The sequence below is a fragment of the Falco biarmicus genome, chromosome 2 (genome assembly GCF_023638135.1).
Source record: "Falco biarmicus isolate bFalBia1 chromosome 2, bFalBia1.pri, whole genome shotgun sequence".
NCBI classification, from domain to species: Eukaryota; Metazoa; Chordata; class Aves; order Falconiformes; family Falconidae; genus Falco; species Falco biarmicus.
Genome location: NC_079289.1, coordinates 73707134 through 73779222, shown reverse-complemented (window position 1 = coordinate 73779222; position 72089 = coordinate 73707134).

Sequence of the window (72089 nt, the reverse complement as noted above, 5' to 3'; positions counted from 1 at the left end):
GAAAAGTTTTGGAATGGAAACAGGAAATTTCCTAACATCTTGGAATTTTTACAGGCAGGGAACATCATTTCCCCTTTGGTTTTATGAATAGCTACTTTTACTTTTTTAGCTACATATTTGTAATCAGTACAAGTGAGCATGATAACATAAACTGAATACATCATACCAGCAGCAGCTGTGACAGAAAAAAACATTTTATTATAGCAGAAAGTAAAAGACCAATTAGTGAGATATGCTTCCAGTTCTGAGATCCACATAAGACTGAAAAATCAAAAAAAGTGAGGATAAATGTATTTATGTTTATATCACCAACATTAGGAGAAAGATCTAGGTATTGGCCATGTGCTGGCCACAGGTTAGAAAAATCACTGGCATGTTTATACCCCAAACTGATACTTATTCAGGAAATCCATTCTAGAAAAAAAACAAATTCAAATAATCACAATTGATACACAGAAAAGGAGAAATCTCATAAGAATTCAACATAGAAAAGGGGGGAAGGTCCATTTTTTTAAGACCAAGAGAAACCCATTTGACACGACAGTGATTAGTGCTTAGTAAACCCAGGATTAACCACTCAGCAACTTTAAGTTCCCAGGTTAACCTGCAGAAATCTCATCTTTGACTTTTCTCCTTGGAAAGCTGCATAACCTCTTCAGACAAGTAGCAAAATGAAGGAAAAGTGGCTTCTACAGACATGGTAGTCCTTCAGGTGGAGCTGGGCAGAATAGGATTCCCATTAACTCCCCACTCCCTGCCAGTCCAGTCCTTCTGCCAGGCAGAGAACACAGAAGGTGGTGCAGTGTCTCTCACTGCCGTTTCCAAAGAGGCTCAGCAGCAAAACACTTAGGCAAGCCACAGGTAAAAGAAGCCTTTTCTAGTCTGCCAAGAAACTGTGTGTCAGGACAGAGTTGGAAAAAGCCCTTGCACACAGCTGTGCTCCTGAGCAGCGGCAGCCACCAGACTGCCGGGTCTGCACAAAGGAGCAGCCTTGTGCAGCGTGTCCTCTTCCATATACCACAGTTCATGGTACAGCGTAACAGCAGGCACAAGTCTGACCCATTTTTCCTATGTAGCAGACATCCGCCACCACTTTGGGCAGAAGCAGGAACCTCTCTCTGCTTTCTGGCCCCGCCACAGCACTCTCAAAATGGGGTCTGCTCTCAGTACCTTCTGTACCGCAGATACGCAGTCTGGGCATATTGGGACAGACACCCAGCTGCCTTCATGCACTGCCTTTACATCTCCTGTTAAGTGTGGGTGTACTTATCTGTCTCTTCTGTATCTGTTTTGGCCCTGGTCCTTCCCCCTTGCAGTCCCTTCACTCAAGATGTCAGAACCACGTGGCTGAAAAATCAAGCACTTTACACAGCAGGCACATTTACTGTGACACTAGGTGCAAAGAATGAAAAGAAGGGAAATACATTTTTAGTCACATAGTTGTAGAAATGTAGTGAATTGCAGGTAGAAGTAAATATTGCAAATTAACTCAAATCAGTCTGCAATGATGTTCCAAAATATCTAGAAGCTACAAAATATTTTTAATTATTTCATCAGGATTCTTAACTCTTTGTGTTCTAACCAATTATCATTCTTTATTTGTTTTCTGGTGTCCTTTGGGATGATCTAGACATGTCATATGTAACACAAGCGTTCTGAATTGGGCACCAGCCTGAATTTCTTTTACCCAAACCTACACTAGAAAAACATCTTTAGTATTTCCCATGCACAGCTCAGCCAGAATTTGCAAGTACTGAACATCTCGGGAGAATGCCAGATCTTATCAAACATTCTCACTAAAAAGGTTTAGTGAAGTCTGGATAAACAAGCAGTGTTTTAGTTGCCTTACTAGAACTATATATTCGAAGTTCACCCATCACTAATCATAGTCTGATAGCTTGTCAGAGATCACTGCGAAGAATTCCCCACTGTAAATAAAAGCTGTATGAACACAACTAGTTATAATACTTTGGATTTAAATGGATATATTTTTGGCAAGAGGGTTCTGTCAACATTTATCAGGGAGATGGGCATACATTTTATGTTGTTTTGGTTCCACAGCTAATTTGGACAGCAAAATGAGATTTCCTTGTAATGAGTACAAAGCCACCTGCTTTGTCTCTTTGGAGAAATTTAAAATATTTAGCATATGAGGTATAAGTATATCAGAAGAGTTCTCATAAATATCAGCAGGAAAGCTTTCTAGGCATAGAGATCTCCTGAGTAAAAGAATCAGTATTTAATAGCTCCCTTTATCTCACTTAATGTTAATGGACAATTGGAGGAAACTACTCGTCTGAAAAATACTTTAGCAAATTAAACATGGCCAAACATCTTTGCTTAACTGAATCTGAAAGCAAGTCATTCATCTTACACAGGATTTTAGAGATGTATCCACAATCTGAAGACTGTGTGTCAGTTTAGTAAACGAAAGTCACTTATGAGCTCACATCAGCATCCTGCCTGCTCAATCCACGCCTAGCCAGAGCTCAGTAACCAGTCTCTTAGTCGACAAACTCCACTTACAAGCAGTGCACCTCAAAAATCTGAGAGACATAAGCTTGTGAACATTGTGCTAACTCCACACATGTTGTTTGGTGTTTCTAAAAATGTTTTCTCTTGCTGAAACTTGCTCAAGTTCATTGCTGAACTTGAACAGTGCTATCATACCAAGTGCTAATTATTATGTATACTATGCCATCTTCCACAAGGACATCACTGAACTTCACAAATATATTAAACCTTCATTTAACTGAAAAATGTTCTTATACAGCAGAAAAATATGTTTATTTTGCCACCTTCCTTACTACTCAGTATATCTTAAAGTGTTTCGGTAAGGTGAGTAAATATTACTCAATACCATTTTACTCAGGAAAGCTGAGGTACAATGCAGTTGCCTGCTTTGCAAAGGTACGTGTAAGCATTGTCGTGAATCCATGATCTGTCTTTAAAAACAGTAGCACATTGTGCTGCTAAACCACAGTGCATGACTGAGGGGGCACGCAACCATCAGGCAGCAGGTTTGAAAAGTTGTGAAGGCTATGGTTTGTCTTCATGTAGAACATGACTCCGTCAAGGAAGACATTGGCACAGGACACTAGGGAGATCAAATATATATGCATTCAAACATTGTAAGGGAACCTGGTATGTTCATTAGTGGCTATCAGCATCATGGAGACAGTGTGATCTCTGTCTCAGGAAGTTTCTAAATTACTAATTGCCAGAAAGACTGTATCAGGGAGAAATTACTGTACATATGGTCTGCTTGAAACTCCTCAATAAGCATCTGGCAACCGCTGCTGGAAAAAATACTAGACTGTCCAGAAAAGCTATCTTTATGTAAACTTCCACTAAAGACCAATCGGATCAGTGGAAATGTTGCAGACAGGGAGGATACAAGTTTGAGAAACTGCGGACCTCATTTATTTCATACTTGTCTTTTCTTCTTGCACACATTCTCCATCTTCTTAAGGTTCAAGGCTTTCATTTCAATTAACTACAAAATTTGTGTAAATAAAGCCTGTGTATACTAATATGTTGCTTTTCATAAGTTAAACGAGCTGCTTATGCAACCCTTCATTTCATCACTTATTTTAGTTCATGAACTGCCTGTGAAGTTTTGATCATTGACTTAAATTTACCTCACAAAATAAATCAGGGAACATTTTTGACAGTAGGAGACTGCATTCATGCCAAGCAAGTTCCAATCACTTTTAGTTAAATTACACTCAGCATGAATTTTGACTGCAGTGTTTATTTACTTTGAAATGGATAAACAAATTTTTAAGTGCCTACTAAACTCCGTTTAGGTATCTGATGATAAATTAATTCTTCATGTAGCTCTGTGGAAACCAGTGGGGATGAATTTGATGTATTTAATTTCTATTTGAAAGGAAGGATTTGGAACCATATTATACATTGGTTTCCAAGCACTGTATTACAACTGTAGCTAGTAGAAAAGAATGTAAGTTGATTATATGATGGAGAAAAAGGGGTACCTAAGCTATGCATAATACATCAAAAGAGGCCTGCAGGTTTCAAAGACCTATACAAATTATTAGAAATAAAAGAATTTAAATTCTTCTTCATTTCTGATAGTTCTAAATAAGATCCAAATGTTGATATGGATACATTCTTCATAATTTCTCTAACATACTAGAAGAATTATTGGTGTTCTGGAAGTACAAGATGATCAGTCACCACAGTAGGGTGTTAAAATGTCAAGTTCAGCCCTAACATAAGTCTAATTCCACTGTAAATCAACAGAATTAGATGTATTTTATAAAATCATTTCATTTATATTATTGTCTTCTAGCTTTGCAGGCAGACAGTACACTTGTCTTGGGAAAGGAAATGATTGACTTGCAAATGCTTGTCTTGCAAAAGGAAAAAATACATTGAAATTCAAAAATATTTTCTAGCAGTATTGTGTATATATAACTTCAAATACATTTTTAAAACTGTCATAACTCAGTTTATATACAATACTTAACTTTTTTATCCAATCATACCAATGTAGAAGTTCATGTGTTTCTAGGTTTCGTTATTGTCATCCTATTACAAAGAATCCAGAAAATAAAGCTGAGGATGTAAACAGTGAATTAAGCTTGAGCTTCTCATTTTTCCAAAATTCATCAGATAAATTTAAAATCAGATTAGTATCATATCTTTGGACATTTGGTTCATGTTCTTTACAGTTCTTATGTATTTATCAGCTTTTCATTAAAGAAGTCTCTGGTGTATTTTTAATCTCTTTTCAGTTCATGTTTTTTCAATTTTCAGTTGATATGAACGATAGATATTTAAACGCAGTTTGCAGTTGAATTTAAAGAAGCTGTTTCTCTTACTCAAACCAAACTCATGTAAACATAAGCCATTGTTCTTCAAATTAGGAACAGAACTTCTTAAATAGAAAAAAATGAAATCTAGAGTATGTCTTGAAGAAAGAGAGGCAAACAAGTTAAAATAATGCTCTGATTCATGCAAAAATATCTCACATTGAGTCTTAGTTTTCACTTACCACTGAGTACGCTTATCCTTTCTTATATATCCTTCACTATGAAATTAAGAATATCTGACATGTAGGACAAAGACATGTATACATCACAGTGAGTAGCTTATGATGTAATCAGGAAAAGCTTACTTAATGTAGGATCAGGCCATGGCTGAGTAAATCATAATCTAATCATATCCAAATACAGTATAACCTCCCTTTCTGATGGTAAATAATTCAGTGTGGGAAGTGAAATGAGGAAGGATAAGTTGCTAGAACCAGGCAAGTACTGCAGTGAACTTCCATCTGGCTTCACCCTCACATGACCACAATTTTTCACAGCAGTGCAATGCCAACAAAAATAACTAATTTACTTTGTAAACCTTGAGTAAAGTTTTTGGTGAATCAAATCCAAACGTCTTTTTGCATGGTTAGAAGACTCGTGATAGGGCTTGTTCTCTCAACAACTACTGGCACGCTCAGAGGTATATCTAGGGTAAAGGCACTATTTTTCTTACACTGAAAGAGTCCAACTTTAGTAATACATTAACAAGACTCATTTCCTATTAATTCCTTTTCCCCTCACCCATTTTTTCTGTTCTGAAACTCAGGAAAAATAATGGATTATATATTTTTAAAAATTCCTGGGCTCTGAATGCTGTACTTCAGCTGTGGCCTTGTCACTGCTTTACTACCAGAAAATACAGTGAAGAGTCACAGTTCAGTTGCTTCCTCATTTCTCTGCAGGGGAAAGTTAATCTAGTTTCCTGAAATAATTTCTTTTCCCGTTCCTCTCTGTTGTACTGACCACTGCAGTGGCAGCAACCTCAGGTTTACCCACCTGCACAGCCATGGAAATACTAACTAGACCTGAGTCTGTTTCCTTTTTTATATTGTGGTCTAAATTAAGTGTGTGTTGAGCGGTAAGGAAAGCATCTTCTACCTGTGAAATCTCTCCTGGAGTTCCATTGGTCCCAGTCTTGTGTAGTACACTAAAGGAGGGGAAACATAGCGTGTCCAGAGGTTTTGGCATAAGTCTGGTCTGAGTGTGCAAACACATTTGTATATTCTCCGGGTTAGCAAGACCACAGCATATCTGACCAACGTGCCAATTCCCTTGCTGCCTGAAAATCACAGCATACCAAACGCTTAGAAAAACTAAAGCAACGTAGCAGGCTCCACCTTGCTCCTGTGCTGGAAATAGAGTGGGAGTTCTCCATCACAAAATATCACTGCAGCTTGTGTTAGAGACATGAGGACAGCAGCAGACCCAAATTTTCAATGCATCATGCACAGACAAGTGGCATTTAGCTCATTTTGAGTTGTAGCTCACATAGAAATCTCAGGGAGCTCATGTCTGAGCCTTTACCTATTAACAAGAACCAATTACTCAGATGAAAGATCTCTTCAGAAAAGTAACCAAATATTATGCCAAGCCAATTCTTCCTTTGTGGAGAACAGAGAAGCAGATAACTGTGTAACAGGCCAAAACTGATACTGCTTTTCAGCCTAAAACAGTTTATAAACAGCTAAATGCTGCAGAAAATTGTAATTCTAAATGCTGATGTGAAAGAGCTTTTGGCAAATCCATGTGATATCTATGCTCTACTGTCATGCTTGGTCTGACAGCTGCCATTGCCTGACAGTCATTTCAGTAAACATTGTTATTATTTTTTTCTCCTAGGGGTAACAATAATATTTTACATTTACAGTGTATAAATTTCCTTTTCCATTTAGAACAATAAAAGCATTTACCTCTTGAAGAAATGCTACTTATATTTACAAAGGAGGGGGGAGAAAAGGAGGTTGAACCACTAATATCTTGCTGACCAATAAAAATATTTTTTTAAAAAAAGTTCTTGTTAGAAAGTGGGGGGGGTTTACATAAGGTACTGACAATTTATACAGAAAAATGAAGAAGCTGGTCATTCACATACAACTCTTCTTCGCAAGAAATACAGCAGATGCTTAAAGGTTTTAGACAGGTTGGGTGGAATCCACTGCAGCTAAATTCAGCACCTAAAATATGCCCAAATTGTTCTTGATGCACAGTCCCAATGTCCAAGCTCTCTAGAGCCGCAGAAAGATGCCTTTGGTAGGCAGATGAGTGTCCTATCAGACTAAATTACATGGACTGGATTTTATCTCTAGTTTTTTTATCATATTATACCATCTGCCCTTCTGTGATCTTCAAAGCAACCAAAGCCATATCTGGGGAATTATTTGGGAGTTACAAAGCCAAAGACTGCTTCAGTATTTTAACGAAAAGTTTAAATCAAGCAGTGGGGAAAATTCCCTTTAGTCCCCAAATTCTGCTCATCTTGCAGTTAGAAATAGAGGAATCAATATTTTTGTAACAGGCGTTTATTTTTAACCCCAAATTTTGCACTTTCATTGGAAAATGGGCGAGATGGATACAGGCCACATATACCACAGGAGGAATTAATTTCCAAAGAGAAGGCTTCACCACGGGATGCTCCCTGGATCAGAGCCAGCCATCTTTTCCCCTGGGGGCACCAGGAGTCATTCACAGGAGGAGTAAGGAGTACAGCCACCACCTACATCCTCCTGAAACACCAGGAATCTGACACAATTGCTACTAAAAATGATACAATGGCTGAAGGACATGTGCTCTCAAGCACAGTTAAAGAAAAAGAAAAATTATTTTACTGTTTAATTTTGCCCTTTGTGCCTGGAAAGGGCAACTGCAAGTACGCTAATGCTGCTTAGGGAAGGGACAATATCTGAAGCCACCTAAATGACAGCAACTGTGTCCCAACACACTGTGCGAAGCAGCACATGTTCTTGACTCCAGGAAATGCTGTGTCGGTGGATGTGAAATGTAAAAGATGTGCATAAGCTCTATTAGGAGTTGGATCCTCAGCTGATTAAAAGAAAGGAGTCTGTTCACTGAAGTCAGTGCAGCTGCAATAATTTATATTAGCTCAGAACCCAGCCCTAAGCTTCTTTAATGCATGTGGTTTTATTTCTTAATAATTTATTAAGCATGGTTTAAAAGACAAATCATTGATGGTGATTCCTGTCAGAGAGAAAGCTTTCATGCTAGCTGCATTGTGTCTGACAAGGCAACACATACAGTGGTCCGGCTTCTATTGTACACAAAGAACGGGATTCAATTGCTTAAACATTGGCATCTGTTGCCACTCGAGACAACTCAGGTGACCCCACCTGGTCTCCAGCTGCCTGTCTAGGAGGACACCAGTCTCTTGTACGTCCTGTGACATACCTGCCAACCCCATGCAGATGTCTCAGGTATCCTGGGGCATATCAAAAAGCCCTAGACACTTGTGTTCAAGCTACTGAATCCCTCCCAAGGTCTGCAAGAATAGCCGAAATAATGTGTATTGCACAGCTCCTCTGCTTCTTCTACTGTTTTAAAGAACCTTTGCTACCAGACTTGAATTTAGTAACATTTTTAGTAAGAAAAATATCTAAAGCAAAGGGGGGTTTTTTGCAATGTTTTATCTGTGCTGAGGGCTATACAAAATATTAAATATTATGCAGCTCAGTAGGTCAAAAATAAAGCAAACAGGTAGCTCAGCTATCTAACACCATGGCAGACCATGGTCTATAAAAGCAAAAGTGTGCTACAGTGGCAGATTTTATTTGCAAGTTTACTTAAAATGGAATTAATTCCCCCTAACACTGGAAAAAAGACTCAGCACCAGACTGCAGTTATCTAAGACAAAAGTGTAGGTAAGTGTTCACATCTAAGGCAGGTGTGAAAGCTCTTACCAGTAGTGGATGGGATCTACAGCTCAGTTTAAATACAGCATGAAGTACCATATTCCACCTCCTACCAAAGGATGCAGATCTTCTGCAGACCCATGTTACATCTGATGGACAATGTCTTATTTATTTAAAGCCATCCATGGTTACAGTAGATACTTGTGTTTAGGCAATAATAACATGTCCAGTCAATAGAGTATGGAGTCTAGAGAACTAGATGCTCACCCTGAAAAGGGCAGCTAAGGCTGGAATGACTGACCAGAACCTGATAGTATTTTAAGTGTCCTGTAGTGTCTTAGACATCTACAAGGGCTGGAAGACACAATGCAGGACTTTCAGATCAGTCCATGGCTGCAAGTCAGTTTGGACAACGTTGGTAATCTTTAAAATCATTAGACATGTTTAGTCGACTGTACTAAATCACTGCATATGGGCTACTCACCCTGGCCTTCCCTTACAATCAGTGGTCAAAAGCAAGAACTTTCAGTATTTAGTTCATCAGATGCATTAGAGATGCGTACATTATAGCAAAGTAAATCATGCCATTACAATGTGCATTTTCCCCAGCTCACTGTAGATGTCTAAGGTAACTAATGGATATATGGACATCCACAGTGAAAGCTGCATATGATCAGACAAATCCCTATAATTTCACATTTTAAAAAATTGTCATGGTCAAACATGGTCAAACATGGTCAAACAACTCTTTTGGTCTAGTCTTGACTTACATATTAATAAATAAATTTGCTAGTGACATTGTGATAGCTCTGGCTAAATGTTTTATCAGTAACTGAAGGCTAGAAATAGTTCTGCCTATATCTATAGAACAATATTAAATACTGTTTTACAAACAGGATTTGCTTTATAGATTCAATGCATCACTAACATGCAGCATACCTAATCACCTGATACAAATAATTATTTGGCCGTTTATATTAGCAAATGAAAGCTTCATACAGGGTATTGTGAAGACCCACTGGACCTTAAATTCAATAGTCACAAGGAAAACCTTGGAAGATCTTTAATCCACTCATCTGTACTTGATTTTCTGCTGGCATTTTATAAGTTTTGTAAACATAGATGGGATAATATTCTGGCCCTTCTTCTGGCTATCTGTTTTTCTTTTCTTGCTCACATTTCTGAATGTAAAGCTTTCATTGCTCATCAAACACAGAAGGTTCTTGGAATCACTGAGGCAGTACCTCCATGCCCACCTAATTACATTTCTGAATAACTACAGTTGTCTAGATGACTGGGGTTTTATACTATTTAGATAATCTTTGTGTGACGCTTTTTTGTGAGCCCAAACTTCTGATGGAATCATCTGTATCTCTTATAGTGCAGCAAAATCAAGTTCAAGTTGTTGTCTTAATAACAGCCAGTAGAGTTCTTAAGATTTTTTTAAAGAATTCCTGTGGGTTTGCTTTGGAAGAGGTACTGGATTTAAATATTAAAGACTCAACAGTATTAAAGGCTACAAAACAACAATATCATTGAATTGAATAGATTCTAGAGAGGATTTTGATATATAATTTATATATGTAAATTATTTAGTACTTATGCAAATTAGTCTATTATGAAGCACCCCTGTGCTGTGAATGGCACTTCAGCCCATGGACCCATCAACTGGTAATAAAATAAATATTGAGATAAAATTTGGGTTTACTTTAAATTTATGTATACTGATGGCATTAAGCTGCAGAGAAAGTTTGAGAGCACAGTGCTTCCTTGTGTGCTGAAGATTTAAGAATAAAGTCATCCATGCATTTAATGAAATGGCTTTAATAATGTGAATGTTCTCACATAAATCTCAGTCAGAATTACAATTTCTATTGTCATGGGCTTTAATTGAACTACGAGAATTTTTGTAGTTAGTGTAGTAGATCTAGGCATCTGAATGGGCAAAATAAAAAAGTGCATTCTAGTCACCATTTAAACACAGGTAAAGGCTGTCACAATACCAGGCATGATCAGAAAAAAACCCAAGAGAATCACAGACCATCTTCCTTTTTAAAACAGTAAGGAACAATGTTAGTTTCCCTAATTAAAAGAAAGGAGGGAAAGACAGAGCTTATCAACACTAAGCTGTCATTATTACCATAGATTTAGGTGAGTACTCTCCTAAAACAGTGTTTTAAAACAGCAGGAAAGTGCCAGTGAAACATAAACTCCTTGCTGGAAATTGATGCCTACTCATTGGGTAGACATTTCAAGGAGTTATGAACATCCAATTCTAGGGGAGCAATGAAACTTTTTGTAAGGAACTCAAGCAATATAAATATTGGCAACCATTGATTTCTAACTAGGTGTGAAAAATAGACCTTTCCCTCGCTGTGATTTATAAAACATAGTTTTACTACATGGAGATGAAACAAAGGTCTTTTACTACATGGAGATGAAAATGTCTTGTGTCGAGTAATTTCCTTATACTGGCCCTGGTAGGTCACTACTAGGTAAAACTGAACACAGGAAAAAAGCTCCTACAATGCATGTATTTTACACAGAAAGCTTTCAAAAAGCATAAGAATGGACCACCAGAGGGGATTTTGTGGGTCATCACATCTGCTCCACAGCTGTCTAATTAGGGTTTTCTCTCCTTTCTACTGGAAAAACCTTTCAAAGCTATTGCAGAACCTCACTTTGATATCAGGACTTTCTTTTACTCAATGTTGTTCATTAGTCTAAAGAATTCTTCTCCATCTCTACTGTGCATTTCTACACATACATGCTTTCATTTGTATTATTTGGAGTAATCATATTCTCTTTACACTCCTTTACACCTCCTCCCCACTAAACTCTGTGGATTATAGTCTTTCTTTCCTATTCAAGCTCTTCATCCTCTGATCATCTTAAGTAACCCTGTTCAAGCTGTACTTATTGTATATAAACACTGGCATTAGTTTGGCATTCTAGGTGAGATCTTGCAAAGCTTTGTACCGTAGCAGTAATGTCCTTCCAGTACTGGAAATTTTTTGACAGCTGTAACAGAAGATCACAATTTTCTTGCATTCTAGCAACTTAGATAGCATATTTCTTTATTTTATGTATGCTAAATAAGGAGATTTTTCCCCTTTCATGCAAATGTCCCCATGGTGTATGAAATAAGTTGGACCTTTTTGTTGGACTTTACTTCAGTTATAATTTCATAATGAAGGATTCAAGGCAGCTGGAGATGCATCAAAAAAAAAAAATCTGACAGTAGCTCTGTCCAACAATTATTTAATCTAATTCCCAAATCTACTCATAGCACATATGGAACCAAGCTTGAAAACACTGCCATAGCAATAACAAATACAGTGTTGTGACCATTCTAGACATCTGCAAAATGATTGTTGGAGTTTTTAATGCACAAGCACCCAGAATCATTGGCAAGACATCAGATTCACAGCCCTCCTAGGATATCAAGTAAATAGTGCAAAAATGGTAAAAATTCTTCCTGGGAAGAGCTTTCAACACCAACTACCTGTCAGTCATAAATATAACCATGAAGAGAGCGCACTAACACACCTGGATTGCAGTTATCTCTGAAAAAGGAAATTCATCCAACATACTCAAAGGTAAATCCAGTTCATACTAAATAATCCCTGCTGGCTATGCAGCTGAGGACATTTCTGTTTCAAGACAGAGCTGGAAAGGGACAACTTGTTTATACAAACTTTACTAAAGAAATCAAAGAAAGTATTCCAAATCCCTCAGATTTTGATTGCCTCTTTTACAAAACAAATATCCTATCTGTGCATGCTTTCCTTTCAGTGTCTGCAGCCAAGGCAGGAAACAGAAGTGCTAAACTGAAGCAACATTGCAGCTTTGACAAGCCAAAACAAGATCAGGGCAAGATGGGAATCCTGTGAAGATGACTGTACTTGGGTATCTTTCAGTTTCCTTTAGATGATGTAGTTTTAGGTAATAGATGAAGAAACAGTCAAAAATCTGTATCCTAGTCTTTAACAAAACAATCTGTAAAGGCCCAGTTGTGCAAAGTCAGAACACCCACAGATCTGCATGAAAGGACAGTATCATACACTGTTTGATAGTAAACATGTTATTCATTAAAAATCTAATTGATCCTGTGAGAAACTGTAAGTAAAACTAAGAATTACTCATGTTTAGAAATGGACCAACCACTCCTTCTGGCTTGAATTCTCATTCTATGATAGACCAACACCTTAGAACAGAGGAAACAGAAGAAGGACATGGACCTGATGGACTGAGTCCAGAGGAGGGTCATGAAGATGATGAGAGGATTGGACCATGTCTCCTATGAAGACAGGTTGAGAGATTTGGAGCTGTTCAGTCTGGAGAAGGCTCTGGGGAGACCTTACAGCAGCCTTCCGGTACCTATAGGATACCTACAAGAAAGTTGGACAGGGACTTTTACAATGGCATGTAGTGATAGGATGAGGGGGAAATGGCTTTAAACTGAAAGAGAGTAGATTTAGATTAGATATTAGGATGAAATTCTTCACTGTGAGGGTGGTGAGGCACTGGAACAGGTTGCCCAGAGAACATGTGGATGCCACATCCCTGGAAGTGTTCAAGGCCAGGCTGGATGGGGCTCTGAGCAACCTGGTCTGGTGGCAGGTGTCCTGCCCACGGCAGGGGATTTGGAACTACATGCTATTTCAAGTCCCTTCCAACTGAAACCATTCTATAATTATATACATTCTGTGAAATATCACGGACTACATTTCTCTTTAAATACTGACCATTGTACAGAGCATGATGTTTATTACATTAACTCAAAAGTATGTTTTCTAATAGCCTTAAATTTGTATTATTCTATGATAAATAATGCAGAAAATTAACTTCTCTTTAAAAATTGCAGTCCCAGCATGTGACTACTGAGTACAGTGAAAGACTGGTTTGGATAAGGAAGTTGGGATTTAGCAGCACCAAGTGCTCAGGAAGAATACAGTTGTTGATTTCCAGACCATTATATTCACAATAATATTGACCTCAGAAAATCTCCCCAAACTGTAAAGATTCAGCCAAGAGAATAAATAACTCTCATATTACATGGGAATATGAGGGTTTATTACCATCATTCTCCCTGTCTTATCTGCCCTCTCTTCAGACAGCCAGATACTGGTAGCAACTTTAGGAATAAGAGGTCTTCTTTACAGCCAAATTTAATGTCCATCTGCAAAGTGTTTTTGCTCGTAGAATAATATTATTTCTGAAGAACTAAAAGAACACCCCATTTTATTAGGACTTTATTGTTTTGGTATTAGGAAGAGAAGAGAAGGGAGAAAGAGCAAAAGTGATGTACCTTTAAACTTGATATCTGGGCCAACACTTTTCCTGGCATAAACCTAAAGCCAAGCTTAAATGTTTGCCTGAGATCCAGAAGCTATAGAAAAGTAACGCCAGTCAGGAAATGCAATTGTAGCCAACTGGAAGTCTTTACAAACTCACTGTATACTTCAGTCTGTGTTAGTTCTTCTAAAACGATGGAACTACATTAAAGGCACACAGGAATGAAAATAACCATGAGTAAGTAAAACAACGGGTGTTTGGCCATTTAGGAAAAAATTACCATTTACAATGCACGTGCGTATTTCAAATAACAGGCCAGTGTGAAATGATATTTTTCTTTCCTCTTCTCTTCTCTTCTCTTCTCTTCTCTTCTCTTCTCTTCTCTTCTCTTCTCTTCTCTTCTCTTCTCTTCTCTTCTCTTCTCTTCTCTTCTCTTCTCTTCTCTTCTCTTCTCTTCTCTTCTCTTCTCTTCTCTTCTCTTCTCTTCTCTTCTCTTCTCTTCCCTCCCCTCCCCTCCCCTCCCCTCCCCTCCCCTCCCCTCCCCTCCCCTCCCCTCCCCTCCCCTCCCCTCCCCTTCCCTCCCCTTCCCTTCCCTTCCCTTCCCTTCCCTTCCCTTCCCTTCCCTTCCCTTCCCTTCCCTTCCCTTCCCTTCCCTTCCCTCCCCTTCCCTTCCCTTCCCTTCCCTTCCCTTCCCTTCCCTTCCCTTCCCTTCCCTTCCCTTCCCTTCCCTTCCCTTCCCTTCCCTTCCCTTCCCTTCCCTTTTCACATGTAGCACAAATTTAAGGAGTTAGGACAGAGAATAAGGCTGTTTACATCATTCTGATGCCAAAACATAAATCTCCAGCTTTTTTAACTCATGTTGGGCAAAAGCATGAAAGAGAAATAAATCTTTACAATCTTGACACAAGCACAGAGTGAAGAACTGAAAAAATGCTAGTGGCATATTCTCACACATACACAACACAGCCTAGAGCAGCAATGCTGAGCACTGGCACACCCCTTTTAGGCTCCCTCTCTCAGAGCAGAATTCATAATATCCACTTCTAGATCAAGACAGTTCTCTAGATTGTCTTGGTAGGTCTCAATGCTTCTGAGTGGGATTCACAGGTAGCAGCAGTGAGATGGAGCAACTAATTCAGCCAGTAAGAAATGCCAAGGAGAGAGATTTGATTTAAAAGTTTATCCCTGTCCTTCAAACTTGGTGTTTCTGTAAAATGGGTATCTGATTTCCCAGTCTCTATCTGGAGCAGGAAGCAAACCAGTATGCAGAGTTATATTACTGATGGAGACCTACCTACCTTAACAGCCAAAGGTCAGATGAGATGACCAGATCCAAAATTTTCCAGATTATCAGGGGGTTTTTTTGTCCTGAATCAAACCAAACACATACCAAATAATTAACACCAAAAATGAGCCACATCAAATAATAAGACTTGTGGATGCGTGCAATGCTTATTTATTTGTTTATTAATTTAAAGTTCCTTTCTGTATAACCAGTTTTGCTACCTGACTGAGAAATCCCTGAACAAAGGAGATTGGCTGGGATGGAAAAGTATCTTTTCTGCTGCTAAGTTACCTTGGGGGGGGGAAAAAACCAAAAAAAAAACTTAACAAATTACATTGAAATTAAAATTATATCTTAACAAAATTAAATCACTTTGACCATTTTCTCCCTGAAATAATCTGGGACCTTTTCTGGAGTTTAAGTGTGTCAAAACATAGACAAGGATAAGATTCATTTGATCAAAAGTGTATTTCTGTATTAGATTTCCTTGCAACAAAGTGAAACATTTCTGTGAAGGTTTACTTGAAATTCACTTTTGTGTGAACAATTGTATGTGAACAATTTTTTTTTTTTGTAATACTGCTCCTTTATTTCTTGCCAAAGCAAGAACAGTGCTAAATAAATCCAATGAAAATAACAGTTTAGTTAAGAGAAAGGTTATTAAGAGAGCTAAAAGTGTTTATGATAAACTCTGCTGGGTGTTAGAAAAACTCTCTGTGATCAGTATCTTATATAGCCTGTTACTTTCCAGTAACAGTAGATAAACTACTGAAGTGATACCATCTGGCATATCCTATGCTCCAAATAACAATTATCATTTGATTATATTGAAAGGTAACTACATTGTTGACTTTTTTCCTGTGGGGTTTTGTATAAATTACTTTTTATTAAATAACATAAAGCCCAACAGAATTTAACTTGTAGGATATTTTTTTTCTGACCCATGTTAAGGACAACAAACTACTGACTGATTACCAGAAAATATTATAAGACATTTCCCTAGTGTCTCTTTTTTCTTTCTATCTGTATTTGCAATTATTTTCCTGGCTGCCTATCTCTTTGGTGGCCCAGCAGTTGTATTTCATTCAAACCATACTTGCATATTTTTTAGATTGTTACACAATACTGAATTCCTGATTTGCTATGCATAATGCCCTGCCTCCTGTGATAACTGTCTGCTTAACAGGACAGATGCTGACTATGAAAGCCACAAGCAGCGAGATGAAGCAGTACTTAGGCTTTTCTTGCATTTTGCATAGGTTTGCTCAGAAGGGAGCAAACACGCGCTGCTGTTGTCATCCTGTTGTATTGCCGACTATAAACCTAGGAGACAGGAGATGAGGACTAGGTCTGCAGAAAGTCATGTTCTGCGAGGGAAAGATATCTAAACTGAACACTGGGTAAACACTTACACATTGCACTCGGAGTCACTGGGAAAGGCCTGCAGCTATTTAGGGAACACAGAAGATGCAACCAGGAGACCTGGACTAGTGGAAGACCAGTAAGCATCTGAGAACAGGAAGTCAGGAAAGAGCCTTAAAGTGAAGGATGAAGATTTTGATGCACAAGAAGGCACAGTCTATTCAAGACTCTCAGGAAAGATCAGTGCGGTCAGAACAATATGCTACTTCAAATAAAAAATCAAAACATATTTATGGAAATGAGTGAAAGTGAAGATATGTTGTTTTGTAGGCAGAACTAGTGGCACTCCCCCTGCCTTACACATGAAAATAACAAAATGTTTGTTGAGTGATAACACCTTTTACTGCTTTCTAAAACTCTGGCCAAAGCCAAAACCAAATATTTGGAAACATTGTAATCACAGCTCCATCTTGCCTAAGGAGGATTAGGAGGGTCAGGCCTTGACCAAGCACTTCTTGGTACTTGTTTGCCATCTACTTTGAAACTTCCTGACTTTCTTGGGCTGTAGTCTGTCATAAAAAACATCTGTTAGCACTGATGGGAAAGACTTTGTTTACAAGTAAGGTGGGATTTGCTGCTGGTTTTGTTGGCCGGTGCGAATTGACTAAAAGTACTTTACTTGCCTATAATTTCAGTCACCAGTAGAATGCATACATTTGATTTGTGAGCTTCCTTCCAGTTGTAACCTGATTTCATAAAAGTTTATGCCTTTCTGTCTGCTGGTCTCCTCCTAATTCCTTTTGTATCTTGTAGTCAACTTCAACCAGTTTCAAGAAGTGCTGGAGGTCTCAGGGACGGCAAAATCTCATAAGACCTGGGGACTGGGTGGAGGAGAGAGAGCTTAAGTAATGCATCCATCGCTGAAGGAAAGGCGTTAACGGGAACTCAAATCACCATGTTGTGTGGTGCCTCTTGCCACAGGATTGTGGGCGGGCAGTGGGGGGCCACAGTGCCATGTTGGTTGGGGCTGGGGGAGGTAGGAGGCAACTGAGGGGGGTGGTGACAGAGGGAGGGTAATGGGAAGGAAAGGAGGAATGGGGTGAAGCCATACATGATGCTGAGGGGTTTCAAGAGCTTTCCTACTTAAATACACAGAAAAAAATTATCCAAATTTCATTAATTCCACCACACACAAATCTTAGTTTGAGAGCTGTTTTATTGTGGTTGTTTTCTTAATATGAGTACATACGTTTGAAATTCCTGTTTTCTTCACTTGCTTGTTTACTAGGTATTAGTTGTGGGCACGACTGCTGGACCATCTTGAGCTTGCTGTCTCCCTCCCAGCTCCACCAGGCCCCAACACCCTGCCTTGCTCACCTTCACGCAGCATGCCAGAGACATTAGGTCTCACATGCCCCTCATCCTCTGGATGGGGCATGCTACCGAAGGCATTCCCAGGTGGAGGCAGAGACTCAAAAGAGCATAAACCAGGGAGTTGGGAGAAGCCTCTGGGTGCATTGGGACTACCTTGTCCCCAGCCCAGGAGGCTTTTTTCTGCCAGAACACTATTTTCTGTCTCTAAAGCTCCATGATTACCCACTTGAAGACAAAAATTGATAATAAGTTTATCTAATTATAAAATGACTGCACTGAAACTGGTAAGTGGAAAACTGTCTCCTAAGTTAACAGCCCTTCTTCTGGGAGATAGGTTTTATTTATGCTAGGCTGGAACTGGTTAAAAAAGCTGCTGTGTGAAATGTACAGGCTATATTCAACTGCATAAGTCCACTTTACTGAGGCTAACTTTATAAGTCCTAGGCCAATGTTTACTTAGCCACAATAAGCCTACTGTAAATAATTAAAAGGTTTCTTTGTTTCCTTTCTAGTTTGCGTGTTTTAGGGTTGGTTTATTGTTGTTGGGTGGCAAGTTACAAGGATTTCCCAGGCCAGCTCATTTATTTTATTTGGCTATTGGGCCTTGTTGCCATTTGGAAATTTCCTGATTTCAGTTGTATTTTCTGGGCTGCTTTCAGAGGTCTTTGAGCTGGAGCAACCTAAAGGGAGAAACTGTGCTGGTTAATAAGAGACTACAGCTGTCAGCACAAGCTTCACACGGCAGCCCTGCCATCACCCTTGAACTCCTGGCATCTTTCATCACCAGCCTCCCAGCCCTTCTCTCTCCTGACATCATAAAGCAAAGGTAGGTAAAAAAAAGTGATATGGGAGACCAGCAGATGCAAAGTAGAGACCACCTATCAATAAGTTCATGAGTCCTCCTGGCCCCAAGGAAGGCAACATCATCTTCCACAAAATACACAGGGAAAAAAGATTGAGAAAGCACTTACAAGTGACCAAGGCTCATAGTGGCAACCTGCAACAGAACAAGTCATTAACCCTGCTCTTCCTGGTCACTTAGTAGGCCCAAACCACTGGGTCCTTTTCTTCCTGAGAGTGCAGAAGGGAGGAGGTAGAGAAGGAAGTTTAGGAAGTAGAAAGACCAGTGAATACATTATCAATGGCAGGTGGAAGGAGTTTCTGATGGTGGAGACCTGAACAGTTTTTTTTAATGCCACCTATTCCAGACACAGTTTACTCGATACACAAAATAGGTGCAATACAGCACTAGTACTGGTTTCCACATTGGTCCAAGTTAAAAGACCTATGAAATGATGCTTAATAATACAGTACAAAGGATTACTTTCCTGTTTCCCAGTCTGGTTGTGCTCCTCAGCCACACTCTGATTCCATATCACAGGTTCAAAAACGAGCCATACACTTTCTCCTACCTTTGAAGCCTGCTTTAGAAAACATGATCATTCAGGGCAAAGAACAGATGAGGCAATTCGTAGTAAATAAGTCTAAAACCAGCTCGATTTTGCTCAGTCTGTGTCCTTTCAGCTGTGACAGCTGATGGTGCCAGTTAGCACAAACTGTGCCACTGCCTCTGTGCTACGGCTGTATTTTGCAGGCTGGAATGCTGAACTGACAAACAGGTTTTGCTGTCTGCCATGTGCTCCTGCATTTGCTCATCCATCTGGATTGATATGCCTAGCAAGAGATTAGCTCAACGGGCCCTTGATCCTTCGCAAAGGCCTCTAGGCAGTTCCGTCTCACACACAATAAATAATAAATAACATTAATGGAATGCCAGGAATGTCATTAATAATTTTCAGATATGTAATTCATATTTAGAAGTATTTCAGACATTGTAAAATGCTCAAGTAGCAATGACACAGAAATGTTTGTCTGAGCGTGTGACAAAGAAGAAATCATGGCCACTAAGAATTTGTCACTACTGTTGGGGATTTTTTGTTGCAATGACTTTTTTTTTTTTAACCTGAGACTAATTAGAACTGATGGAAAACTTGACAGTTGAACATTGCTAAGAATTGAGAGTATAACTTAAAAGCTCATGGCCCTGAACAGGACTAACTGAGGTTGTTCAAGGCTAATGTTATCGATACAAGTAGTTCATGCACATAAGGAAACTTTAGATCTAATAAATGAGTTCATGACATATGGTCTGAATGTGAAATCAATTGACAGCAAATGGGTCCATGGAAACATACATAAATACTATACAACTATCTGTAAGAGGACAGTCACTAATGAATGACCAGAAAGGGAGAAAAAGTCCCCACATAGAAGGCTATTAATGTTGTTATGTACCATCAAACCATAAAATAGCACTGGAAGTTCTATGTATAAATACATGAACAGATGTGTTGCACTCCTTACTGTGTTGGGGGCAATTTAGTAGTGATTTGTTTCAGACTGTTAGAAACTCCTTCACTTACTGAAGTTGGACAATAAGATTTCTCAAATCAAATCCCAACTTTTTGTAGTCACTGAACCACCTCAGCTGATGCAAGAAGATTATTTTTGTTCTGTCACCTCATCTGTGTGATATCAGAAATAAGCCTGGCACTCTGTACATGAAAGAAGACAAAACCAGTTTTGCAGGTTCTTTCCTGCAAAGTGCTGAACAATCCTGATGATTTTGGATGTTTAAAGCTAATCCCATAGTTAAAATATCTTTGTGATGGCCAAAGTACCAATATTTTCAGGACTGAACCTTGTGGCAAAATGCTGACAACAGCATGAAGACCAGCAAACTCTTGTGCCTAGAAAGAACCCCCTGACAGCTGAGGGAACTTGTGGCAGGAAGTCCATCTGAAACAGGTCTTTAAATGCAGCCTTTCCTAGATTAGTACCTGCACTCACATTGTAGTCAAAGGGGATTATCAATACAATGCTCTCAATACATTGCTTACCCAATTCCTTTTGACATGGTTGTTGTCAACCCATACAGAGTACCCCTACTGATATGCACACCAGCTGTTATTCCAGTAATGCATGGGTCTCCAGTGGTACACGGATCCTGTGCCACCTCTGACAGCCTTATGCAGGTGTTTTAGTTACTATAAGGCATCTTAGGTGGCACAAAGCACCTATGTTTAGGTGCAAAGAAATCTAGAGGAGGTTTTAACTGATGAAAAATAGAGGTCCACTTTAGGGTGAGTGCTAGTGTTGCATGAGGGAGTTTCAAAAGAAAATCCTTTCTAGAAGAAAAAAAATTATTTTTGTTTTTAATGAATTTAACACTGTTAATCCTTGGAGTATTTCCAGAGGCCAGGATCTGGCTTACCAAATGTTGTTGCTGGCCACAATATCAGACACCAAAGAGTATTCAGAAAGTCTGCTTAGAACTTGCAGATAAGACACAGGGCTTTTAGGAGACCTTTGAACTTTCAGAGCAGGTTTGATTCAGTTGCCTAAATACAGATTTCTTTCTACTGTCCCTTGAGATGCCCTAGTTTACCACACCTGGCTTCCATCTGCAGCTCTAGGGAACACAGGTGTCCCAAAGTTCATGTGATGCTTCTGCCAACCATGTGGATTTCTCGCATATATTAGTACATCACAAATAGCACCAGGCACTTGTATTTAGTCAACTGAACATATAAAGACCACTGCTAAGGGACGAAAGGCACAATAGATGGAGGTATAAGCAGCAAGAAGCATAAAGATTCTTTTTCAGAGCACTGGATCTGGACTAGTGATTAAATGCCTCACATTAATCCACAACTGTTTAGTTCACCTCAATAATTAGTAGGTGTAGTTTGGATCTTGTTTTCAATCTTGTTTTAGAAATAGTAATTTTAATATGATGACTTAAAAGAAGATAGGACCAATTTCATTCACAGTAGCTATAGGCTGTTGAAAGCGTCTGTCTCAAATTTGTAATAGGTGCTCTCCATCTCCATCTTTCCACATTCCTTTTTTCAATAAATACATTTGCCAAAACACTTTAATTCGTATCAGCAAGTAGGTCTTCATAAATTATTTTAATAGCTTTTAAATTATTTTAACTAGTGCTTGGAATCCTGCAACTGTATAATGCTTCTGTTTGTAAAACTATGCTCAAGTCAGAAATCAAACAGATAGCAAGTGCCTAGAGGTCTGTAAACAGTACAGATTCAAGTATCAATCCTCCAAAGAACTTTTCATGTATTTGTACTGCAGAAAAGTGTGAAAAGAAATTTCTCCATTCTCCTCTTTTTCCACTATCAACCTCCCAGGGGTTTGGGGTTTTTTTTCTTTCCATATTGAGACTATTTTTCAGTGTTAATGCATCACAGCACAGAAACATAGTATTAGCAATCTTCGATATGGAAAAAAAAGATAAAAATCATTCATATCTTTTGTAGGGTTCTAGAGAGGCAACAAATGGAAAAGATACAATCAGTGAGAATACACATAAAATGCTACAAAAGTCATCAGTGTTCCTGTTACTTAATACATGCAGCATGACACCAGCATTGTGATATATTCTTACATTTTATAATCTACACTGTGCCATGAAATACTTCAAAATATAACATAAACCAAAGTAATTTTACAATATTTTAAATGCATCTGCATAATGTCACATGTGCTTTTGCATATGTGCAACAGATGTTTTCTTATATGAAATATATGGAATATAAGTTACTTTCAGAGTAGGAGGATAGGTGATGAATGACAGGTTTTGCTGAGTTTGGTGCTTGAAATCTAACTAATATATCAAAATCCTGTTTACTTAAAATAGGTAGATCTGACCTTTAAAACTACACTGTTGAAGGGTCACTCATCCTGAAGCCCAGAGGAGAAGAAAACACAAAAATATTCTGATGGCTGTCATAATGGTCCACTAATATTTTTAGGACGTGATATAAAAGACCACAAAGGCTTTTCTACTGTGCCTTTGTCTCAGCTTCCTTAGAAATCATCTAATGTAAGATCATGTAGGACACTGAAGTTAAGGCTTTATTTTTTTTGTTGGTGTCTTCTAAGTTACATGAATGAGCTGGCTGTCAAATTTCCGGTATTTGGTCATTGAAATCTTTCAATGTTATCAAAGCCCAGGACATTTTCATGAATACCCATAATCTAGGATTCACTTCCTTTCTTGTTTAAACACAGTTATATTTAGATCATTTCCAGGACATCAAATTAGCTCCGATGCTTGTGTTAATAGTCATCTGCCCCAAACTGCTCAATAACGCTGCAGCACCAGCTGAGCCTGTGACTTTACACAGCTTCAGAAGGTTTTTCGGTCATGTATTCATTTTGAGGAGGGGAAAAGGACTCCCATGCTGACACACAAATTTCAGAGGGAATTATGCCACTGAGGTCAAGGGGAATGGTGTCCTTTTCAAAAATACAGTGCCTGCTATAAGAAAAACATGGATAATTCTTTGGGGGTGTATGCTTAAATTTTTCAGTTTTACACATGGAGTTTGGTATGGAAATGTAATTGAAAACATAAATAATAAATGCATTACTGGCACAGGAGTTAGATGTAGTTTCTTGAGTTGTTGGCTCACGCCTGTGGGAACAGCAGGGTGGCATATTTTTCATGTGGTTTAAAATCCAAGCTGTTTTAAATATTATTGAGCACCAAACAAAGTAGTAACTGAAGTCCATTAGGCTTCCTAAGAATTTCCTTCTTGGATTGTACCTGGGACTAGCCAACTAAAACCACACTAGTCTACTCATCCTTCTGGAATTACTTAGCAGATTTCTAGGCCTTCTGATGTGCTCATTTCCATACTCTCTGACAAATAACAAGTTTATTCTTGTAACACAGACATCCCCCCTTAGCAAACACATCTCTGGGGTTCAGAGAGGCTTGTTTAAATGCCATAGGAAGTCAGTAGCAGGACCTGGAACAGAGGGGTAGATCTTCTTAGGCCTAGACTTGAATCTGAACCACAAAACAACTCCTATTTCATCCCTTGATGACTAATTCATTAGCAGAAACTTTTCCCTTGTAGTCGCCAATGAAACAGAGAAGACAGGCTCATGACTTCTCTCACTGGATTCTACTAACTACCTGGTAAATATTTTCAGTATCAAGGGCCTGAAGAAAAGCAAGCTGAGTCCAATCCCACAGCAACACAAAAGTGGCTAGGCGCCTGTGGGCCTCAGAAGGTTCAGAGGTTCAGTTTGAAGACCTACCAAAAACTTCAGATACTTGTGCAAAGTTTATCCAGACGATCTGAACCCTCAAGAATGCAGACATGGGCCTCCTGAGAACAGACATTTTAGTTAGATTTCCATTCATTTCTATTTCTTTTTTATTCAAGAAATGCAACAAAAACTGCCTTTGTTTTGAGTTTGGGGTTTTGTTGTTTGTTTTTTTCATTATTTTTTTTACTTGAGACCTCTAAGTGGTGCCAGAAGCATTACACAAAAGCACAGATTTACACTGAAGCAAAGTGCAGCAGGGAGCTTATCAAAACTTATCAAGGTTTGGTTTGAATTTCTGAGTGTGTGTATATGCTTGTGCACGCACACATATGCATGTAACTTATTTTCCGGTCTATACTTGCTGGCCCATTCAGAGGGCATACTGTTACAGTTAATTCCCCCCAGCCCCCGAAGATGAGAAAGTAGCCACTTAGTACACCAACAGGTTGCTATATGAACAATTTCCTTTAACCACCAAGAATCTAGCCCATTCAGAAATTGCCTTCAACATCTGGTTGCCGCCACAGATGAAGGAAACTGCAGCTACGCAGAGTCGATACAGGCAGGTTCAGTATGCTGCTCCCTCTTCTGCCTGTCTGGGAGGGGATGCTGCTGAATGTTTAGGGAGCAATTGCTGATGCAGTTGTTAGCATTGCTATTTCTAAGACATACACTTTAAAAAGCCACTGAATTGGCATCATTCATTCACTCTGTGTGTCAGGACAGGGTATCGTGGGAAAGCCTGCAATGATCAATGGAAATAGAACCAGTCCATTACCTTTTCAGTGTATTTGACAGCACAGGATTGCAAAATGCCATCCGCTGTATGGAGCACTGATTTGCCTACCATTGTTGAATACTCATATGAAAGATAACAGGCCTTTATTTTTCTTTGCTTGCTCTGTTATTTTTGGTGTTTATTCTCCTCTGTCACATCCTCCATAATAAAAGCTGCCTGTTCAAAAAAAGCTAGAACAAATTCCCACCTTTGGGTACTGAGACACTTGAGAATCCCACTTTGACATTCATCAAAGTGGGTTCACAGGTAAACTTTTGCTAGCGCACTTCATCAGTGACTCAGATCCTAACCAGCAATAAAAGGGGAACGAAGGTGCAGCATAATTTTTTAGCTCCTGTGATACACAGGAAAAGAGAGAATGAAGATTCTTCTCCATGCTTTGGACCAAAAAAAGCCCAAGAGATATCAGATTAGCTATAACTTTTGATAGAGTTGCCCATGGTTGTGTGACTAGTAAACTGGCACCATAAGCTGACACTGTTTTCTTAAAAATTTTCTTAGGTTTAATCAAATTATTCAGTAAATGTCATGACCTTTTAACCTTTTACACCTTTAAAGGGCGTAGGTTTGTGAAAGTGAAAAAAATCACAGGAAAAGTTTTAGAAATTTATATTGTCCTGGTTAGTAGATGCACAGACCAATCTTTTTTCAGATTTTCTAAATATAGCTGGTTTTATTCAAAAATTTTGAACCTAATAGCATTAACACATTGTACAAAAATATTTGCTCAGGTTCATTGTTCACAAGCGTTTTCCTTTCACCCCTCCCTCCTCCTGCCCCACACTTTCTCTGCTTAACTAAACACATAGGAAATTATCAAAGTCTGTGACCTAACAAGTGGCAATTCATAAATTCATTAGATTAAAAAAGACTAGTAACATAGCAATTTCTTTAATAGGTTTCCTTCCAATCTCTAATTTACATTTCTGTCTGCCCTGGCAAAGATATTACTTCGTTAAGACTTTTTTTTTTCTTCCCCTAAATTAGAGAAATGTTAATGACTTCTCGTATTTATTGCTTCCATATGCAAGTAGTTATCTTTCTTGCAAATGGAAATGAGACCCAAAATTGCAACAAATGGGGCCAAGCCGCTGAGTGCATATGTTCCTTTTTGGGGAAAGTACACATGCCTGATCGAATTAACTTTAACCTCTATGTCCATTGAACAGACATCCTCTAATGTGGGGGCTTTTAAAACTGTTCTCGTTAAATTTATTTTGAATCGCTGAGAACACTCTATCACAGTTTCAGCAAATAAGCTCTGATAATATTAAACACCTGGTAAGCATGGTACCCAGGGGACCCCGTGCTGCCGTGTTTGACCCATGACCTGCGGCAGTGAAGTTCGGCCCTTGTGATCCACTTGGTTTCAGACAAGAAAGCTATTCTGAGGGAAAACACCTGCTCACGAGAGCTGACCCCAAGCCAGTGCATGGTTGAAAAAAGTCAGCTGGGTAGAAAGAGACCAGAGCCCCATGCAGGTGTTTCCTACAGCACCACACAGCTAAAAAACAAGGGAAAATAAAGGATAATGTCGGTAACAGTTAGGTGCTCCCTCAGCTGTTTATTTGGATTTGTGTATCTCAAGCTTCTCCTAACGGAGGCTGAGGAAGTGAAGAAGGACTTACTGGTTCTGCATTTCTGAGTCTCCTGGGATGTAGAGTTGGCTGGTGCAGATCCCCCGCATAGTGGGCTCCAATAGGACCTACAGCTGTGGCAAAACACAAACCTGGTGGCCTCATCCCTTCTTTCCTACCCACAGCCTTCACTGCTGTTTCCATGTTCGGAGTGGGGGGATGGAGTGGGGTGGAGAAAGAGTGGATGGCTTCTTCCTCAGGACAGTCCTTTTGGCTCTTATTTTCCTCTTACTGATGTTTCCTTTAATATGCCCTTATTTGAGAAATGCACTGTAAATGTGGAGTTAAAAGCAGCAACAACAAAACCTCCTGCTAGGAAAGAGGAAGAGGTAAATATTTCACTAGCTAAGTTAAGGTTTTTACAGCATTTTATGTTATGTAATGCAATAATGATTTTCTTTAAGGAATGGAACCCAGTCCCATTCAGTATTTTTTAGTAAATGTCACATTACTCATTTTTGTCCACAGGTCTGCACAGCAACAGGGCAGTGAGAGGAAAATATTAAATCTATCTCTTTATTTATTAAGTGTACATTACGAAATAAGATGACAGGGATGAAAACCTAACCCTTTGAAATTCTTCCATTAATTTCTTCATACACTTTTCTCCAAGGTCACTGTTGGATGCAGGACTCGAATGTCACTCACTTGCACACCCAAGGGCTGTCAACACACCTCCATTCACCTGATGAGAGCACCTTCATCCGGCATCAATAAAGCCCTTCCATTCCCAACAGTGTCAGGCTCTGGAACTCTCAGATATTAAACAGCCAATTCTGGACCATTTAAACAGAGCCGGGTGGCAGGGCTAAGGGGAAAGGAACGGTTGTTTCTCTGCAAGAAGAATTCAGCTACAACTTGCCACAATTCATTTCAGCTTTGCCTTTTAGAGCCTTCAGATATGAATTGCCTTCCATCGCTCTAGCGAAGGCAGGGCTTGTATGCCTGTCCTAGGTGTGAAAGGTCAGTGCAGCACGTGTTGTGCAATCAGTCCCATTAATACAACTGGGCTAAAAAAAAAAAAAAAAAAAAAAAAGGGGGGGGAGGAGAAAGGAAGAAGAAAGGGAAGAAAGGAAGAAAGAAGACAAGAAGGCAGGAAAGAGAAAAAGAAAAAAAGGAAGAAAGAAAGAAAGGAAGGAAGAAAGAAAGGGAGAAAGAAAGAAAGAAAGAAAAGGAAGGAAGGAAGAAAAAAAGGAAGAAAGAAAGAAGATTATTGGCAAGCACAAGCAGAGTGGTACTAACAATTTGCCTTCATCTTTTGCCCAGCATCTTGGGTCTGATAAAGACAACATCTGAAAACAATCATTGAAGCATATTACAGGTTTTTTTCCAAGCCATATCAAACTACAGTGTAATAATGAGACATTTATTCTGCGGCATTTTAAGATTTAAACAATTTGCAATCTACTTCCAAGATGACTGAGATGGAAGCAGGAAGAACACAAGTTCTTTAAGTAACTTCCTGCCTGTTCCCTAGTCATACACTGGGAACACTTGACACCCAGTTGCATTCATCGTGCTGGAAGTAAATGCAAGTCATCACTTCGCATAAGGCTGTTGGTATGATTTCTGCCAGGGACTATAACAATGTCCTATTGTTGATGAGCCTCTGTCAGTTCCACTTAGCAGTGAGAATGTCAGATTGTCAAGTGTTTTTAAGAGTGGAAGGTGAGAGACAACCAGTACCAATTTTACTTGGAGCCAGAGGGTTAAATCCCCCCCAGTTGTCCTCACTATACAGGGTAACATAATGTGATGGGAGGCTGTAGCCACTGGAAAAACAGTGAAGACATTGTTTAAGATTACGCTCCTGGGAGCGTAAAAGGACAGTATTTTGCTTATTCTTTAGAGAAACTCCAGGCTGTCTCTAACAACAGCACAAAAATTTAAGTTCAATCCAGACATTAGACTTGAAAATTTCCAGTCCATCTGTAAGTCCTCTGTTCTTAGGGGACTTCCTTCTACCTTATAGCACTGCTATTGCTTAAACTTCACTACTGTTCCCAAATAGTAGCAAACAGCCATTATTCCATATGGAAGGAAGTCTGACCTCTAAAGAATCACAATGGATAATCAGATTGCTTACTCCGTGCTCATGTATTAATATACAGACAGGTCCTAGCAGACAAACCTCTATTGCACCACTGTCTCCACCAAGGCTCCCTAGGCTGAATGAACATAAGGACACAGGGATGGATTTATCTCACCTGAATTCCACCAACGTCTACTGTGTTTGCTGCCAACATAGAACGAAAGGTGTCTCTGAGTTTCCTAATCATTTAAATAGCCAGAAAAAGGCCCCAAACAAGGGGGTTGTCCAGAAGAAACATTAGGAAAAGGGACCTGAAGTAGAATTTAGGACTGCTGAAAATAACCTTTTGCATCTCTCGGGGCATTTCTTTCAGGCTGAGCCTAGTAGGGAAGCCAGATCACTATGAATCACTCTCTCACTGCTCTGCAGACAAGAGACATGTCAACTTCCAGGACTTTTGGCTTGGTGGCTTTCACAGGCACAACATTTAACACGAAGATGAAACACTTTAGAAAAATAACACCATAAAGAAAGCTTCATTCTGTGCTTTACTAAGCTTTGTCTTCTGGCTTAACCTCAGGTAATCAGCTTTCAATGCTGTCTGTTTTAATAGCTTACTATTCTGCTCTCCACTGTTAGCTACCTATTCCACGCCCTTTCTGCATGAGCAGAAGCCAACTACAGCGCACAAGACAACTTAACCTGATACAGTCCCAGGTTCCTCACTTTCTTTCTCAAGTGTTGGGAACCTGTTCAGTTTCCTCACTGGTGCCTTATTCATCTATGTTATGCTGTGGCATTCTCCGTGTGGCAGTCTCAGTTTCCAGCTAAGTACTAATCCTACCAGGAGATTTTCTACAAAGTTTTATTCACTGTTTTGCATTCTGAAATAACTATTATTGTCTCCCAGTTTTTAGGTGTTAATGACAATTTTGTGGGAGGGGAAGTGGTAAATCATAAAGAGATTGTGTTTTCCTCTTTCCTCAACATCTGCCTCAAGTGCTCTGCCTACAGTGTTCTATTGATTTTAGGAAGGGTTTTTTATTTATTTTAAATCAATTTTTTTTTCCTCTTGTTTTGCTCTCATGAGTAAAAAAAAAAAAAAAAAAAAAAAAAAGCCAAAAAGGAAAACAGCTGCTTTAGATAAAATTGTCCTGTACAACAGCCACCTGGTAATGAGACTATCCAAATTATTAACAGTAGCGATAAAAGTCAACAAAGAGTTTTAGAAAACATATCCATTCTCTTGCTCTTGGGCATATGCTACCCTCTAACTAAGAGAGTTAAGACTTTCCCCCCCTGCAAAGGTAGGTTATTCCAAAGGTGGTTAATGCAGCCATGTCCCTGTGAAGCAACAGGTTCCAGAGACAGATCAGTGGGTCATTTGGTTTGATATAGCAAAGCTATTCTTACCTTACTAAGACTTTGTCCCAAACTGGTTTTAGGGTTTAAAAGTGCAGCATTTTCATATCCTGCTGCACCATCTGGATCAGACTTGGAACAGACAAAGCACAATTCAAAATACTGTTCTTATGATACTCAAGAAAGCATGGATTTCTGCAAGCCTCAAGGGATTCCCATCAGGATGATTTCCTGTATCATGCCCTTTGATTCATCATCCTGATTTTCCAACAACATTGGTGTTTTTTTCTCTGCCCCACTCATAAGAAATCTGTATTTATATAAATGAAGAACAGGATCCAGCCACAAAGGAGGTGGGACAGTCTTAACTCTGCTGGTAAAAAATGTTCAGAATAAAATAAAAAAAAAAAAAAAAGAAAAAATCATTGGTAGACCTTGAAAAGAAAAGCAGCACCTCTCCAGTTGTTCTCTAATCAGTCCCAGGTACAGATTTACTATGGGCTAAGAAGGGAAGCAGAATTGCTTTTCCTACTGACTGCCAAATGCATAATTGTTGCTGTTTAGGAAAGAATGTTCTCCTTTTTCCCAGCTAGTTTGAGTGGTAAATTACCCTTTCTTTAGTTCTGTGGAAAAACACATTCTCTCTGGGAAGCAAACCTTATAGTATACATCCTTTGATTTTTATGCTTTTTCTATTAAACAAGTTTGGCTGAGTAATATGCAATCTCGTTTGGTACTACACATGTGTATAATCAAGTAGTAAAGGCCTGCCACAGTTCTCCACATAACAACATCAGTATTCTCAAATATTGCCTTATTCAAATGACTGGTGATGAATTTACAAAAACTCTTACCTTCCATGCTGGAAAAGTTCACTCAGGCAACTCTGGAAAGGCAAAGTGAAAAAGAAGGAAAAAGAAGGTGTAAGAAAGTGCATAAATTATTGCAGCCCTGGGGCAGTGTGTGAGTTTTACAGGGCTATTTATTTTGCTTTTCAATAAAAATGTGTAATAGACCCACTGGACCTATTACTTGCCCACTGGACCCATTACCTCTATTGAACAAGGGTAGCATAGCTTAAAAAGAGGGGTGATTGGCAGCTGAGCCTCCTCCAGGCTGGCCCGGGCTGCAGTGGGGCTGCAGCCCACTGCAGCTCCTGCTGATCCTGTTTCCCACCTTCTCCCCAGCAAGAAAATGCAAAGACAGATCGAGAGGCTGCAGGAAGCCCAGGCACAAGAGTGTCAGCAGCAAAGTACATTACAGCCATGAAGAAACGCAAGTGTGAGCTATCTGTTATTCAGCCAAGTATCTTCATGGCCTGAAGCTGTTTAGCAGGACAGGTCTGGCCAGGCAGAGCACACTGCACAGCCACAGCTGGGACACGGTATCCTCCAGTAGGAAGGGTATAAATGGCAATCTGTGTTTCTTGAAGCCTTTGTCTAGCAGGGTGCTGAGCACTGGGATCCCAGCCCAGTCAAACATAGAAGTACAGTCTTAGGTACTTAAAGTTAGGCACACACAAAAGTGCTCTCCAGCTAGATTTTTCCCATTTTTCAAACTCTGATTATAAGCTTGGCACAGTGTTCCGTACTTTCAAAGGTTCAACCCATTTTACACAAATATTCAGACTTCACACAATCACTAAATAATTAACCACCATAAACACAAAATTTAGAAAAACATGTTTAATACTGGTAATTATAAATGAAATATTTCATATTAGTTAAAGTCTCACATTAACTGTTGGCCTCTTTGTGGTGGTGTGAACTGATGCAAAGAGACAACACCATGCTTTGCTTATATTCCCAAGTCTGGTATGTGGCAGGAATGGGAAAGTACCCAGCAGTTTCCCATGGAAAGGCCACAGAATTATAGCATCCTTAGAAGAAACCGAAAAAAGGAAAGCTTACAACATTACTGGAAAAAATTCTACAGTATTTATTCTAGTCAAAATGGCTTTCATACTCCATGAAGTCAAAAGGTTCAGGTGGGTTTCTCCTGGAAGAATGGGAGGGGTTGTGTGGGATGGAGTGTTTGATTATAATAAATTCTTAACATAAAAATATTATTTTTTTCATTTTGTTCAGGGTTGCTTTTTTTCTTATTTATTTTTAAAATTAGCTTTAGTTCATCAAGGATGTATTTTGCTTAAACATAATACTAAAATCTATGAGTAGTCAAATGTCCTTCTGTAGCCATAAAATACAGTACTATGCAATGCAGCACCCCCATTTATGATATTATTTACACATGCAGATCTCAAAAACTCTTGCAAGGAGGGTAAGTATCCTTATTTGCCTCTTATAGTTGTGGAAACTGATGAGAAGTGGTTTACTTGTCAAAGGGGATACTGGCAGTCATAGGAATGGAAGTGTTTGAGAACTCAGAGATTATGTTTCCATTGCTATTGCAAACAGCTTCATCGGAAGGTTTTCCTTCAGTTTGCAGTACTGAAGCCTGCCCAAAATCCCTCTGATTCACTTGTGTCTAAGACTTGCCAAGAAGCTCTTTGTAGTTGTATGGAGATACCTCAAGATATCTTGATATGCAGAGCTATGTAACAACATAACAATGTCCTCACAGCTCATCCACTCCCCCTGCTACCTATACCTTCCTTAGCCATTACACACTTGTGCTACATCAAATTAGGCTCTTACAGTGTAAGGCTTAAAGCCTTTCTAATCCCCATTGCTGCTAAGTTAGGTCCCACTGTACAAGATTCAAAACCCAATCTGGAAGCAGTAAAGGTGCACCTCAGACCTTGTATCAAGTGAGAGAAGCCATGTATTCTCGTGTACATCTATTTGGCATCTTGCCCAAGAGGAGTTCTGCTCAATGTGTCCTTCCTACGTCTTTTGTAAGAGTAAAATCAATGGTCTTGAGCTGCCAGAAATGGAGGATGGAGTCACTTGGCTTTCTTCTGTGGCAGCTGAGGCCCCAGGAAACAAACACTCTCCAATTCCCATCTGAGCACACGTCCATGTAGCGCACTTTTTATATTATTTTAATTCATCCTCTATTTCTTATTTTTTAAAACATTTACTATTACTACTGCTAAAAATAGCAATAATAACAATAACTATAATAATAATAATGGACTACGTTATAGGTCCTTCTCCTCATGGCTCACCTGTAACGTAAAGCTATTTGTTGATGAAGTAGCACGTTGGAGGAAAGTAGAGTGCTGGTTGCTCTTTGAATACTGGTGCATATTCATGTTGGAACTGACATTTCTATGATTTTACACAGAAAAAAAACCATAGTAAGAATTTTCTAGACTGTTCCTGGAAAACTTATGAACAATGACAACTAGAAGTCTGGAATTCACTTAGAAATTGTGTCTTTTTTTATTTTATTGCATACAACAATCAAAGGAGGGAAATTACTATTTAAGTGCTAAGTAGGCTGCCAATGGTTATTTGTACTTTAATCTTTTAAAATATTTTTGGATGGTTTTGTCTCTATAAAAAAGATTGTAAAGATTGGATGTAATGTGAGCATGAAGCAGAGGATAAACTGGAATGAAATTCAGCCACTGGGCCGGAGTCTGAAGCTGTAAAACAATCCTTCCTGGCCACTGTCTTGGCCCATAGATTGGGAAGGAAGCCACTGAACTTTCTATTCCTTCTTAAGGGCAGTAAGAATCACCCATATGCAGCTGCCAAACCAAAGGTTTTTTTTGAAAAAGTTGGCTCAGCCTGAACTAAATTAAACAGGTTTTGTTTCTTCTTGAAGAAATCAAAAAAAAAGAAAGAAAAAAGTGTTTGGGTCAGTTGAGAACAGAACACTTCATTTAGAGGCACTGCATATAAAAGCAAATGAAGTAAAGAGCCAGATCCCAGGAGGAGGGAGATGGTTCCCTCCTTTTATCCAAGAGCCCAGTAGTTAAATCTTCATATAAGACACAGGAGACCTGCATTCCACACTATTTCTGAGAATTTAATGTATAGCCCAACTCCCCGTCTACAGCTACTTCTTCCATATGTTAGTCTTATTTTCTTAACTGAAGAATATTGCATGGAACTCCATGTGAGAGACATGGGGAAGAAGGGACTCAGGGAATCAGGCCATCACACAACCATGCAGATCAGAAGGAGCCTCAAGAGCTCTCTGGACCCACCTTCCACTCAGAGGAGGTCTATTCAGATCATGTTGTGCAGGCCTATGTCCAGTTTCATCTTGAATACCTCCAAGGACAGGGATCCCACAGCCTCTCTGGGTAACCTCTTCTGGTGTTCGACGAAACTTACGGTTGATCAAAAGAATTTAACTTTATCAAGAATTTTCAGATTATCATGTGTCTCAAGCAGTGTCTGATGTCTCTTGTCCTATCCCTGCACACTTCTGGGAGGAATTTGGCTTTGTCTTCTCTCTTGTTGGGCAGCTGTAGACGGCAGTTAGATCCCCCTGCAACCTCTTTCCAGGATGAACAGACCCAACTGCCCCAGCCTCTCCTCACGTGGCATGTGCTCCAGCCCCTACCCAGCTTGGTAGCCATTCATGGGACTTCCTATGGGGACAGGGGAAGCCCACAGCTAGGAACAGTATTTCACAAGTGCCAGAAAGAGAGAAGGATCATCTCCTCAACCTGTGGCTAGGTAAGAGCATAGCTAATGCCGTCCAGGATGCCCCTAGCCTTCACTGCTGCAGAGACACATTGCTGGGTCATGTTCAGCTTACCCACCAGGACCTGCCTATATCCTTATCTGTAAAGCTGACTCCCTGGGTAGTAATTACCAAATGTCCAGGTGTCCAAGAGTGCTAGACAAACAGCTACTATGTAGGTAGTTCGAACTGGAAGTCAATCCCCTAGTCTCATACTATCTTTACTTTTTTTTATGGTGAAATTTATGAGTATTTAAGTGGACAATGAGCCTTGCTCCACCACTCTATTCTCCCCTGGTATGTGTTACTGATTAATATATTCATGGAAATAGATCAGTAAGAACAGTCTGGCAAAAAAGCAAAAAAAGATTTGTGATTGCTGAGCAGCCAGTGGTAGGATGGGGATGGTGGAATATTTAGGATTAGTTAAGGTTAACCAAATACTAATACATCTCAAATTAAAGAGCAGAATGCTATAATCTTTAAGAACATATCATGAACTGGTGTTACAGCAGGAGCAACAAGCCAAGCAAATTGTGTGGCACCTAATGACATGCATTCAGTGAGCATCCCCCAAGGAGTTACTGACACCACTACAAATTGCTTCATCATTTCAGTTCAGTTACAAACGCAGCCATGCAAAGATGGCTGGAAACCTCTCTTTCACTCTCTCACATAGCCATACGAGCATGTACATGCACATCCCCCCACGCAAGCAGACAGACATCTGATGCACACTGTAAATTTCCATAACATGCTTTAGGATATGAGGAATTATTTAAAAAGGCTAATTACTATCACTGCCTTTTCTATACCGTCCTACAGATTGCAGACATTCCTTGAAAGCTGACTTACCCTTTCATATCTTGTCTTCTGATAAAACAGAACCATGGCTTACAGACTTGCACCAGGGTTTTATCCTTATTTAAAAGCACTGTGCAAAGCCCTTGCATGCTTTGTTGGGGAGATGGAAAAACAAATTCTGCACTAGTATCCCCGTGTTATATGTAGTATTTCTACGAAGGCTGTATTAATGAAACAGATATTATGTGTGATCATAGTCTAGAAATCTTCCCATTAAGGAGAATACGGCTCATATAAAAAGTCACAGCATATCATATGGGCATTGAAAATTTCATTATTTCTTTCACACTGAAAACTATTAAAATCCTGTTACAATCAGAAGAGAAGTCAAAGCATTAGAACAATGGAACTCCAAAAGACAACACTTTCCTCTTCCTCAAATACGAGGATTTTTACTTCAGTTTGATTTATGAATAATGTGCATATGAGCATTATATGTGTGTGTGCATAGGTATTATTCAGTAAATATATGTAAATATATATTTATACATATATGTATAATAAAATAAGACTAAAATTAGATTATTCTAATTTACATAAATATTGAAATGTCTCAACAGACAGGATCTAAAGCATGTGGGTCAGGTATTCAGAACATTACGGGAGTACTAAAAATATATCTGCCTTGCCTGAAATCTCAGCAGCATCATTAGCCTCAAGAACCCTAAAACCTCAAATAGTTTACCACTGCAGAGGTACAGGTTAGGAAGAAGCTGCATGGGACGCAATCCCCAGCAGCTCCGTTTCACAAATGGGTTTGTGTGGACACAGACTGCAATCTTTATGTCTGTGAACTGATGATGGTTTACACTGAGTTCAAGGGGATACCCTGCTGGGGCTGGGTTGCACAAGGAGGACCTGATGCACTAGGTGATGTGACCAGAAAGCCTCTCAGGACTTCACCTTTTGGCAGTGATTTGGGGCTCACCTCTGAGCCACTGGTGTTCCTGTTGAAACCTCCGCACTGGCTGTGCCATCAGCTGAGACCGGCTTTATGCAAAAGGCTGACAAATACAGTATCTGAGGCTGCACCTCTGATGGTCTCAGGGGCTGGTCTCTGTTCAGCTCCTTTACACAGAAGCAGGCTTGCCAGCAGCCCACAGCGGGTGAGCAGCACCCAGCATTGTCTCTGGGCACACAAAGTGATAAAGCGCACGTAAACAGCCCCCATGATGTGCCTGAGCACACAGGCCCCAGCACGCTCCCGGTGAGCACCTACAGTAGTGAGGAAGGTGGCACTCATAGGCTTGTTTGCCAAGGTTGCCTCAGCTTTAGGCTAAGTCCCTCAAAATACTACATAGGCTTAACCATAACATAACCGGTCATGACTCCTATCTGACAGAGGTGATAGGCTCAGAGTTTCCAAAGAAGAGCTTTCCATTCAATAGTGGCTTGTTGTCTTTCCTCTCTCTTAAATAAATTTCTGTTGTCACTTTCATTATTGGCTCCACACTGCTTAGGGCACAAGGGAGCGAAGATGCCCTACATAACATGTGTAAATCATATATTAGTCCACAGGTTCTTGCCAGTTTCCTTTAAATGTTTCTAAAGGTTTAGTGCCTAACCATTCACCAATCTTGATGTTCATAAAACACTGGCAACTTATTCATGACCAGACTAACTCTTTACAGGTGTTCTATGACTGACTGTAATATGTTGTGAAATACAGAATATTAGACTCCGCTGGAAAACCATCAATGGTATTCTTTGATTTAAGGCAAACTAATATTTGGTCTGTAAAGTTTAATGGCTTCACGGCCCTTATTTCTTTCCACTAAGCTGTCCAGACATTTGCCTTCACTCATGCCTTGCACACATACATTTAACCAACAACAGTGTCTGCAGAACTGGGCTATGACTCTGTGTGTGTATGAGTGTATATCTCATGTGTTTGTATAAGAATATATATTTATGTACATGTATACACACTACATGCATGGGGCTATGTGTCACATTTCCTCAGTACAGTATCTGTTTCTCTTACCTAGAGATGGTAACTAGCTATATCTGGGTTTCAGATACTCTAACAGGAAGGACTAGTTAAGAATCTTAGTTTTAGCTTTGGACACACAGATCAGATTTTGCCTGTATTAAGTGTAATGAGAAATACAGAATCTGACCCATACTTTAGTTCGAAGCACTATCTAATAGCCGGTCCATAAAATTATTTCAGTTTTACAAATGTGACAAAACAACAGTTGGGTTAATTCCACTTACTTTTAGCCACAGAAAAACTGAGCATCCAGTCTAAACTGGTCACCTAGGCTACGTGTAATGTCACTGCAAGGAACAATAAACTTGTAGAGGGCAATTGATCCTCAAAATAAGCATCTAAAATAGGTGGAATGAATTGCCTCCAAAGTGTATGTGTGCCTCTACCTGCAGCGACTACAAATGGAGCCTTCATGACTGCTTGAAATCAGGTGCCTCACTGTGGGCTAAAATTAGAGTCCACCTGTGAAAGACAGTTTGTTGGCAAGTTGAAGCAATTAATTAATATCACAACACATATCTTTAAAGTTAAGATACACTATTCTGAAATCTTTAAGCATCTCTGGTTCTGCTGAGATGGGTCTTAAAGAACTCCCAAGACTGGGCTGTAACAAGTAGGGAAGGTGGCTGGAAACACCTTAAAAATTAACCTATTAGTGTTTTTTTCATTGTCTCTGAGACTCACCTGTAACAGATAAAAATAATCTAAATAACTGAGATGTAATAATCTTCTCAACAACTTCAGAAAGCCAGAGTTGGAAGGCAGTATGGCTGTTTGGCAGCTGCCCCTTAACAGAATTTTTAGTATTCCTGTACTGCCGACGGGTGATGAGAAATGCCAGCTGGAAAGCAACATGACAAATGGAGGCAAGGACATTGCAGCACACACTGCTAATGCAGAGAGGTGGGCTGCAGGCTTCAAGAATCCTATCTCCAGAGTTAAAAAAACCAAGACTTAAAACTACAGGATTATAAATGACCAATGACATTTGGTATGGTCCTTTGACACTACTAGCAACAATATGCACTGGACATCTAGTCTGGCCTAATTTCAAGGTCTTTGCCAATGCTAAGTACCAAATGTTAAAGATCTGTAGTACAAAAGAAGCAAAGTCACAAGAGCTGCAAAGGGCAAAGGAAAAAAAAATCAAATCAACAACAAAAAACACCAGTAGACAAATCAAGAGCATTGCCAAATAGCCTAGATGATAAATCCTGGGGGACTAATGAAAGTAAACAGATAAAGATTAATTAGGAAGGGCAGAAGAAAGGGTCATTATCCAGAAGTTGTATAAGCAACATTGTACATATACATACATAAATATATGTGCATATATGTGTGTGTGTATATATATATATAATGTATTTATAAGCAGATAGATAGAAACAGATAGATGAAGGAGGACTCCAAAAGAAGTCTAATGACTGATTTGAACCTGAGCAGGAGGGTCTGATTAACTGAAGGATATGAAATACCTTGAAATGTTTTGGTCCTAAATAACTAATATTTTGCTGTATTATTTAGTTTTGAGAGAGCAGGCATAAGCCTAGTGCAGACATATTGTGAGAAGCAGCATTTGGCAAACCATGGCCAAGTCCAAAAAGGACATGGTTCAGCAAGGCTGTGAGCTGAGAGTTGCATGCCTGATCATTCAGAGTGAGTCAAGTCCAATTAGATTTGTAGCTTGGAATTTCTAACGAAGATAAAATATTGAATTGAATTAGTATTTATTAGATTAGCATTATTGTGAATGAATAATGAATTATTATCAATTGATTGTTATTGATCAGAAAGGCACTTAGTTAGTGTAAGGGCAAGAATATTCCAGAGTCAGACCCATGCCTTGAGCACAGCCATAACTTCTGCAGACTTACTTTTGCACACTGTGAGAAGTTCCAGTGACTTCAAAGTCAGTCAGAATGCCAGGTAAAGCCCGTGTGCAAGTCTTTACAGGATGTAAAAACCCCACTAAAGCTGTCTTAACTATCAAACGGCATATGTAGTCCTTACTGAGTTTGGCAAAATATGTAGATGTTCATATTGCAGGAAATTAAGCCATATATGTTAAGGTGCTTATATGTAAATATCTGCCTTAAAGAAGGCAGATTTTAAAATTTAGCCAACACCATACCTTCTGGGAACTGCTTTAGACCGTTCATGCATATCATACAGCATACTTCAGGGTTAGATAGCTGAGCAACAGTGTGTTTGGCATTTGTTTTGATCAGTAATTTCCCCCTGGAATTTGGGGTCCGGAAAATCTATTTTTCTTTGCTTCATTTCCTCATTGTAAAAAGTGGAATGCTAATTACAACTTTGGAAAAATATATCTTCGGTCTGTTGAATGAATATATTGTCATTCATGAGCTCAGATTTTTGTTCACATTTTGGTAAAGGAAGACAAAATAATTGGCATGAAAAGTTATGAGGCATTAGATAAAGGTCAGATGCCAAATTATATCAAATTATACAGAAAGGTATTTCCTGTTATTTAATGTATCAGTAAGATATACATATTTTACTCTTTCTACCATGTTCTGTACCAACATGTAAAAAAAGCTATTGAACAAAGAAGACGCAGGAAACTTAGCTTATTACCATGAATATGTCCTTCTACCAAGTTAATTCCAATTCAATCTGCTTTAGTAAACTATAGGGACAATTGCCTAATTACAGGCAATTAAAGGTTTTTCTCTATCAGAAGAGGTGACATGATATCTGATTTTTTAATTATGAATAAATCTTGGTCTATTCATACCTGTAGTTTTCTAATTAACTTCTCAAGTATTTATGAAGGGTTTAAGAAAACAGCCCTGAATTTAATTTTGTTTCTTAAACCATTACAGCAGTGTTGTTAATATTATAATGGATATTATATGAGGAACTATAGGCTATTTTAATTATCCAGTTATTTGGGTATAAAATAAACCATGACTACTAAGGAAAAAAAAATGTCTTAGAGAGCAGAACCTCATCTGGTATAAATCAGCATTTAACTTTATAAGCTTATTTACTTGTGAACTTCTCCCCATAAGTGGTTTTGATGTCTGAATAATATTCTTACAGCAATTGTTATAGCAAACTGTAACATGTTCCTTTAGTTTAGATTTTTATTTTTCGTCATCATCCAGGGATTAGAAAAAATATATGATAAATGATAAATGTACCTAAAAATCTATTAAGAATTATTAGGTCCATACATAAAATCCAAAATATCATGCTGCTTTAAGGTTTATAAATATGTGCACATATGCTAGCAAATAACACACATACATCTAGGTTTAAAAATTGGTAATCAAACTTTAGTTTATTGCAGCAGGTCAAATTATCAGCAAATGTTTTACTAATTTGCTATTTTCCAATCAAAAAGAGAGGACTTGTTTCCCAATCTACAGCATGTCCATACAGTACGCATATTTTTCAAATAGGAAAATGTGAGAATGGATGTGATGGCAGCAGACATTCATTATTTGTGCAGACACACCATTTTCAGCAAGCTAAGTAAAAACATTCAGCAGCAGCAATGTGTGGGAAAATATTTTATATACAAGAGCTCATTTTCATATGGGTTCATTTTTACGGTAATTTTTTTGGAGACTAGGAGAAAAAACGTCTGGATAAAGTTGATTTTAACCTAGGTTACTTGTGGGGAAAAATACATGCACAGACACCCAAGTGCCACTGAATAAGATTGTTTTTGATCAACAAATATGTGTGCTTGAAAAAACATACCATAAATATTATTTGGAGGAAAAAAAAATATCAAACAGGATACAATAGCAGGATTTTATTTTGTTCATAAAAACACTTCTCAGAAACTGCAGGTTTTAGTATGACAGTGTGTACTTGCACACGCAAAGCAAATGAAAGTCTGAAAGATTAATTCTCCCATTCACAAACAATCTAAACGGGAAGTATGGAAAAAAGATTATACTGTTTAATGTATTTGTATATAGCATAATAAGGTCTATGTAAGACTCTATTCTGGTTTTATAGAAATATAGCATACCAGAAAATAGTATTATAGTCTCATATGAATCCACCATCATAATAAAAAATGACTTCTTTGATTTCAGGGAAATACACCTTCTACTGATTATGAACATAAATTCACTTTACACTTTTGAAATGCATCCAAAAGAGCTGAATCACAGTAATTTTCAGTGGAAATACCAATAAACAACATGGTTTTACATGCATGTGTAAAAATTAAATACTTGTTTAAGGCTAAAATGTGACTAAACCATTTTAAATGGCTTCTCCATTTCACAAACCGCAAGCACCTACACAAAATTAGTCAGCTAAGGCTTCTAACGATTTTTAAAAACACCAAAACAATAACCATAAAACTTTAACCTCATTCTTAACCTCATCCTGCCATGCACTTACTCTTGCTATAGCTTTACATGTATTTAGTATAAGTAATTGCATTGATACTACTCTATCATTCCTCCCCTGTTCCCTGTTTTTGCTTTATGACACCACATCTACCATTGGATCTCATTCTAAACCCAACTTGCAATAATAGTATCAAACAATGAATAATGCAACTCCACATTTGTAAGTCTACAAATAGTGCACTGATTTTCTCTATGCACATCTCCCACCTCTTGCACCATGGTTTTAGGTGCAAATTACTCAAAGTCTTGTTTGCAGGCTTGGCTTTACACCATGTGGTTATTTCCAGTGAATCTCCCCCCGAAATTATTTACAGCAGATAACATCAAGCATTTGCCTAGTAAATGTCTGCAACTCTGAGACCTCTGTAAGAAGTAGTGGGAGAGGGCAGAGGGGAGACAGGGGAACATCTCCTTTCCATCTCCACGAAGAATGGTTACTGAACCTCACATACAGAAGATCAATGAACAGTTAACTTCTATATGGTGTTGAAATACATATCAGTAGCTTGAACAAAAAGTGACACAAGGCCACTGGCTCCAGCAGCGGTCTACACAAGCGTAAAGGATCTGCATGTTTTAATAGACATCAATGTAGAATCTGGACCAAGTCCTGAACCATGCAAACCCCTTTCATGACTTGCCAGTTTTGCTTTCTGGAGTGTTTAGATGAGCAACTGCTGACAGCACGCACAAGAGCTGGTGGGAGTGGGCTCTGTCCTAGAAGACTTTGCAAGGCAAGTGGTTTCAGATAACATCTGATAGAGCACTTGAGCACTTTAGGAACACGCAGTGGGAACTTCCAAGCACACTTGGCAGTGCCATTTAATACCCACTAAACACAGAATAGAGCTCAATTAAAGAGAAATGAGAACATGGCACCAGCTCAGAATCATTAATTGCAGGATAATGAGGTTACAACACTCAGAGAAGCTTTGCGAGTAAATGCCACTTGAAGCCAAGGCAGTATTTTAACATGTACATTATTAATATACATAGTAGTATTAAGTTAATGTAAAGTTTTATAGATAAAAAATAATGTCCATATACATACATGTGTGCATATGTACATCTGTATGTGTATATGTGTGTACATGTACATAACAGCAAACTAAAATATTTTCTGCAGAGATGTGACTAGTTTAATTTTCAAACCAGAACATGGCATTTGTCTGGGTGTGCATATATAAACATTTGTTCACTAGTAGCAGTAGTTAAATTAGAAGCACTTCTAAGACTATTACATTTTTTTATATAAAGGACCACAAGTCCTTTTAGAGCTCTTGCTATGTGAATAACGAATCTGTCTGTCACACTGCAAAGGATAAACCAGACTGCAAACATAAACTTTTAAAACCTCACTGTTTCTGTCTAAAGGAACTTTAGTCTGTGCTTTGCTAGTCCGTTGAGTTTATATTCCTGGCTGTTGAGTAATGCACTGAGCTTGTTTCAAGGGTTTAGCAACACTTGCAACCTAAAAATCAATTATGTGAAAAACAATAAAAAATATTCTTATTGCATGCCATAAAAAAAAAAAAAAAAAAGATACAAAAGGTTAAGCAGAGCAGCCGGCATCTGCACACTAATGACATGATTGTTATGATAGGTGTTTGCTTTACCCTGGAGTGGTAACATTATAATTCATCCACCGCTGAATGAGTGGGGACAATTAATGCAGTCAATGTATCCCACGTGTTCCCTGCAGCATTAACAAGGCAGCTCCAGGCCCCTCGGCAGACACGGGGCTGAAAATTGAGCCGGCTCCCCCGTTGAATGTGATCCTGATTACCTCCACGGGGGCCACCTGCTGCTTCGTGCCTGCTGGTTTTGTACGCTGGCCGCCTGCATCCACGGGTCCCGGGGGATCGCCGCCCGGGGCCGCGGGCAGCTGACACCAATCTGGCGAGCTGGGGACGAACAATCCCGCCCCACGTGCCTGGCTGGCAGCAGCACGCTGCGCTTGGCCACGCTGCGCCCACCACGGGCACGCGAGCCCACATGAGGGTAAGGCATCGCCCCTGCTCCTGCTTTTGGCAGTCAGGACAGGCACCGCTCCTGCGATGGGTGTCCCGCTGTGCCTGCGCTGGGATGTTGGCGTGCTGGGGTTGGTGGGGTATTTTTCTGGCATTCAGAATGCTGTGCAGCTGTGGGGCTGAAAATGGCTGGCACCTTGTGTACGGTGGGAGACCAGCTGCCTGAGCCCTGAAATCTGTCCATATCCTGTGACAATGGAGATACAGTTTCCTTCCAGTTGTCCCAGTGTTCATTAAAGTAAACCCATGAAACAAAGTGAAAACCGGCTTGCCTTTCTGGGCTAGCAGGTGATGGGTGCTTGCTGACCCCAGCTGTGCTCAAGTATTGACAGGTGAGTACCACACTCGCATCAGCAGCTTGGTGCTTTTCACCCTCCCAGGTTGGCTCCAGGGAAAAACAGGAGGGTTTCCGCAAGGCTGTGATCAGTTATGCAGTTCTGTGCCGCCACAGCTGTGGTCAAAGGGGCAGTGTGCGGCAGCAGCAGGGATCCAAGCCTAAATATAGGAGGAGGAGTAAAAAGGGAAGAGAGGGGTGAAAGAGCCGAGTGGTGCCAGGTTAGCGCTGTGCTGCAGAGTGGCAAACACAGGCTTCATTATTCTGTAGCGCAAGCTTCTTGCACAGGAAGTTTGAAAGGGTTTAGCAATCTGCTTTCCTTTGCCCTCCGCTAAGTGAAGGGCATTTGCTTCATGAATATTCCATTACCCTGCTGTTCCCTGCAAGCCCTCAACCAACTTTTGAAAATAAACAAGTGTACACACTTCTAGGCAACACCATGAAGGCCTTGCTTTCTTTTTATTTCCCCTTTAAATAGTAAAAAAAGGCTGGTTGGGTTTTGCATGTAATTCATAATCTCTTAGATACATCTCACAGCCAATCACAGAACGGTCAGGGCTGGAAGGCACTTCTGGATGTGAAAGTCTATTGCACGTATACCCCAAGGAACTTGCATCTTCTCATACTAGGCTATTCATCTTTGGTTTACTGTTTTACATCATTTTCAGAAACTCATTTCTTTCTTAAATCTTTCCAACAAGAGCCTCAAAACTCCCTTCAAATGTATACCACAATTCCTGGAGAGTGTGTTACCAGCCAACATTACAGGTTTGAACTCATGATGACCTGTGTCACTATCCAAACCAGCTGAAACATGGCCAGGATAATTTTCTCTAGACTTGTAGACCACACAGCACAGCTAGCACTTAAGGAATAGGACAACTTCTATGTATTATTCATATCAATTATTTGTATTCAACTGAGGTAAACTCATTGTGGTATGTATTATAACAGATGTGTCATTCATATAAATGTGCAAGAAGTGGGTTTTCAGTTCTGGAGAGGTATTTGCGTTTCCAAACCTTCTTGTTTTTCATTTAAGATGGGCACAAAAATCTCCCCGAAATAACAGCAAAAAAGATAGAACCAATGTTTTGGGGTTTTTTTTTCCCCTTCTACATGCCTAAACACACTTTAAAATCTGGACTTTTATGTTTAGCTGATTCTGTCATTCTTATTGTGAGCTGGGGTGTCTGAGTGAGTTTGAGATTCCAGACTTCTGTGTCTCATCAGCCCTTCAAGAAAATGGAGGTAAAAGGGCTTGTCTTAGAGAGAGATTTGGAAGGTAAGTATGATGTTACCATGAAGGGCTCAGATAATGTCATGTCTGTGTACCTCTAGGTAGATAGAAGACTGCTTGGTAGAAATTCTCCAAAAGAAGCAATAAGGTGACATCATTCAAAATCTGGAGGGCGGGAGGAACAGGGTGAGGAAGATGATTCCTCCACAAGTAATAAAAGGAAATTGGTAAATAAAATACAAGCTTTCAAAAATGAAACCCTTTTTATCCCCTTTGCTTACAATGGAATGATATTTTTTTGATGGGAAACAAGATTTTAAAGGAAACAAAACTGTACTCTGGGAATTGTCACTCATTAAAAGTATTTCTCAACTGGTTCCACAAAGCAGAAAACTCAAATGCCCCAACTCCCAGACCAGAGCCCACCCACTGAGTTATCTGTCTCCCCAGAGGAAACAGCATTTTGATGCCATGAAAGTAATATTAGTGGAAGAAAATCAGATTCCTAAGGACATTAGAGTCTTTTCAGTCCTGAATTAATGAACAAATTTATTTCAGAGTCACAGCGAGCACTTTTTTTACTGTGTGATGGCTGCTCAATAGCTGAATAAATTCAAATGTAATTAATTGGCTTCAGTCTATTACCTATTATGACAAATATCACTTTTGTTAAAATTAGAGATTTTAGTGAAGAAACCTGAAAGCAGCAGACATTGAACTTTGAGCTAGAAGCCATGTTTGGTAGCTCCAGGCTGCAACCAATTCCTTTTCCCTGAGGACTGGATAAAAACTGAATATACAGTGCTGTGATCAATTGATCAGTCTGGTCAGGAGGTCCAGAAGAAAAGCTATGGCAGCACGGCCACTGTATATGCTGGCACGACCCAGAGCCTAGCCAGTCTGTTCTGAAGAGCATAGCATTGCCACATGGCCAAGTGCACAGTACCATGATGCAGAGGCTTTTTTCAGGGCTCTGTTCAGGCTTCTCAGTTTAGGGAACAAAAGTTCAGTTTGAATAAGATTCAGCCTTTTTTTTTAATCAAACGAAATGGCATCTTAGGTTTTCTCCCAGGCAAGCCAATTCATGTCTTCATTCAATTTGCTGGGAGCAGAATTGAGTTGAAGAGTGCTCAGCCCCAAAAGCTATGTGAAGTCATGTTTAAGCTGCTACTGTAGGCCTAGCAGGTCTTAGGAAATGGGAATCTCAAAGGTTCAGTGAGTTCCTTAGTTTAGATTTGAATAAATTTTCAACATGTCCCACACACAGGATTTTTGCTAAATCAAACCCTGATCCTAGCTCAAATTCAAATAGCCTTTATGCCACTTTCCCTTTAAAAACTTAACTTCCTCCAGTTTTAATGTGTATCGAAACCTCTATCTGAATCTTGGGAAGAGTATCAATTTGCAGTCACAACATTAAAGATCAGGAATTGTTTCCATGCTCTTCAACTTCACTTCTTGGAGCATCCAGTTTGTGGAGTAAAAGCTTCTTTGCTGTAATTCAGTGAACATCATCTATTGGATTCTTCCCTGTGTGGTTATATGAGACACCCATACAGAGGTAACCTTTGTCAGTCAGGCATAGCCCTGCCTCCATAATGCCCATTTGATAAATTATACATGGGTACCTAATGTACTCTCATAAATTATTATAGGCTCTTACAGCCCTGTGTTTTATGGTGATATGTCATGGCACAGGAGCAGACAATATATTGTCCCAGAAGATGCCATGGACTCTGAGATGGCATTACAAATTCTGCCAGGATAAAATAGCAAATTAAGAGTCCTAAAAGTAGAATATTGGACAATGCCTCCCTTAATTGAAGAAAACATTCTTAATGAAAGTGAGCTGTTGCAGCAATCGGTGCATTGGTGAGTGAGAGACAGGGTTTGATTTAGGATCCCCTCTGGCTCTCTTGTTCCCCAAGCAATCAGGAGGAGCTCTGAGCGCTTGGTCCCTGGGGAAAGGCATGCCTTACATCACTTACCAACCACGCCTCATGTGATTAAAGGAAGAGGTAGAAGCCTTTGAAAGGATTTTCATCCAGTCCTCCTCACTGGGATGCTAAATAATATCTTCAGCCTGTGGATCTAAAAAATGTCTAGAAAGGTGGCATGAAGAAGGGGGAGGGGATCAAAGAACTGAAAGATGCAATAGCCCTATCCTGTCCCAGGGACAAAATGTAATGAGAAAACTTAGGACCACTTAGAATGGGTCTGTTTTTTAGCTCAGGATTCATATTCATCATTTAGGATGCTGCTTTCCAACATGCTATATCTATAGGCTGTGGGACAACACTCAGTAAAAGGTACTATGCAGTGTCAGAAGGGCTGCCACAACTCAGCCCAAGGAGTCTGAAGTTGTCTTTCTCCACCCAAGTGCAAAAATAACAGCACTCACAAAGGAGTCACATTTAATTTTAAAAGTCTTAAATCATCTGAAATGCAGAGGATGATGGAAATATCTCTTTAAATTGTTGAAATACCTTAGGATTTGGAAGTCTTTTTCTTTTAAAGGATTTTTAAAATTTTACGTTAAAGGCACATTGATCTTCATCCAGCTTTTCCTAGATACGTTTAAGCTGCACAGCAGAACTTTAAGGCTGATGTGGCCTTAAGGTTAGGAACTGTAAAACAACAGTGCTTAAAAAAACCCAAACAACTGTCCACTGAAATGTGTGGGAAAATATTTTTTTTATTTTCATAGAAAAAAAATTGTTTCCCACACATTTCAGTGAACATCTCTTTTGACAGCTTCCCCCCCCCCCCCTCCCCCCCCCCCCCCCCCCGCCCCAGAATAAGCTTTTACTTCAAGGGATACTTTTTATTTTCATTGAAAAAAAAATTAATGGATTTCTTTTACAGGCAAAATTTGAGAGTTCTGGGGAAGAGCAACTGTTTTCAGGGTAAAATAGAAAAACAATTTTTACTTTTTTACTACATGTAGAAATCACACCTTGTCAAGTCAGCTGTAGGAAAGAGTTTACCAGTCCAACCTAAACGTTTACTGCTGTGGATCTAGACCCATAGTGTAAATGACACTTTGCTCAGTAAACTGTTTGCGATGAAACCAGAAATGCCATGCTTGAGAGGCTGGAAAAGTTTTTACCACCAAAAATTAAAAACCTTGTGTCCTTGCATTTTAGGCTGTTGTAGATGTTTGGGGATTCTTTTTTAATACACTGCTTCAGCTGAATGCTAGCTGACTGTGTGCCTCGCTATGTGGAAAAGACTAGTTTTCTTGACAGCATGTGGAGGGACTGTAGCCTTTATTTAAGAAACTGCAGTGCTTTAAAACTCATGTGGCAGATCCTACCTTACAGTATGTATGACTGGTGTAATATCCACTGACATACTTGCATACTTTTGGAGTTTGTGTGCTAAAATGCCACAACAGTTAGCACTGTAATCAGCTAATGATACTTTTTAGTAGGAGCAGACATACAAAAGAAGTTCAGTCATTAGAAACCAGATGGTTACCAAGGCAAGGTCATGTGTTAAATGTGGAAATTAATAAAGTAGCAAGGAATGATGATATATGGTTGGTTAGGAAATATTATATCATTTTTAAGCTGCTATCCAAGAAATAAGCACTGATCATCTATTTCTACTTTTGCAAATAAAGAAACTGAGACCCAGGAAGAAATGACTCACATAAATGCAGTGGTGACAAATGGCATGGCATTCCTTCGCTGTCTTCTGCAGATTAGCCAAGGCAAGTAGTTGACAGTCACTCACCAGGAAAAAAAAAGTTTGAATAAAAAGAATAATTTGATCAAAAATGATTGCACCAGGGGTGCATATTACACCATGCTTCACAGCATGTTAACAACAGTGCTTCATGTGCTGAAGTAGTTGATACTGGAAAAAAACAGTTATGGGAGTAGAAACATCCTCTTGATATCATCTGCTGAATTTCTGACATGTGTTGATGGCCATTCTCCAAGGGTGTGAATAGAACATTTATCCCCAAATTCACTGAGCAGCGCCATCAATGAAAACAGCGATACACACCTAACTACTCTGAAGCAGCAGGCAGCTGCTAGCACTGCCAGGCAGGGGATGGGACCTGGCATGAAGACCCTGGGATGCTCAGCCTATCCACTGGCACCCCACCAGCCAGGGAGAGCCCCCGCAGTCCCCACCCGGCCCCTCCCGGCCATGGGCACCAGCACCGGTTTGGTACCATGTAAACAACAATATCCTGACAGACAATGTGGATACAACTGTTTTAACAGCATGGTCTCTCAAGGCAGGAACATTAGCGCTACACAGCCACGTGAAGAGCAATGAGGCACGTGAAGAGCAATGGGGCACCAGGAAGCTGTGGCAGAGGAAGGGGGTGGCAGCAGGTAGTGCCAATAATCATGGCTATCACGTCAACCCCTGCCCAAATGCAAACCAGGTGGATGGAGACACAAATAGCAGACCAACATTCAGCTGTGAGACCAGCACATACCCATGGAGACAAAATACAAGGTCATGCTGCCTCTGGTGAGCATTTGGCAGAGCCAAAGAAGAATTTAAGAATGAGCAGTGACCACCATCTAATTACATTTTCGGTCAGCTTCAGAATAAATCTATCAAGAGCTGACACAGTGACACTGAAAACAGTATTTCTCTTTGGTGTTTTTATTTTGTTGAGTTGGGTTCTTTTTTCCTAAATGGGGAAATTAGCTTCCATGGCTTCAGGTAGCTCCCACTGACGTTAGGCCTTTTCCCTGACTTCAGTAGAAATTTGACTGGGCTCAAGCAGCCTAGAAATGAAGTGGTGCATGTAAAAAAAAAAAAAACCAACCCAAAACAATTTCCTGAAATAGCATGTGTCATGAATATCTGCTATAGAAACAAAGATAAACAACAGGAGAAGGCGTTTGGCTGTCTTCTGAAAGATGTGTATGAAGAATAGATTTTCTCACTGTTTACAAATACTTCCTATTTTGTAAGAATATAAAAAGCAGGCCTGAGTAAGACTTCAGTGGTTTGGCTGGAGGTTTTTCTAGGCTGAGCCATAATAGCTACAGGAGACTTAGATTAAACTGACTTACAGAGGTTAAAGGCCTGGGCCACTCTGTTGGGCAGTTGCTTTATGTGGCTACAGTCCCCATGCTGCCTGTTTTATCAACATATACAAGCATCACAGAAGCTGAAATTTCATTCACTAACATGTTAATGTTCAGAAACAACTAGCTAGGCAATCCAGCATCAGTAGCTTCATCTAACTGAGTGTTTGTTTCTGTTCATGTTAACATGCTGTTTACAATCTTTTTCATATTTGCTTACTAAAAAAATTGATGATTTTTGCTAATTTATTGTCCTTTGTGAGTGCTCTCTCCCTACAGCAGAAAGGACTCAGCTATCTTACCCTTTTTGAAGGCTGATACACCTCAAGGGAATGAAAATTCATGCAACCGCGTCAGACCAGCTATGAGTAAAGGATCATCACCATGGCGGGATTTACAGCCTCCTCTGACCAATGTTTAAAACCAGTTCAACAAATCTAAGCTCCAGTCGCAGGTGGTAGGTAGCTGAAAGGGTTGGAAGCTGGTTGGAAAAGGCTTCACATCCCCTTTTACTGTCATGATGCTGTAATGCTGCTGTATACAAGCACATGGGTGCGACCAATAAACATAGGATATAGCAAGAAATACTCTGGTCTTCAAGGAAAAACAGAACAAAAAGACACCTAAAACTGCTCAAGAAATAAGACAACATTGTGCCCGACTTTCTGCCCATCTCTTGCAGTTTTGTAATATTCAACTGTTTGAAAATTTTCAGAATTCAGTTACTTCTTAAATATGGTTCAGAGCCTTAACACATCTAATAACAGCAGATCAATACACTCATTGCCCGACAGTGTGTCTCAGCACCAGCAAACACCTATGTTATGAAACTAAGTGAATTTACTGGAGTGTAAACCCCCAGTGAATTGTCTGTAATCATCCAGCAGGCCCTTAGGGCAAGAGAATTAATGTATTTTAATATTTTAGGTTATCTTCCATATGGTGTAATGCTATATCCCATCTGTATTTGTGAGTGTGCAAGCAAATATAGTTTTTTTCTAGAAGTAAGTTTCCCTTAGTAGAAACTCACCAGCCTTCTAATGTCTTTTATCACATAATGCTTCAAACAAACTCAGAGCAAAATTTGGAAGAGCATGAATCTACCAATAGTGTTAATGTCTGCAGAGTTGAATTAGATTATTTCAGAATTTTTCTTTTCACAGTGTCAAAATGCCTGTTCCATATTTTCGTGGAACCTATCACTGAATCACAAACCAGCATGTTCAAGGCTCCATTTAATCATTGTCATATAAGTGTGCTGAGGAAATTTACCTCTGAAGTAGCCCTTCATGGAAATAACAGCACTGCAGCCACCAGCTGCAGGGTCTCTAGTTGACTTACACAGCACTTTGTAGGAGCAGGTGAAGGGTGATGCCAAAAGAGCAAAACACATACACATTCATATTTATAAAAGTATTATACTGTTCCTCATGGAGTATTATAGAGAGTTTTTCAATAACTTTTCCAGCCCAGAGGAACAGTTGTGGGGAGGCAGCAGAGGGGAGCAAGCATCCCGTGCTGCATACTCATGTCCTGATCAATGGTCAGGATTTCACCTATTTCACCTCCTTGGGTGCCCTGCTCTTGGCTTACGTAGAGCCGATGCGGTGAGGTCAGCAGCAGAGGTGCCAGTGACAGCAGGGGACCACACAGGTTTCCCATATCTGGCTGCATCAGGTTGAGTGAATTTCATGTCAGAAACTCAAAGGAAGTATTTTTGACATCAGCATTAGATCATGCCCACCATTAAAACGGTAGTTGCTAATGTTTTAAATTCAGGTTTACTTCATGCATGTACAAACTAGGACATCAAGACCCCACATTTGTGCTTTCAGTAAAACATTTTTAAAAGACAGGCTTTTTAAGTGAAAGGAGAGACTACAACACTATCAGCACTACCACTGATTCAGCAAGAGACACTGCAGCCTGAAGATCACACATCAGCTGACATGTCTTTGTAACAGAGGTATTATTTACTACTTCAGGAAAAAATAAACAGCACCGTGTTTGATCTGTGTCTCAGAGAAGAAACAAACTTACAGAGAGTTAAAGAGTGGCACTGATACACTTAACTAGCACTGTTAGATAAATTCCTTTATGAAGAAAGAAAAAACTTTTAAAACAAGTTACATAATAGACCAACTTTTGTAGCATTTTTTTCTTCTGAATCCTGGAATTAATAATGCATTGCTGATATTGTAATTAACTCATTGAAGCACTGATGCTGTGAACTGAATGATGGGATTTACAAAAGAAAATTCCCTTTCCTGAGACATGCTGTCCAGGTAAATATATGAATTGTCTTGGTGCAACCTGTGAAAAATCCTTTTAAAAATCTTTTTTCCTTGGTTTTTTTTTTTGGTAGTCATGTGGGAAAATACATTTTGCAGGAACGTTGGCAACTGAAGAAGTGCTTTTCACAGATGCAGGTTTACTGGCAGGAAAACAGGGACTGTGAAGGGCTTCCATGCAATCCCATTTAGCACTATGCAGTGTGACAAGCACTTGGGTGTGCTGCTGTGCAACCATGCACGGTGTATCACGGTGCACCATGCTGGTACAGCCTGCGCTGCCTCTGCCCCGGTCTGTGTGAGGAGTCACCTGCAGCACAGTGAGGGGGCACCCACAGCCTCAGATCTGGCAGAGCCTTGAGTTTGAGGCTGAAGAGTTCGGCAGCAAAGTGGGAAGGAATTAAAAGCCAGCAGTTGGTTTCAGAATAGGAGGCGATCAAATCAAGATAGAAGAGAAGATAATTTTCACAGAATTTTGGAGGAAAAATCAGAGGAACTTAGCATATCAAATGGTTGAGTCCTATCACTTAATTACACCCCTACAAAAGACAATTTAGGCCAGGATATCTGCATTCCTCAAAACCTAGAAGCACTCTCTCACCCTGGTGCTACATATTTTTGCATAGACCTCCTTGAAATATTTTTTTCAAAGTCCTCATTTGGGGCTGTTGGCTAATGGAACAGGTTATACAATTATGTTATCCATTTATGTATGTCTGTGTTTCATACATTTATTCCCAATCCTTGCTTCTTAATCTAACTTCTATCTTTAAATGGGCAAGTACAACAGTCATGGTAGAACTCTGTTCAAAACCAAAATAAACTGAGAGGTTGGATACTTTTTGCCCCATTTTTGTCCTGACTGAACTAATGTCACTGGCTTCTCTTCCATTCATTCCACAAATTATACCTCTTTAGTTTTTGCTGATTTTCTACATCTGAGAAAAAAGTGTAACAGAGAGAAAAAAATAATAAAGCTGTATAATAACCCAAAAATATAATCTGAATCCATAGTGCATGGAAAGTACATGCTAGAATCAAAATTACCAGTAACATTTGCAGTTTCCTCAGAGTAGCTCCCAACCTACTGCTGCATTTAAATTTTATCAGTTTTTAAGTGTACAAATGATAAAAATAGAATTCCTTGCAAAAACTAATAGAACAGATCACAGTTTTGTTAACTACTTCTTCACAGCTTGACACTTCTTGGTTTAGATTGTTTTGGTTTGTTTGATCTGAAAACTTGCTTTTAGCTTTGGCTATTTCTTGACTAGAAATGTTGCCTGTTGAGGACTTTTTCAGATCAACACATTTAATCCTGGAAGTTGATGACAATCCTGTCCCTAGCAAAGCAAGGCACTGTAAGACAGCTCTGTCTTGGAGTACGCCCATTCCCCTCAGTGTGAGAAGTTTTGCTTTGAACAACGTATAGTCATATCTATTGAAACAGCAATTCAAATATAATCTTTCACAACAAATGCATATACATATACATTACATATACATATACATATACATATACATATACATATACATGTACATGTACATGTACATGTACATATACATATACATATACATATACATATACATGTACATATATATTTTTGTCTATAACTGGCCTGCCTTCAGAATTTCACTTTCACTGATCCAGGGATCAATGGACAAAAGAACATCTTATTTCTCTTTAAAGAAATTATGTACATATCATAGGCTTGCAAATACACAATGTCACAATAATTGATAATGAATATGTATATCAGGTACTGAAAAACAAGGTGATTCTCATGGGGATTTTAAAGTAAACTAAGATAAAAATCGAACGTGATCCAAGTAAAACTGAGCAGTATACTACTAACTAATAAGGGTTTCCTCTGCACTGTATGTTAATTGGTATTCATTAATTTGTATTCACAACTTCTCTACAGGGTGTACACCTTACTATTAGAGAAATTGAGGCAGTGGAAGGAGATAAGTTCTCAAGATTTAAGTCAGAAAAAAAAAAAGAAGAAAGCAATGCTCACACACAGATTCTTGTTCAAACGTTCCTGGCATGACAACCATTGTATCTAGGTCAGTTCAAATGAAATGAAATGGTGCTGGTGTAACACAAAACAGCATGAGAACTTGTACAGACTACTGGTTCCATAGGTATCCATAGGGAGGATATACTGCCCTTCCCACTGCCAACTGAAAGGGTATACAACCAGGATGGAAGTAATGTGTCTAGCTCTCTTTTTAGTCTAGTTTGTACCTGTCTCCTACACAAATCTCATATTATCTCCTTTTTATTACTATAAAAAAAAAGGACAGCAATACTTGTTTTTACCGTTCAGACTGTAGTTTTGAGTTATTTTTCCTTGGCCCCCTATCTGCTCAGTGGCCTGAAGTAAGGTAGCCAAACCGCCTGGCTGGGATTTTCAGGCATACTCAGACCACAGTTCATAGTTATTTAGAAACAGGAAGATGTAAGCAGACATACAGTTAATTGAAAAACATGTATGTTGCCAGTTTAAGTGCATATCAAGATCCTTCAAGGTAACTAATTTTCATCTTTGAGGACTTAAGTGCAAGAAGTGGTTTAAACACTTTAGGCGAAACAGTTTTCCATCTGAAAAGGCATCTTTTGTTGGATTCAAAGCATTTCACAGAGATGTGTCAAAGTGTTAAACATTTTCTACAATTAAAAGCCAAACAAAATTGTCTTGATCTTCTTATCTCATTATAATAGCAAATATTTCAAGCAAATAAAGTGAAAAGTATAACTTTACTGTTTTCTTGTATTTCATTTTGACGATCTATTACATACTCAATAATATAAAAAGCCAGAAAACAAGCGTAACTATGTTACAATATTAACAAGCTACCCGACAACTGAGTATTTTGGTGCTTCCAACCTGAAATTTTAGTTCTAGGGGAAATTTTTAATCTATTTTCTAATTTGGTATAAAAAAATAACTTCAGAGTTTCTGAAGCAAAGGGAAATTTTTATTTTTTTAAATCAGTCCTAATAAGATCTCTGAAAATCTGGCACTTAGAGCTGGCTTAACTCTGTTGGCTTTCATGTTCTTTGTAATATTCCTACAGACTTCAAAGGAATCAATTAGCTTAATGCTAAGTATTTTTTAAAATCTCATTCTCTTTCTGTTCACAATCTGTATAATGGGGAAAGTGATTAGAATATCTATACTACAGAGGTATTCTGAAGTTTTAATTAAGTTCTAAAAATTAATTCAGGATTCAGAAATGGGAGAAATGGAAAGAAATAACATCCTCCCATGCACTGGAGCCACTGACTGTGGGCTGTGAGGCTGTAGCCACTTTACCATTTGAAAATCTGGAACTTTCAACTCCCAACCATATGATCTGGAGCTGAATGTGGAAAAGTCCTTATGTATTTGGACCTCTGTTTGCTCATGTTTTATGATGTGATGTCCAGTCGTTTCAGTCTTCAGTCTTTAATATTAATCCTCACTAGGATTCTTTTTTTGCCAGCCTCTTGTACATGTTCCTTTAACCGCTCACTCTCCATCTCAGCAGACCTCCTTGTTTCAATAATAACTTATCTCAGCCACTTCTGTGATTGCAATTCTCATAATTTCCACTGGTGCCTTTAGAAATTCCGTTCTTGTCCGAGCATGGTCAAGATTAACATCAATATACATTTGGGAACGGGTGTGTATCCTGGGACACATTTTTAGAGGAAAATCATTAAAATGTTTCCCTCATCCACTGAGAAATGAAAAGGCCCTCAAGTCATGATACTGGCAGCCTCTTCAGAATCCCTTAAGTGCAAAAGCCCTGTGTGATTGAAGGAGGTGGAAGAATAGCTGCTCCTCCTCCTTTATGGGTGCTCATTGGAGATATACTAGATCAGGGGTCCTCAAACTTTTTAAACAGGGGGCTGGCGCGCAGATGAAGTGGCAGGCAGTCATCTGCGGCTGCTTAGTTTCTCCGCCCAACCCTCCGGGGCGGAGGGGGGGTGTGTGTGACTGTAAATACCGGGGGCCGGATTGAGGACCCTGGGGGGCCGTATCCGGCCCACGGGCCGTAGTTTGAGGACCCCTGTACTACAGACAGCACACATTCACCCACTTTTGTGAAGACATCACTTCTGTATAACCCCCACAAGGCAAAGGTAGATCAAAACTGCTGCATCCACCTCCCTAGGACTGAAAGGACATTCAGAGGTAGGCATTCAAGAAGCCCCACAAGGGGGTAGGGGTTTCCCTGAACTACTACAGGGGTGGTAAGGGTGAATGATGATTCATAGACATGGCCCTCAGCCAGGAGGTTTTCAGCCAGATCCAAAACATGAAAGCTGTCACCCTGCTCAACAGATAAAGTAAATGAGGTGGGTTGTATCTGCAAACTGAAATTACATGCCTACACAGTGTACACACTGGGAAACACCTGCATGGTCATCCACAGTCGGCTGGGTTTGGAAAGCCTCTAGACAACTTGTCATGATACTTGTAATACACAAACCTAGACAACTCATACTTTAATTTCCAGTGGATTTTGGTACTCACTCTGCTTCCACCCTGAGCCTAACACTGAAATTACAATTTCAGAATGAAGCTCTTTCTCTAACTAATTGCCCTAACTTCAGAGTTCAGCCATGGGTGTTTTGTCACTGGGCACACTTCCTTGTTTGGTGGTAAAGTAGTTATCAAAAATAGCATCTCAGGAACCACTGCCGCTTACAGCACCCCTTGTACCCCCTTCACATAACTCCCCTACTGGTACTGCCAGTTGGGGTAAGTGGGACATAGCCACAGGAGCATGGGCAGCACCTGGGGAAGGGGCACGGGTGTGATGGGCAAGGCTAGCACACAGCTGCAGCCATGCCACAAAGCAGGGGAGTGTGGGCCACCTCAGCAGGTGTTAATGGGCTATGAAGGGGTCATAACTACTGGTTAAAACTTTACGTTGCTGCTTTGGTTAATCTGCTTCTCTAGGATCTTTGTGGTCAAGCAAGTTAGGAACTGGTCTGGCTTTAAACAGATTGCATTTGTCTGGGTGGACAGTGCAAGGCGTAGTATCACAATACAGTTGAGCTTTGAACTTTAAAATAAAGTTTGACCACTTAGATTGCCCAAGGTCTAGCAGTTTTCTATCCAGAAAATACACTGTGAGAATCTGAAAAAAAAACCCAAAACCCAAACAAACAAACAAAAACAATTTGTTTAGTTGCATCCTGAATAAATAGCATCTAACAGTTTTCAAATTTAAAAGTAGAAAATTAGGAAAATGTCATCCAGAGGACTACTTTGATCTTATACTTTCAGAGCATTTAGCCCCTGTAAAACAGTATGGTTTAAAACAGCAGAAGAATGGGTACCGCTCTAGAAATGCAACAACTGTAAAACCTCAAGTTTCTTGTGCTTCTGACTTTAAAATGCCAAATGTATCTGGCATTCATACATTATTGTTTGCATTGTGATGAAAGTTTGTAAGTGAATTATCACTTGGTTCTTACCTCTTTTGCATTTCAAATATCTGCATCTTAGAACCAATATTTTCTTCATCTTTTGTCCTAAACAGTTGTATATAATATCATAGGTTCATACATAAAGTGGCTGCACCAGGATAACAGATAAAATAATCCCTACCCACATGGCTTCTGCAGGGTCAGTTGTTTTATAGTCATAAAGTGTTGTGGTTTATGATTCATTGAGGTAGAAGTATGTCACAAATTTCAGATCCCTCCATGACTCATGAGTTTTTCTCACAAAATGAGACCTTTGCATGATTCAGGCACTCTGCTTGCACAACGTAAATAGATGCTAAGAAGGAGCAACAAGTTTCTTCGAGCTCTGTTTCACTGCCATGATGTCAGACATGACTTCAGCACTGCAGCGCCCTTACTCTGCAGGCACCTCTGTCTTTCTTTTTTGCATGACACTTAGTTACTGTCTCCAGGATGAGGAAGAAAAAAATCAACAGTTTCAGCCTAGAAAATTTAACCAAAAGCAACAATTCAGAATCCAAAGAGTAGATCTCCTGTCTGTGCAACGTGACTGGGAAAACTTTGAAGTTTTTCCTGTATGTTCCCTCCCTTCATTCTTTCCCCAGCAATCTCCCAACCAAACATTTATGGTTATTCAGTTGACAGCCAATAAATAGCAAAGTGTTTGGGGGAAATCTGTAGGTTTTTTGGAAAGAAACCTATAAAAGAAAGAGACGCGGGGAGAGAGAGAGAGGAGAGCAAGCGTAATCTGTACACCATCTGTTGCCTGGTGCAATTCATGCTGACACAGGGCTTTTTGACATTTTATACCTCGAATGCAAGCACATAGATCATTTCTACCTTGTACTTTTCCCGTCTCATTATCGGAATTTATTCCCTTGCTTTGTTGTTGGTGGAGTCCCTATTCTAATTGTTTCTTACATGTGCTGTAAATCTGTCCTCCAATCAGTAAAGCCCTGGAACATGAAACTGAGACCTAGCAATTTCCTTTGCTTACCAGTACATCTGCTGGAGCGTAGTGTTGAAATAAAATGAAACATGTTTGCACTCTTTTTCTATCATACTGTAATGCGCCTTTCATTTCGCTCAAGGAATTTTTAATATTCAAGCCATACCCTGTGCATGAAGTCATTTCCCTTCGATATAATTGTAATGGTAATACGCATGGCCTAACTGGCAGTGGCACAGCTGGCTGTTTGCCACAGCTGAGCCTCTGACTCAAAGACTTTAATTCTGTCATGCCTCATCTGGTTTTATGTACTCTTTTGTAGTTAGTTCACAAATTTATTCTAGGGTATCCATTGAGATGGGCAGGCCATTGACTTTTCTCTAAAGATAGCACACTAAACTAATGAAGGGTACCAAATATGTGCATTGATAACCCGTGCGCATACTGAATAGAAGTCAGATTATAAGTCAATGTGCCTGTGTGGTCAGGACTTATTGACAGATGCTTAGGCCCTGATTGTGCAAAGATTTAGTGGCGGTGCATAAAGGTAAGCACAGGCAAAAGTCTTGCCTCATTGCTGCCTGCAGGATCTGCTGTCACAAGTGGCAAGTGGCACAGGGTCTGCATAAGCTACATTAGCAGCCTGTTAGCCCACAGGACCATTTAATGAATTAATAGCAGCGTTTTGTTTTGCAGGTTTTAATTAACTGAGTCTTTCTGCAAAATTGTGGCACGGCTTCAGCCACAAGGGGCTTTTTACAGTCTCTCTTCAGGTTTGTTTTCACTTACAGGGTCAGAATAAAGTTCTTCAGCCTTACCTATGATGTCCTGATGCTTTATGCACTTACCATACCTCTTTCCCTGCATCTGTCACCGAGCCCAAAATGCATACCGCCAAAGCAAGGTACCATGTTTATCTTTCTGCTTTCAATCCTTTCTGCTTTCACTGAGACCCTCCATCTTTCTCCCCCTAACTGTCCTAAAAAAGCGATTGTTTCAAGAAGCCAGAATATCTGACCCCTGCTTCCAATTACTCACTGGAAATATACTTCAGTTGATGGTTACCATCTTCATCCATCCTCACCTTTCTAAGTCTGCTGTTTGTCTCCTCTCTATTTGTCCATAATAACTTAGAGAGAAGATTTGCTTTTGTCTATAAAGCTCAGTGTGCATCTACTGAGTTACAAGAGCAATAAAGTGTTATTTACCAGGTTTATGGATCACTCACTTTCAGTCTATCGTTCAAATGTAAGTCCCTTCTGAAAGTTAAAAGCTGTTGGTGTGAATCGATTCTGACTTCATTTTATGCTAGCTGAAATCAATGACCAAGCTTGTTTCTTGCTGTGGGAGAAAGGTCTTACTAGCTGCACACACTGCAGATTTTCTTGATTCTATAGTCAAGCCATAATGCTGAAAAAATGGTACTTAAACAAAAGATTTCATTCAACCTGAGGTGAAATTTCTTTTTTTTTTTCATATTTGTGGGATAATTATAACTATTCTAAATGATAAAGTGAAATCCAAAAGAAAATGCTGATTCAAAATGGAAAAAAATTACTTTTAGAAAAAAATATTATGTTTTTCCCAGGAAAACAAATTGTCATACTTGATCTTTATCTACAAACAGTTTGGGCTTCTTTTAAATTAGGTTGTGGGGGTTTTTTTTCCATTTGGAAAAACAAATAATGTACTAGATCTTTTTATTAGGACTAAGGAAAGTGCAGAAAATACAATAAAACAAATGAGTTCTGTCAACCCCATATTTACTACTACCCTCAAGTGGTGATTCAGCCAATCTGCTGTATAGATCAGCTCTGATCTGTACTGTGGGGTGCAGGAGTAGATGAGCAGATAGAAGGGAATATTGGTACCCGATCAGGTCTTGCCCTGATAAAAAGCCAAAGACAGCCACAATATACACCTAAACCAAAGTTCAAAGATGTCCTTGGTTTAGGTGCAGCATAAAATAATAGGGTTGGAAAACAGCATCTCATCCTTCTCAAAGAATATATTCTGCTGTTCGCTTTTAAAGACTGCCTCAGGAACAGCAACTACCATAAACAAGCAAAAACTCTAATTTGAAACCTAGGAGCTGAATGGGGACGACCTAAGAAAACTCACAATATAAGGGCTTAAATTCTCAAAGATAAATGCCAGTTTTCATCTGAAGCATCTGTTGGTTTACTTACCCACTTGAAAAAGTCAGACAACTTATTCACGTGCTCCAACTACTAAGGACTTAACTGTAAGCATTTAGTTTGTAAACTCTTGCTTCTCCTCTCTACTGTGCTAATCTTTTCCCCTTCCTTCATCTCAAAAGAATCTAAGTTTGGAGTGCATGCCGAATAGCCACTTTCCTAATCTTCCTGATAATCCATACAACTGACTGATATGGTAATGAGGTAAAGGAGTCAATTACATTTGGTGGAAACACAAAAAAAATCATTTAATACCTCCCCCATCTCTGAAATACTATCCTGGCCCACGCATACCCATGTCAAAGGTAGCCTAAGGAAAAAAAACACTTGTGCTTCCAGCACATGCTTGGGTTTAGAATTCTCCAGCCCCTGTTTCTCTGTTCACAATTTATTTTCTTCATATCAGCTTTAAATATGAAGTAGGTTCCCAATGTTTACTTAAATTTTTCAGTTTTTAAAAATAGTATTGCAAGCATATGATTCTCATAAAGCATCTTGTGCAGGGGGAAAAGTAAGCCTAGAGGCAAATCCTGTAACTCTTCAGACTATAAAGACAGAATGATGACAAATTGTATAAATATGTGCAAATTGTCCAAATGATGTCATGTATCCAGGCTTGCAAAAGTCAGAAAAAATACTTGAGTGTAAGGTCAGTACAGACTCTTTCTTTGAATAAAATTGAGCAATTACATTTAATTTGCTTAAATTTATCACCAAGAAAAATGTTTTGTTTAATCTTAATCTTCATTTTCTTTTTCAAGCATTTTAGAACCTACTGTATTACTGCATCAGTGAAAGCCTCCAGTAAATTCAGGAAAACCCTGATAGGTAGCAGCATACATTAAGCATGCAGCCTGTTGGAAAGGATTGGTGAAGTAGGGCAGTGTACCTGTGACCTACTAAATGAAACTCCTCGATGCAATTTAAATAGCAGATTGCAGAGCCTTGTAAAGGTGGTTGTTGGGTTTGGGGTTTTTTTCTTGAAACAAGTAGCACTGTAGAAAATTACATATTGAAACATTCTGTGGCTAGAGGACAGGCGTACATTCTTTGGGCGTGAACTGGTCTGTAAATGTTTATACTGAAGTCTTTTGAATTTATACTACACAGGTCTTCATTCCTCTCTCCCTCCCCTCCTCTCCCCTCTCAGTATCGGGGTCAACCTCCTCCAATTATATGTCTGCAAACCATTTTTTTCTTCAAATTTTCCCATTTACATTACACAGATCGGTGTCTTCTTGGGTCAAGCTGCTTTAACTTCCAAAGCATCCTTTCTCACCTTCTGATGCTTTGCTCCCTGTCTGCTCTCACCCTCCACCCCCAGCTCTTCCAGGTTTGGAAAGAGCAAATTAGTGCAAAAAGGGGAAATGGATTGTTTTTGCTTTCCTGGCAAACTTCTAGCCATAGTCACTGGAACATGGGTCCAGCTGAATGTGCAGGTGTTTTTTGCCAATGCAATGAGCTCTTCATTGTCCCTGCACATATACATTTTCTTGTAGAAAATTCATCACCTGTTGTTTGGGTTCTGTGCCTTCGTGGTGGGTGTGAATGCCTATGTGGATGCTCTTAAACCTGTTGACGTCTGGACCCTTTGGAGCACCTCAGGAATATTCATTTAACAGATTATGAAATGGTCATTTCTGAGAGTAGACGTCTATGCCCAACATCAGCTAGACTTCAGTTCTCATCATTAAAAGAAACAAAATTATATTTACTTGTTTTTACAGGTGCATGAATCCATGCCCAAAGAGAAAAGGATGACAAATAAATAATAATTAAAAAAATCCAAACAACTTTAAAACACATTTGTTCTGACTCTGCCTGTGTGATTCACACGGTTTGATATATTAACAGTAGTGCCCACTACATATGAGAGGTCAAAGAGATTTGTTGTAAATATATAACACACACTTGCCTCTATCTCAGGGCCAGACTGCCTCCACACTTTTGTGAGCCCTGATTCACACAAGGAGTCGATGTGAGTAAAGGGTTTGCTTTCTAGCCTGCCTGTTTAAGCAAGAAATTAAAAACAGATGGAACTTGTTACAAAAGAATTTCTGAAGCATGAGCTTTAAAAATGGTGGCATTTTTTGGTTTGTTTTTTAAGAAAAAGAAAAGCTCTTACAATGTTAGTGGGATGATATGTGGTGTACGGCTAATTTGGCATCATGCAATCCAATCTAACATCAAGTTAACACTACAGCAACTGAATGAGCTATTCTCCAAACATGTTTCAGCTGCAAATGTTAAAGCCCCTGTAATTGTTACTTTTAAGAGTGCATTAAAAAGGTTGTGAAAACTGCTCGTTGTAATGATTTCTACAACAGGATCTCTGCAAACACGCAGCTGGAGGCTGTCAAACACACACCTCCCTAATAGACAGCACTGTGTGTACAATTAACACATTAATTTATGGAGTAAACTGATCAGGGGAGACTAGAGCTTCAAAGTCAAATACTCGCCATTAAGGAAGAAGTGAAGTTACATGGCAGGAGCTGCCTTGCTTACTGCAGCCCTTCCTAACACAAAGGCCGTGCCTGTGCTGCTGAGCCCAGAGGTGCTCCTCGGCTCCTGCGCCCAGATGCATGCCTCTGCTGGACCCCAGCTCCAGATGAGGATAGGAGTGAGGTATGTTTCTCCGTTCCCCATCCTTCCCTCCCATCTTCCCCCTGGCCTTGAAGGAAACCTTAGAACACAGACTAGATGAGCATGCTGCAAACAAATACAGCCTGACTGACCAGGGAGGAGATGGGTAGTACATAACAGACTAGATGAGCATGCTGCAAACAAATACAGCCTGACTGACCAGGGAGGAGATGGGTAGTACATACCCTCCTGTCTGCATGGTGTATCCAGCACGAAAATACCAAATCAGCTAAAGGCAGCATGAGACATATCACCATAATAATTTAACATTAGGAACACTTCGCACCTAGGTATTGGTCTGTCAGATCAGAGGGTATGGAGCCACCAAAAGCCAGTTCCATTCATCGTGCTGGGACTCAGAATTAGCCAGTGGGGAAGCAATATGGCCTGGCTAACCACCATCACCTCACAGCGCTGGAGACACAGGTCTGAACTGAAGACCCAGAGCCTGGAAACTACTAGAGCAGGATGTCTAGGCTTCTTCTTTAGAAGACAGACTCTCCTTTTTTCTTTAATATATGAGGCTTTAGGCTCCTTTTGTACTATAACCTATTGATTAGAGCATTCATGAGGAAATGGGTTCTCAACCAGAGGCACTCAGAATCATCTGTTCAGCAAGGTGTGCTCTACCCATTTTGTTGAAGGGTGTCTCAGAGAGCACTGCTTTCCTTTGCCTTTCTGCTGCTCTCGGCCTTCCCAGTCCCACCTAATTTTCAGTAACTGTCTCCCTCTGATGCCCTCTCCAGACATGCTTTTGTGCACCTGGGATTACCCCTGCTGTTGGAGCCACAGCCACCTCTGGGTTCTCCTTCTGAGCGTCTCCCATCAGGAGACAACTACTATGATTTTCAAGCCCAAAATGACTTGCTGGGGTTCTCATTCTGTTTTCTTAGTCTAATGCCAGCTCTCCGCTTTTTCTTTCCACTGCCTACAACTCCAGCCCCTCAGAGGAGAAAGACATTGGATAATCCTCCCATACTTAGTTCTCAGAAGGATCCTGTACTTCCCCATCACACAGCCTCCCTTCACTAGAGGCAAATGCAATGAGTGTGGGCAGGAAATATAGAGCACCAAGGGCTAACCAGGTCAGCAGGGCAGTGGGGAAAAAATATCACCTGCCAGAAGGAAAAGAAGTTCAGCTTTGAGTAACCAGAGAAGCAGTGCTTGATGTTACTGCCTCTGCAGAGACTATTAGCTGACTGGTCTGGCCACCATTTGTTTGTGTGGTTTGTCATTAGATTCGCTTTTGAGGTCAAAATAAGAGTATTGCTGAGGGAGATTCAGATACTTGGAGGTTAGGGGTTTGGGAGCTCTGCTTTCTTATTTCCTTCCTTCTGCCACAGCCACAATAGACACAGGCCAGGTGTAGCTTCCATGACTGCTTGCTTTTGTTGTTTTGTTGGGGTTTTTTTGAGAAGAGCCCTTACCTGCCAACTCTGACACTCCTGGCCATAGATTTTACTTCTGTGAGTCATCTACATCACATTTCCCATGTTGCTGTTGACTTCTTGTGGGGATAAAAGGAGTCTGGCTGTTTGCTCACAGTTTCTGAATCTACCAAGTTTCTGGGCACTTGCAAATCTCAGACAAGCGTTCATGTGCCTGTGCCATTTACGCTGGGTGCGCTGAGCTTGCTGAGCATGCAGAGATACATTTCATAGCAACAACACAGGAAACCAGGTGCATCCTGGGTGTGCTTGGATTCTTTATTTATAAAAGTCTGTGTAAATCTGGAGCAGATTGATGGACCTAGGACACAAGTCTATCAGTTTTGTATTTTTTACAGGTCCTGTAGATTCACAAGAACCTCTATCCACCAGAGAGAAAAAATGTCTGTTTAAAGCAAAGCAGGACTTTTTAATCCCATTTGGGGATCTTGGATCTGAAAACAATTTCGCCTTCTGTCCTACTTTGTTTCATGCCTAAAAGCCCTTTTCCGACAATGTCTAACATACTCACCACTCCCCTTTGCTAAGTAACTTAATAATGGGTCTGTTAGTTAATTCCCTTTGCAATCCATCTTTCCAGTGCTTTGACCCATGTTCCTCTTGGTGCCCTAGAAATATACACGCCAATGCTAGACCTCTGGTCCAATTTGCTCATTTTGCAAAATGTCTACTGCTGCTAAAATGGCAGGCATTCAGTTTCTGAAGCAGGGTACCCTGCTCAGAGCATCGGTGGTGTCTTGCCTTTTCAGCGATGGCAGCAGGAGGATTCAATCAGGGAGTGCATGACTTTTCAAGAGGGAAATCCAGCCTGCAAGAGCAAGAAACTGCTGGACTCTCCAAGAGGCATGGAGAGAGGGAGCAGGAGGCTCTGCAGGAGCAGGCAGCCGTAGGAACCAGACTCAGCCTATCTGCCAAGTCTACCACTTTGAACATTTGAAATGTTGGCAGGTATGCAGCCAGAGCATGGTTTCAAGAGCACTTGTAACACCCTGGTCTTCTCTCACACCTCCGATATTCACTGACAGCTCTCATTAAATTAATCCCTATAAAGCAGTGGGGATTTGAACAATTTTGCCACTCTCTCAGAAGGTGTTACACCACTACTTCACCACCGTTAAGAAGCCTGGCCACCCAGCCTCTTGTCTCAAAAACAGTAAGCATTTGAAAAAAATCCCATCGACAGAATTCTAGGAAAAACAGAGTTGCCCAGGGAAGTCTAACCAACAGTTAACTCATATGGACTCAGAATAAACAGAGACCTACAAGAAGCCATCATAAAATTAACATTTTCATGGAAACTGGGGGAGACATGTTCTTATAAAATTCAAAACAGTTGCAGCAGTGGGATATATCAATGTCTTTAGAAAGAAAGTTTTCAACACAGTGATTTAAAGCTTTGTAGTTGAATTCTGGATTTTAAGTTTCTCACAGGTAATGTTTGGATGTGCACATCTAGCTGTCATTCGGACTGGGCCCTTAGGCTATCAGTGGGCATAAACGATGAACATGTTGTCTTGGTTAAACCATTTCTGCCTCCAGACAGAAATAAAAATCTATTCACCACCATTTTCAAGCTAAAAATGTTTAGACTCTGCCTTAACTCCAAAAATTACTTCATAAAAGCGTTTCCTGCCAAGAGATCATGAGGTAAAATTAATGAATGACATTAAATTCTTTGCCTGTCTTCTCCTCTTGCCTCTGTAACGGCAAACTGTCCTTCCCTATAATACACATCATCAAAAAAACAGCTAGAAATAAACCTGTGAGAGCCCTGCTGTGATAAGCTAATGAGACACAAGGGATTCTGGAGAGCATAACTTGTCTGCAGTGATGGCAGAAAGATCCTACTTCCACCCTGCCAGCATCTTTTGCTGGATGAACCAAGCACTTTGTTTTACACAGTAAAGCTCAGCCACATCTAAGAAGTCTTATTAGCCACCAGGAACTAATCAAAAATAGCCTGAAAGTGTAATATTCTCTGTCCAAGAACATGACCCCTTCAGACAAGTTGTCATGGAACATGGGACATGGACAACTCACCAAATAAACTTCTGTGCTGCTGACCCCTAGAAAGCCAGATGTAATAGAGAACGCATGTGATCCCTCCTTGTGGATACCAAAACCAATTTTCATAACTAACCAAAGAACAAAAGTCTTATTTTCAAGGATGCCTTTTACTGTAGACTATGTCCTATTTAAAATTTTAGAAACCTTGCTTAGGGGCTTTCTTAGGTATTTTGTTTAGGTTTGATGCTTAGCACAGGACCCCACATGCAGATATCTTAGCCTTTAGCTGTTATCTGTTCTATACCCAGAATTTGGATTCACCATGTAAAGAGAGAAAAATCACTTAATCACTGGTTTTGCAGCTTAGAGCAAACACAGTTTTCCAGCTGTCAACTTTTCAAAAGTTTGCATTGCATGGAATAACTAGAAGTCAAACCTTTCTTCCTCTGTAAAGGAGAAGTATTGTTATTTGAGGTTATTTGTAATTCTTTGAAGATCTGAGGACCTTAGGTTTAAAAAAACATAGACTGGGCAGAATTAACCTGCTTAGACTGTGGTTAGGCTGTAACTGAATTTAGGGGTGAAATTTTAAATGTTTCTCACAGTCCAGACAGAGGTATTCAGTAAGCCTATGTCAACCATAACCACGCTTTGGTGACTGTAAAATTCAGGTTGGAGAATTTTCATTAGATTTGTGCATTTTACTTTTGGCCCAAAACAAAGCAAGACCAAAATAATTTCTCACTTGCGGCAAAAGCTGTTAAAACAATCTCAGCCAAACTACTTCAGTTACAGGTGGAATATAACCCACAATTCCAAAATCCATAATCCATGGATTATATGTAATATAAAGTAATACTAACAATTGCCAGTTATAATCCTGAAGCTTCTTAAGGTGGGTATGATTCTAAACAGAAGTCTTTTATTTCATTTTTGTTTGAACCTTACAGTTGCTACATGGAGGAGTAATCACTGAAACATATGACGGACATTAATCGTGTAAATGTTGATACCCATTTAGCTAGAAGAAAGAATGTAAAAAATTAGGTAATCTTGTATCTCTGACTACCAAACGATAAAATCTTCACTGGCTTAAGTGCAAAAGCACGTTTGAAATATAAAGGGACAAAGGCATCTGTGCTGGAATAAACATAAGCAAATCCAAGGAGTTTAAAAAAAAATATTACATGGGTGCTATTGAAAAACAAAAGCCTGGACCATTTTTAAACCTTACTCACAGTCATTGTCATATTCATATCAGACATTAACTGAGATCAAGTCCCTCTAACTGTGTGCTTTATTTAAACTTTTAAATCTAACAAAATATCTGAATAAACACGAGAAAAATTCATCCTTTATCTTATGTGGGTGATGGATTTCTGGACAGACTGAAATCATTGTCAGCAGTTAAGGGAGTCTTCTCATTTATTAGACACCCTCACTTCAGAACACGTGACATTTTCTTTTTCTTTTTCTCTTTTTCTTTTTCTTTTTCTTTTTCTTTTTCTTTTTCTTTTTCTTTTTCTTTTTCTTTTTCTTTTTCTTTTTCTTTTTCTTTTTCTTTTTCTTTTTCTTTTTCTTTCTTTTTCTTTTTCTTTTTCTTTTCTTTTTCTTTTTCTTTTTCTTTTTTTCTTTTTTAATTTAGAAATGATCACTGTGATGGAAAGCTATCTATTCTCCATTTACTTTGCAATACTGGCATAACATTCCAGTTATGTGCATCTTATCAACCTCAACATTACCACAGCTGGGAGTGAAAAACCCAGCAAAGCTTTTTAGGTTGAAAAGGTGGCAACTGGAGGGAAAGACTGTTGTAAAATGGAATCGTGCTGGTTTTGTAGTGGTCACCTGCTACAGAGCAAGTTCATCCTCTCAAACTGTCCTGGAGACACCTGTGCCTTCATGCACTGGGGAATTCACCAAGGGGTTCAGGACAGGAAAGCTGACTGAGGCAGGAAGCACTTTCTCCTCACCAGTTTACCATGGTACTGAAGTTGCTTTTTGCCAACCCGGTATCAAAACGATTTTTAATTTTTTTATTGCTGGTACCCTTGGAACAATCTGTGCAATCACAATTACTTTGACAGGCATGTTGGAATTGGAGTAGGCAGAAAATGACCTTAATGGGAATCTTTTACAAAGCAGCTGTTAGAGTGTGGTAACAAGACTCTGAATAAATGGCAGCTACATAACTTCCCCTAATCAGATTGGAGCAATCAGCTTGAAAAATTTTCCCATATGTTGAAGAGTGGAGCTTAGGCCTAGGGTTATGGCAGGGACACAGGCCATGGTAAGGTTACAAAGTCTGGCTACAATTAAACACTCACTGCAGAAATTGTGATGATGCTTCGGGGAGCTATTGCACTTTAGCCATTTGTAATTGCACATTCGGAAATTACTCACTCCAAAATTACTCGGGGCCCAGTTACACAGTTTACAAACATATGTTCTCAGAGAGAGGGAAAAACATTATCCTTCCAATGGGCACCATTTATAGAATTGTTTATGGTTATTAATGAAATGTAACTTTGTGAGATTGTTTATTAATAGTTGTATGTGATTTTGGGGGGTTCTGTTTATCATTAATTTAATGATTAAGGCACATTTCTACCTAGCAGGGGCAAATCTGCAGTTCTTGCAGTCTGTTAATGCCCTGGTTTAATGCCTCTCCTGTCAGCAGTCATTGAGTAATCCAGCCAGAGCATTTCTCCTTAGTAGAGGCATTTCTTCTTAATTCTTTACAGACTAGACTGTATTTCTGCGGGTTGCGTTGTCTGTGGCACAATACATGGGGCTGTCACCTGCTCTGTGTATCAGTGCTGCCACTTCAGATATATCTTAAGGCTGATAAAGTGTGAAAGTTATGTAGAAAATTAGCATTGCACAAGCTTTGTAATTATACAGCTTTTTACAAATTTAATGAAAAAAGACAAGGCCTTCAGGGTGTCTATTTTTTCTGGTAGCTAATGTAAGGAAATTTTCCATTGTGTTCCAAAGCCTATCCCTCCTGCATTTCCCAAGCCTGGGAAACAGACAGTGAGCCCAATGTGCTTCACAGGTCTAGAGAACAAGATGTATCGGTGACTGACAGCACTAATGACCTTTCTGTTTATTGTATGTGAAAAAAGTGTAGGGTTCCAGGTACATTCATGTGTGTGAAGGGGGATGATCAGTGAACCAACAGGAGGAGGTAAGCAGCATTTTGGAAAACACAGTCTGCACACTTTTCAGATGCACCTAGTTCACACACAGTTTCAGCAAGACAGAGAGGTGTAGTGCTTACTATGGTGTTTGGAGACTTTTCTCTGCACAGTAAGACCTTCAAAAGTTTCCAAACAAATTTTTGTACAAAGAATCCAGCATGATACTCTACATCTGATGGAAAGCTCTAAAAGAGAGAGCATTTTTCCAGTGCTGTGAACCACTACCAAGATCTGCAGAGTTGTCTGATGACAGCAACTGAATGCAAAAGGACGCAAATGAAGAGCAACATTGTTTGCTTTACACAGAGTAGATATGATTCCCCGTAGTTTTATTTATTTATTTTAATTCCAACAGAGGTGCAAAGTTATGTAACTCAGGGAGGAATTTGGAAAAAATTTGCCTTTGTGTAGGTGACTGAAGTTGTATGAGTGGTCTCCCTCATCTCCACACATAGTTAGGAAAAAGAAGTTGGCTCTTTAAGAAGGTTGCTTGAACTTGCTGCTCTGATGGACATGGTTTGGCATGGGAGCACATTTGGGACTGAGATGATACCTCACAGTGTACATGCTTTCCCATGAGCAAAGGGTCTTCCTGCAGGTATCTGTTTCTCCCTTGCTCCATGTGCAAAATATGTTGCTCACCTTCAGAAGCATTCTGCTAAATGACATAAAGTAACATAGGATCCTGCTTTAGGACTGTGGATGTTTCAGCCTCCCCTATCTATATCTGCCCTGCAGCAAGCAGGGTTAAACCTGTTAAATTCTGTAAATATGAATTAGTTAGATTCTGTTCACAAAGTTTGAATTCACTCATCAGGACAAATGTTTATTTTCAGCTCTTTTTTCACAATATTTTTTCAAAATAATTTCACAATCTTCTTATTCATCTAGCTTGCTTGTGTTCCCTCACACGGATTGGTGGGGCTTTTGTCTCCTTCTCAGTCTATGGGCTGAGATACAGTAGGTGGGCAGAACGCCATTAAAAAGTCCTTCTGTTAACAAGGTGCTGACACCTATTACACTTTTTGTCAGAGAACAAAGATACCAGCCTTGCATTTCAGCTTCCTTTGGAAGTACGTGTTGGGTAACAGAGGATTGTTGATGCTGTTTCCAGTGGAAACTGCACTGAAGTGCACTGCACTTGGTCCTTTCATAGATGTGTAACAAACTAATGTGAAAAAGTCTTTTTCTTTTGGGAAGAATTTAAAAGAGTCCTGCCAAGATTATATTTTTAACTGAAAATCTTAAACCAAAAAATTATTCGGTTTGTTTCATTTTTGTTCTATCTTTTTTCCTTTTATTATTGTGAAAAGGATATGAAGAAAAAGTAATTCAGATTTTGCCAAAGTATCTTAAA